Genomic DNA, 69,310 nt, shown 5'->3' on the forward strand with positions numbered 1-69,310 from the left:
GAGCGTTAGTATTGAGAGAGGACGAACACGACGTGGGTTTTGTTCTTTCATTGGATCTCTTATTGAGGACATATTGAGCTCATGTTCAGGTTCATATGTGTATGTCGTGTCTCTACTGGGACATGTCTCCATGCTTTAATGTTCAAATCTCTTTATTTTTCTCATACTGCCTGTGCTGCAGCACCTCTTTTCACCCTCTGTCTGAAACCAGAGCCCAGTCTGCTCTGATTGGTTAGCTGGCCGTCTAACTGCTCTCTGTTGTGATTGGTCAACCACCACCACAAACAACGTGTTGGAGCACTAGCTAATAGAAGCGCAAGTGTTACAGGGTTACTTTATTACAGAAGCAAACCTATTGGGTTCCTATTGAGGCGTTTCAGGCAGGGGGGGGACTTTGGGATTTTAGCCTTTGCAGACCATTTACATGCAAAACTTTCATAACACACTACAGGAAAGGGAAACCCCCAACAAGTAGAGCCTCTTCAACAAAGCTAAACATAAAGAATATTGCCTACATTATCCATTAGGCTTGCTAGTTGTCTACTTTCATACCAAATAATACAATGTTGCATTTGATTGGTTGCATATTACAAGTGTCGAGAATTTCTCTTTTGTTTATTATCAGTTGTGAGATGATTCTGTTTTGAACACAGAGGTGGTCAGTGCTGCTATTCTAACCTCACATCTTCTGACCAGAATGACTCCAACTCTCCATCTTTTGTGCCGGTACAATCGAACCTCGCCTCAACCAAACCCCCCCCGTCTACCAATCCTGTTACACACCACTCCATCACCATCCATCAACATCGCTGCTGCAATCAGCCGCACCGCTCTCTCCTCAGCAACTTGTTTCAGAACATGCTGATCCCAGAACAGGTAATGAGGCACAAACTGACAATGGGTCGCTATGGAGATCGAGCAGCGGGAGATGAAAAGCCTCGCGGTTTCTAACAACGTGTCCCCGTGATTGACCTGTAGCCATTCCGGTTATAATCTGTGAAAGCTTTGGTTCACCTCACAGCTCACGTGGCAGAGCAATACTCTTTCTCTTTCACTCTGCCCTCCACTAATCCCCCTCTCTGCCCCCTACATTCACCTCCTCTAATCTCATCCCCTCTTTTTCTCACTCTCATCCTACACATCCATTCAACTGAAACCCGCAATTCAATTTAATTTGTTATAAAAGCACAAGACAAGAAATGCTTATCTTGCCGAAGCATGTTTATGAAAAATAAATGCAAAAACATAAGGACATAAATATGAATAAGGATTATTGTTGGTAAACTGTCAAATGTACTTGCAAGAAAGAAAGTTTTGCAACGAAGGATTCATATTCATGAAGCCATATGTGCCACAAGAGCAGGATATCAATCCCTTGGCAGAAATAAACAATGTTATTTTCACTACAAGCTTTATCAGAAACATAATCAATATGCAAATTATATTTTTAGGGAAGTGAAGGTGCCAAAAACACGAGATATTGAAGTTATAGTTTTATCTTGCCTCCCGTTCCCCCACACAGTGCCAGGGAGGATTTAAATACATTTACACACATATCCACACAGATGGAACAAACAATATGCTTCAAAGCTCTCTAGCTGGCTTCCAAATGCCAAATGCCTGCCTAATAAATGCAAACACAAATGCCTTAACAAACACACTTAATGATATGCTGCCACTTCCTCGCGTGTTTCATTGAAATCCTCCCGCATTTACACGTTTGTTGAGTTCAAACAAGCCAACGATATGCGTGTCAGACTGCGGGCTTCGCTCTAATCCACTTCATTGTTTACCTGCTGTGCCAAAAGAGTCTTATCGTATATACTAATAATAATAAAATAGATTTAATTTGTTAGCGCTTTTACAGGTGCTCAAAGACGCTTTACAGATATAGTGAAGATAAAATAAAATCGAACAACAAATAAATATATAGTTAAAGTTAAAGTCAAATAATACAAAAACAATCACACATTAAAAGCCAGATTGAAGAGGAGAGTGTTTTGAAGATGGTGAGGTCAGTGCAGTCTCTGATGGGTTGTGGGAGTGAGTTCCAGAGGGAGGGGGCAGCGACGGAGAAGGCTCTGTCCCCCCAGTTCCGCTGATTGGTGCGGGTGGGGATGGATAGGAGGTTGGCTTCTGATGAGCGGAGGCAGTGGGAAGGGGTGTGGTGGTGCAGCAGGTCTGTGAGGTAGGGGGGGGCCTGGTTGTTGAGGGCTTTGTGAGTAATCAGGAGGACTTTGAAGTTGATTCTTTGACGGACGGGGAGCAGGGGCGGTTCTAGGGGGGGCCAGTGCCCCCCTAACACTGACCTCTGACCCCCCTAACAATGAAAAGTTTTTTTTAGATTTTTTTTTAAATGTATATTTTCTTTTGGTTTGCCAAAAACCGCAGGGTTTTGTTGCTGTAATGTGAGATTGTGCAGACACCCTTATGTAAAGTAGAGATGTAACTGTTCATTGCCTTTATTTGTATATACATATGGTGTTAGTGCAAACATTACACTATAACTTAAGCTGAAGCTAACAGTAATAACTATAAGATCTATCTGAAATAAATAAGTGTACTGAAACAAATACCAATAACTGTATTGCATTGTTTTCTTATGCGCAATTACTTCATACTGTCTAGTTCTCTTTTTCTTCCTGCATTTATGTTTCCCCCCCTCAGAAAATAACTGGCCCCCCAGTGGCCCCCCCCAGTCAAATTGGTCTAGAACCGCCACTGACGGGGAGCCAGTGGAGGTTCTGGAGGACGGGAGTAATGTGGTCTCGGGAGCTGGTGTGGTCTCGGAGGCGGGCAGCAGAGTTCTGGATATTATATACGTATAATTCTCTTTGACTCTAAATGTCTGTGTGCCTTCCCTCTCGTCCCTCCTATACTCTTTACCCCTGGCCGAATCTCACCACCCGTGTGCTCAGGTACTCTCTGGCTGAAATCGCTGCAGATGGGAGGCAGGAAAGAGCCGACATAACAGGTATGAGCTTTGAAGTGGTAAGAATCTCCGTTTGTGGTGCAGCGCATATGAAAGTGAGTCGTGAGGAGATGCACAAGGCCGAGGGGGAGGTAAGGGTGGGAGGAGGAGTTCTTTATGGAAGTGGAAGGGAGGATAAGAGAGGAGCGGACTTGTTTGGGCAACACTGCTGCCACTGTTACCTGGAAGGATTTACTGTCTTCCCCTCGGTGTTCTTATCTGTCTTTCTCCATCACTCCTTTGATCAACGGATACAAACGTAGAAAAAGTTCATTGTTAATTCAATGTTCAGCACAAATATATATTCTCCAAACGTTATATCTCCATCATTATGCATGAGAGCGTGTATGTGCATTAGGTGTCTGTGAGAAGCAAGGAGCGCTGAAGTGCTTCCAGTTACTTACACCGCATTGCTACATTTTGTTACACTGCACCTCCCAATTTACCCGTGGGGATCATTAACATTTCATCTCAATTACAAGAGCGCTGTGGAAATATCACTCCATCATTATGTCAGGGGTACATATTGATTTTAAATGAGCCAACGGTTAAAGTATTAGGCACTTTAAACTATTTGAAGGGGAACTTCAAGGTCTTTTTCAATGCTGTAGCCATTTTTCATACTTGACTCATTCGTCTTTTGCTTAAAATGTTCCCAAGCGCAACACCGAGAATTCAAGGGAAGGCCATGAAATGTGTTCAACGAAATTGAAGTACTTTTTAATGTTATTAAGAATGAATCCCAACTCACCTGGTCCAGACAGCTGGGCTGGGCCAGCAGCGTGACTTCAAAGCACCGCTCAGAGCAAACACAGAAGGAAAGTAAAAGCTTAACATGAGAAAATGCCTTGGAGCGAGAAAGGCAAGTTGTGTTTGGAGCAAATATGAATAATGGATAGCAAGCCGAAATCATGCAGATGAGAACAAATAGCAGACTCCCACTAAGAGCCGCATGAAAACAGAAAATACGACACACACGAGAAGGAGATGTCGATGTATGCGGTGGTACGTACAGTACACGCGCGTTAATGCGCACCAAACAGAGCAACCGTCTCCTGATGTGTTCGACAGTAATGAGGCAGAAGCAAAGTGCCGGATTTGAGGAGCCTCCAAGCAACAGACAGGCAACAGAGCATGTCAAATCACCTTTATGCAGGACAAAATCATCATGTCTCCATCGAGTAATCTGGCAGCCACAAATTGCAATTGGTCTTTTGGCAAAGCAAGGGTCAGTGGCAGACGGGTAAAGGCTGGAACTGTAGAACTAGCCGCTAGCCACACTGTCTGAAATGCTAATCCCATTTACACCAGTGTGTGCTTCTTCTCCCTAAGGCTCAACCTAAACTCAAGAAAATGTAGGCCAGGCCTGGAGAGCCCATGGCATCAGCAGCTCTGGTCACTGGGGGGGTGGCTTGCAGCTGTCACAGTGTGTGCATCAAGCGTTAACAATTCAAAAAATGCTTTAACACTCAAGAATATTGAAAGAATGCAAGTGCGAGAAAAGCAGAGTGTACAGCTGTGCGGTGTTTGGTGCAGAGACAGAAACAGAGGGGGGAAAACAACCTAAAGGGAAAGGCTTGTGCTGGTACTTTTATTCAGTCCTTCTGCTGAACGTGTCATAATATTTTCACTATTTTGCCAATAAACCTGTGGCTATTGCTGTAAAAAAACACAACTGCAGTCAATCTGTCAAAAGACTAAATGAATGTGACTTTTTCAGACAGTGACAGCTGCTATGTAAAAACAAAGATTGGTAGGAAACACTTAGGACTCTAAACTAAACAGATTTGGTTGGATAAGAAATTCACATTTTCTGCCAAGAACACTTTAGTCATCTTCAAAGAAGCACAAAATCCTCATACCTATTCTCTTCAGTTCTCCTTTGGTTACCTAAAGTTGCATACCTCTGTGTTCTTGTTCGATGTAATAAAGAACCATTTAAGCAGCACAATAAATGGATCACTGAAATCAATAGGTGGGTTAAAATGTGGGTCTGCATGAGTGGGCACAATTTTGAGTCTTATCGAAAAAGAAAGGTAGAATTATGGTAAAGATGCAAGTGGATTTTGAGGTGTGAAATACCAGATAAAACGAAGAGCTTTTGATGAGTTGAGTTTGAATTATGAACATTGCAAACATTTAAGATTGAAGTTAACCTTTATCTGAATAGCATTACAGCTTGTTCATCATTTCATCAAACTAAATATTGCTGAAATTATATTCTTTTTTACAAAATAAACTGGACAACTAGTGGTATTTTAACTCTGAGACACGGAACAAGTTGTTTTGTTTCTTGGAAGAAGAAAATAACCTGAATCCGCACCAATCAATATTTTTAACTCAATGGGACGAAAGCCAACCTACTGAAATATATACTTCATGCAAGTTAATAAAATGAAATCCGTTTTGATTTTAAATGACATTTTATAGTAATGATTTTCACAAAACTGTCCACTCTGTTACGGTGCGTGGAAAAGGTAGAGCCCAAATGCAGTATTAAAGGATAAGCGGGTTTTAAGGGATAACAAAAAGCGAGCTTTATTTAATAAAAGCCGATGACAAAAGAAAACAAGAAACAAACTTAACATTACCAACTCAGGGGAGCACGAGTGAAGATTCCAGGATCAAAACTTCAGGGACAAACATGGAGCGTGACGTGAAGGGAAAGACAAACAATGAACCGACAGGGGAACACAGGGAAAGACTAAATACAGAGAGGGGTAATCACGAGACAAGAATCAGCTGGGTAAAGGAGGGAGAAACACGAGGGCACAGGTGAGCACAATGAGACAATCAGTCACATCAGGGAAACTAACGACAGGGAGAACAGAACAGCAAAATAAAACCAAAACTTAACACACAAGACTCAAACCCTGACACACACACAGTAGCTGCTGAGTTGTGTTGATAGCACAGTGTAATTATTCTGTATGTACATGAGAAAATTATGAAGCACTAAAGTGTGTTAAATCGACTGAAAAATTGTGTTTTCTACCTCACTGCATTTTTGCTAGCTGGGGGGTATAGCCTACTACGAAGCAGGATTTTCGCTTAGCCGGCTAAATTCAGAGAAAACTCTGGCTTTCCGGTCCTACGAAGCTGGTTCTCTTTTTAGCAGGCTAGATCTCCATGGTAACTTATGCTTAGCGGCAGGGCCGCCCCTCCCTACAGGCCAATCATGCAGGCTGCATGGGGCCCCGCCTTGCGCAGGGGGCCCCGCCCAGAGGGCCTCAGCTGCTGTGCGCAGTTCTCCGCTCAGTTCTCCGCGCACCCCCCGCGAGAGTGAGAGGTAACAAGGGGAGCACGTCTGTAACCCGGCACCGTTGTAATGTATCGACATCTGACCAATCACAGCTTTGATACGGCCACTCGTGCAGGTAAAGAGATGGCGGTGAAAAGACAGTAGGCTTGTTTGAGACAAGCAAGACCTGCGCAGTTGCGATCAACGTCTTGCTAGTGCGTTGCATGATGGTTAGTCATTTTGTCCGACTTGCTCTGGAGGCTCGCCCACATGAGACTTTGAAATCTCGCGGGACAAAGACGCCCGCAGCCTTGAGAGCGAGGCGAGGCGAGTTGGCGCAGTTGCTCTCCACGAGCTGCGGAAGCGAAATGCTTGATGGGAAACGGCTCGCTGGTATCTCGAGCTGAGCGCTCATTGGTGGTTTTTACCACGTGCTGCTGATGAAGCTCTCCAATTGGCTGGCAAAAGTTTGTTGTTGTTTTGTGTCAGTTTTACGTCGCCACATCCATTCCCATTTTTCATCAATGTTCCACAATGTTTATCATCATGAAATTAATATCTATATATTTTATACTATACTGCTTACCGTTTTCATACTTTATATATCTTAGCATATTCATACACACTGTTCATACTGCTCACAGGCTGATATCTAGTGTATTCATACCCCTCACTGTTTATTCATCATTCAATTCATTCTATATGTTATTCTGTAGATTGTGTACATTACTTTCCACTTCACTGCTTGTTGCACCTGGTTAGAAGCTAAACTGCATTTCGTTGTCTCAGTACCTGTAATATGTGCAATAACAATAAAGTTTCTCTTTAAGTTAAACCAAATCATTAAAATAAAATCTATTGTAATGTAATGATTTGGTTTAACCTTATTTATTGAATACATCATTTAAAATGGCAAGATTAAATCAAATTACATCCATGTTGTACACATCATAAAGCTTAAAGTGGCAGCTAAAGAATTAACACAGCAGCAGGTCTGTTCAATTCATGCTCATTAAGCTTCATGTGTGCGGATCTGAAGGGACTGATCATTTGTAGCCTGTCACCTATCAGTTTTGCAAACATTAAGAGGGAGGAGCATTTCTATTGCATCCACTTCATCTGCAACGAAAAACGCCAACGCAATTTCCGCCATTGCAAACCCAGCCAGTCAAGCCGACTCCGAGTCCGAGCTGTCCGACTTAAGACGAGCTTTTTGACACCTCCCCCGGCTGCGATCGGCTACTCTCGTCTACTTTCGAGGCGAGCCGCAATGTGTCTCAAACAAGCCTAGTTTCAGTCCGGAGCAAAAAACAAAACAAGAAACTAGAGCATCACTCGAAGGTGGGTTATTGTATGAGTCAAATGTACAACTTGCGAATGTTGTATAAGTCAAATTGCCAATTGCCATATTAAAACATCAGCTGCAATTCAGGACACGAAGAAGGCAGTCTCTGCATAGCATATAGGCGATGGAGATGCAGTTATTTCCAGCATTCTTTATTTACCATTCATTCAAGTATGTGATGCCTTTGATCTGCTAATGTACAGGAGGAAGAGTGATACACTGTCTGTCTAGTTGGCTTACATAACAGTTCAAGTTTACAGCCTAAAAAACATGGAGCATTTGTTCCCCTTTTATTCATTTGTATGTCAATTTGCACATTTCATGGTGATGCTCAGCCTCTCCCCTTAACTCCTAACAGTCATTATCATGGTGACGCTCAGCCTCTCCCCTTAACTCCTAACAGTCATCATCATGGTGACGCTCAGCCTCTCCCCTTAACTCCTAACAGTCATCACGTTGGTGACGCTCAGCCTCTCCCCTTAACTCCTAACAGTCATTATCATGTCAACCACAACACAGAGAAATACTAATAGAAATGTGTGTGTAGTTGTTGATACATTGACAGACAGCGGGAACTACATTTGAATACAGATTTAAGAAATATCAGTTTTTGAGCATGTCATAAGCATGTTTTGTCTTGACTATATTACAACTAAATTATAATAAAATAGTATTTATATTATTGAATTGGGGGGGGGGGGGGGCGCCTCATCTCACAATGTCGCTTGGGGTCCCAAGTTGGCAAGGGGCGGCCCTGCTTAGCGGCTAACCTGGGGGGTATACTACGAAGCAGGATTTTCGTTTAGCAAGATAACTTCTGGGATTTCCGGTAAGCTGGTTCACTTTTTAGCGGGCTAGATCTCCATGGTGACTTATCCTGGAACCTAGTCTGTGCTCCGAAGCAGGATAGGTTCCAGGATAAGAGATCAACTCAGCGAAAACACCACGCCTGCTGACCAATCAGAGCTCAGTGTGCGGAGGAAATACAGTTTAAACTGCCGTTGCAGGAAAGACGTCCGGCCAAAATCACCGACTGTGTGAAAATGAATTGAACATCACCTCCCATCTTCAGAGCAATCTGACTATTATAACTATTATACTATTATGTTAAGAAAGCTTAATTAAATATCTGCCACGACATAAGTAACCGGATCAAAGTAACATTACGTTGCCTACAGTCCGCGGCACTGTGAGTGCAGACGTCGATGTGTCCCATTATCATTCACATCACATCATAATGTATCATATATTTCCTTATCTGAGTCAGCTGAGTCGTGCAACACTCACAGTGTCACATACTATATGCAGAAGTATTATTTTAAGCAACACATTAAGTTGACGAAACACTCGAGACAAATGTAATTAAAGTCAGATCCACTCGTGTCTTGGACGGGGCAGTGATATCATAAACCTGTTAATGTACGCATTCAAACACTTGTTCTGTTACCAGCTGTATTCACCTTGCAGGTGCAGCTATGTGGCTTTGATCCTGGATAAAGTGTTTAAGTCATGGATGTTTAAAGTTTAACTTCTTCATATGTCTAATATTATAGTTGACTTTTCATTCAGGAAGTATGACGCTGCGCTGTCAGTACGCTTCTCCATGTTTGTGATTGGTCGAATGCTCCAAATACCACCCCTTTCATGTGAACGCGCACCTAACTAGATAGGACACGGCTGGCTTGAGCGATCCACTTGATAACCCGCGTCGTAGTACAGTTTAGCGAGAGCGCGTATGTTTTGGATTAGGCCAACCGGCTAACTCAAACATATCCAGGTTAGGTTGAACCAGCTTCGTAGCACAGGCCCCTGGTGTTAAAAGCTAATCACTGGTCAACACAGTATAGATGTTATCGGAGGATTACACCCTTTGCTAGGGCCAGTCCTTGGCATAGGCACTATAGGCGAATGCTAAGGGTGCATCAAAAAAATAAATGTTTTTATTTAAAATGTCATAACAAAACAATTTCCCGACTTTGGATCAACAAAGTACATCTTATTATCTTATACTAACAGAACTACGCCTATATTGTGTACAGCGCCCATACATTTTGGCGATATTATGTGAAATATTTTTTTTTTTAAATAATGGTTTTAGTGTGCAATTATAAGTTATAATTTTGTATTTGTGTTAATTTAAAATAACATTGGAATTTACTGTGATGCAAGCGGCCGCGGGGGGGCGCCAGCTAAAATCTTGCCTAGGGCAGCAAATTGGTCAAGGCCGGCCCTGGCTAGGTGCAGAGACGTGCATAGACATGTTGGGGGCGGGAGCTCAAGTGAGAAAAAGGACACTTCCCATAATCATTTATAAAAAAATGTTTTACAACAAAAAGTTAAATATAGTTGCACATCTCTGACTTACTGACCAATTAATTGTAATACCCTCACACTCACGCAATTGTTTAATACTCTAATTCTACAAAATAATCAGCTAACATAGAGACAATGGTCTTCTATTCACTACACACAAGAGCAGACAACACACTTGTACAATTAATAGTTATTAAATGTGCAGCCAACAATCAAAATTATGAAGTTACTGTTTAATGACATCACAGGCAAAAATATCGTTTTTTCATGTACTTGTACATTTTGTTATTTCGGTCTATTTTGCTTCCATGTTTTCTTTCACTCTAATGGAAAGAAAACTTCAAAAAAACACATAAATGGTGTTGACTACCATGTCTGAATTCATCTATAGATTTAAAGCTAATCTGCATTTAAACATAACATTTCAGGGGAAAATACTGACTTAACGTAAGTAACTATCTGGGGAAGTTGTGAAGTGATATGTTTTTTTGTTTGTTTTATCCTTTTCACCTTCAACTTGTTTTTGTCTTTTGGCTAATTAGCTGTAAACTCGAGGCACTGGCAGTCATTTGTTCATCACCACTCACCTTCAAACAAGCCAAGAAAAGCCGGCATAACATGGGACAGTAAAGTGGGAGGTGCTGCTACCTGTCGATGTCTGAGGGAGGGAGGGTAGAGAGATCATCGGAACTTCACAGTCTAATCTTAATGATATTTTTATTTTGTATTCAATCAATATATTTTTGGAAAGGGAAACTGTGCGTAAACAGCAGTAGATATATATTAATTTATTTAAAACAAAAAAGGGCAGGGGCTCAAGCCCACTTTGATGTCTATGTGTGCACGTGCCTGGCTAGGTTTGAAGAGCCAGGGCCATTATGAGCCGTTTTGCCGTTACTAAGTACATGCAACATGGGCTGAAATGACCCACGCTTCAAACTTCAAGCTTCATTTGTGCACGTTCTCATCTCTGTGTATTTCTGTCTGGATTTTGGATTAGGCATTAACATGATGGCACAGATGTTGTAATCTAAATCCTTTTTGCAGTGATTGTAAAACAAATGTGTCACAAATTGTTTAGCTAATGGCATCCTAACGCTAAATGTATTTCCATACTTTCTTTCTAAAACATTCCAGATAATGTTTTATTATGAAGAAAAAAACATGTATTTGGGTGTATACGGTATCTCCGAAACATAATAACTCTGTATCAGTTCTTGCTGCATAATTGAGACTGATGAGGAAGTCAGAGATAAAATCCCTAAGAGGATCTTCCAGCATGTGATATTCTGAATTGATTTCCAAACAAGAAGGCATAGAAATGTTGTGAATGTAACGATGGATTTTAAAATTGCACTTCGACACTGCCATCTTTATTTCGATTTTATACACTGTTTGGTTTTTCAAAGGCAATTTTTCAATTCAGCTGGGGTCACACAGGTAGCAACAACGCCACTTCACCCTTGTATGATGAAAGCATGCGTCACGCATCAACTTCCCCTCCTCGGCTCCCGGAGGCCCACATTTCACACACCCCCAAAAACATGGGAAACATCGCTACACAAGGCTGGAGCTGCAGCTAGAGATCTAGCGAGGAGGAGGAGGAGGAGGAGGAGGAGGAGGGGGCAATCCTCAATATTTAACTCCTCTCATCACACATTCACTTTGACTCAGACAGAGGAATAACCTTCTGATCTCCCCCGTCAAAGCTCACTCCAACAGTCACCTCACATCTCCCTCTTTCTCCGAGTCTAATCGGCACTGATTGGCTTATGAAAAGCTTAATCATGGAAAATTACTTTTAATGTGATGCCGGTATGTGTGAGTTCTGAATTGCTTTAAACTGACGAGCAAGAAGTGCGGGAGGGTTTTTCTGTGCCTACTTCATTTGAAGTAGCTGTGCGCAGTCACTCCGTATAGATGTGGTTTTGAAAGCTAATGAGATAGAGCAGAGTCTTCTCCTCCACGGCGAAGAGGGCTGCCAAATCCCTGACTCAAACACACTACCATATTCACATTATAACCCTAAAGGGACACAGCTAGCATATGGACTGGGTATGGAATACTTCAACCTTGACCTTATGGTGTGCTGGAGGATACATTTCCTTTTCGTTGGCACGTATTGCATACACTATAATGCTCATACAGTCTTCCATCATCCCCTATTCCTTTAATGTTGCTATAATATAGCCACTTAATATGCATTCAACTGTGAACGTATGACCTTATTTAATGTAGCTGTATTTCACGTCTTAGCATGTAGATCTTATCTGTCATATGTTTCCTGTCTCATGCTTTGATTCTGCAATTCAGCTACATGTTGAGGTAATCTACTAATGTGGTTTGTATGACACTTTATAACCATTGTGTAAACATTATATCCAATTATAATATTTTTTAAATAAACAAAATTACCATAGGATGAGTGGGTTATTTAAGTACTAAGAACTAAATTGTTCTGAGAATATAGGTATGTTTATAAATTCAATTGTTGTTGAAACTAAACTGATAAGCTAGCTAGAGATGTTACAAATACTGTACACATAGTTTTAAAATAAAAAGTGTTGCCAGTATTTTAACCACCCATTTCAGCTCTAATGTGGTTGTTTGTATGGCAAGCTGCTCTGGTCCACACTGACGACTGGATATCCATGCACTTGTGTACAGACATGCATGGTCCCCAGAGGAGTAAGCCTATTCAACCCCTTCATGTTCATTTCGTGTGATTATCAGGTCAAAAGTGCAGTTGTCCAGTACTTTGGTTTTGTGGAACTGCAGATGGAAATTAGCCTCTGTCGCATTTACACGATGGACTCAAGTGACCATGTGCATTGTCCCTTCTTAAATATACAAATCAGCAAATACCTGAACACAAATGTTATTTAATGAAGAAAAAAAAAGTGTGTGTGTGTGTGTGTGTGTGTGTGTGTGTGTGTGTGTGTGTGTGTGTGTGTGTGTGTGTGTGTGTGTGTGTGTGTGTGTGTGTGTGTGTGTGTGTGTGTGTGTGTGTGTGTGTGTGTGTGTGTGTGTGTGTGTGTGTGTGTGTGTGTGTGTGTGTGTGTGTGTGTGTGTGTGTGTGTGTGTGTGTGTGTGTGTGTGTGTGTGTGTGTGTGTGTGTGTGTGTGTGTGTGTGTGTCCAGTTTGATCTCTTATTCCTGACAAAGGACACTTTTAATGTCCCCATGGTACTTCATTTAGATGTTATGACCCTCGCATGCATGCTGGCATTTTAATGTCCTCTGGTATCATATCATAGAGATAATATCTTAGTGTCTCATTTGACCCCGGTCCTCAACGCTGGATGAGTTTACTTTGAAACTCATAAAACATACAGAAGCACGTTTATCATTTTGATCTCCTGCAGAACCGCTTTAGTATTCTTTGCTTCTATGAGTTTATATTAGCGTGACCAGCACTAACCACTAATACCGCTATCCAGGTCCCACTGTGAGTAATTCCCAAATCAATTTTGAGTTATTTTCTTTCGTGACTAATCCTACCACTTCCTTTCCACTGAATATTACAATTGTTGCTGTGTATAAAATAACAAAACAAACAAAACAAAACGAGGGGTCAGGAGGTTCCCGTAACAGATGGCTGTTCCCTCTAAATAACTAAATTGAACATACATTCTAATCAGTTCCCCTGTGTGTGTGTGTGTGTGTGTGTGTGTGTGTGTGTGTGTGTGTGTGTGTGTGTGTGTGTGTGTGTGTGTGTGTGTGTGTGTGTGTGTGTGTGTGTGTGTGTGTGTGTGTGTGTGTGTGTGTGTGTGTGTGTGTGTGTGTGTGTGTGTGTGTGTGTGTGTGTGTGTGTGGTGTGTGTGTGTGTGTGTGTGTGTGTGTGTGTGTGTGTGTGTGTGTGTGTGTGTGTGTGTGTACCAGAGAAAGAGAGACAGAGAGGGTCAGAAAATGAACCTCTTACAGCAAATAGCAGTGGCATATTTTTTTAAGCACATTTCATTTAATGTGTCTTTACACATCACTGCCAATAAATCAACTTCCAAATGATTTCTGTTAAGTATTGGCAGTCATGAGCTCATCGTAGCTCAGAGGCTATAGGTTTCCCTCGTGTCACTCCAACATATTTGAATTGAATAGTGATTGATAGAGTGAGGAGAATGGGAGAGAGAGAGAGAGAGAGAGAGAGAGAGAGAGAGAGAGAGAGAGAGAGAGAGAGAGAGAGAGAGAGAGAGAGAAAGAGAAAGAGAAGGAGAGGGAGCCTATCCGGAGGAAGGAGAAACTAGCGAAGAAGCCTCAGCACTTCCACTTGCCAAAACGGCTCCACGCAGCCAGCAAGCGACACTTTAAAGATCCACCGTTTTACATTTGAGTTCACAATTGTAAGCACATTCGCTGATCCCGTGCCGTGTTGGACACGCCGCGGGGAAATGGGATGTTCTCTCACGTAACTTGACGGCGGCAGCAGCAGTTGTCGGACCGGCGTTTTCGGCGTCTCCTCTCAGCGGATTTACAAAGCCTCTCCGGAGCCTGCTATGCTATTCAGAACCCAGGACAGCGACTAAACCTCACTGCTGTCTGGAGAACAAGACTAACCGACCAGTGGAGGTAAGCCAGCAGAGTTTAACAGCAGTTTGTGGGGCCATGGCAGTCGCAAGGGGAAAACAATACTATTTTATAATGTGTTAAATGTGCTGCGTCGCTGATTTAGAGAGGGACTGGATATCTCTACAAGCCAGACGCTACAAATGAGGAAAAGTCTAGATTTGGCGGAACTCTTGTATATTAACGCAGTTCAACTTGTTTCTTAGCATGTAGTTTTAAGAGATATAAATGCCATACATTCTGCCACTTTGTACCAGTCTAGTTTGAGACTCTTCCCGCCGCTCTTCTCCGTGTTAAAGCTGCCCATGTTTAGCGCGTTGCAGCCTAATAATAGTGAATACATGCATTGTGACACGGCAAAGAAGGCTAAAGTAATCGCGTGACGTTATAGAGGTTTTTAGTATGATAATACAATTATTATTATTAGTATTATTATTATTATTAGTGCTATAAGGCCAGCTGCCGTTCCCTGCCGTCAGTTTTATTGAAGGCAGATGCTTATTTTGAAGAGTCAGCGCGTGGCCAGGCAGCAGCGGCTCGTGCCTCCGGTCTGCGCGGAAAATGAGCCCATGCATGTAAACGTACAAACACACCGAAACACACACACTGAAAAACACACACTCGGAAAAACGGAAAATACACACACAACGAAAAAAACACACACACACAAACACATACACACACACACACACCGAATCACACAAAGCCTGCAGCAAGTCACTAATCAAATATATTCCTGTCACGAGCACCATGCTTCCTCACCACACCAATAACTCAGTGTACATATCTATAATTAACCTACACATGTATAATATATAACCTCATTTTGCCAATAACCCAGAGTGATTTACTATGAGTCAGCAGCCAGTGAGTTAAGGTTTTTGCTCAATGGCTCCTCAATAGAAAACAAGGCTGCTGCATGGATGCCCGATGTGGTTTCTTGGAGGCACATGCCGGGTGTGTAACTGGTGATCTTGAAGGTGTTTTCATTATCATGTGTTGGAAAATGACTTTGAGGTATTTAACATATTTGATTGACTATCTTGGCAATCATCAGCCATAATTACAGCAGAAATGAGTAGTCAATTAATTGTTAGAAATTGAGTAACCAATTATTTTTGCTATCATTGAACGAACGCTTGAGTCCCACCTCATTGATTTGGTACATATGAGCTATGTGTTAGTTGCTGGATTGGAAACTGAAAGTAAATGTTCCCCATGTTTCATATTGCATTACATAAACGCTTAATTGTTTACTCAAGAAAAGAATCCGCATATTAATCGATAATGATTTGATCCTTGGTTGGAGCCAAAGTCATAACTTAAAGAGTTGGCAAACACTGCCATCTTCAAGAATGTATGTATTCTACAGCCTCTTAATCCCAGTTGCACATGAGCGGTTGCTGAGATTAAACATGCGACCTTTGTGTGTCCAGACGCGTGGCTGAAAACGACGTGGCCACCCAGCTTCCTCCATGCATCACTTGAACCTGCTGCAGCTCTTTTGCACTGAGAAATTAATTCTCAGAATGTAAAGGAAGAAAAATGCCCATGTCAGGCCAGCTTTGAACGAGAGGTGACCGCCATGATTGTTGCCTGCGGCGCATTACCAGGCTCTGATAGCCCTCACTCTCACGCCCTGACTGTGTAAACCCACAGAGATGTAAGCCTCGGTTTTAAAGCCTTGACTTTAATGATGTTCATTAGGATTTTGATTACACTGAACGTGTGATAACTCGGCTCGCTGTTAACTGTGTCTGATATGTCGGCTCAGGCTGTGAGTGACAAGAATTGAGTGGAACGAATCAAGAAGTGTGAATCAGCGGAGATGTTGCCACAGGGCTTGACTATAGTCCCCGAAAGAAGGAGAGCTCTTTTTAATATGCCGGTTCTGCCTCTGGGTTATTGAGCTCTGGACGCCACTGCATGGAAATTGCTGCTCTATATCATGGGAATAATGAACTATATGCAAATTAATCTTTCATGCTCAATTTATTATCCAATAAACTGACCATGAATTTGAATTTGAAAGTGGCCCTACAGGGGGCAGGCCACACAATTGCTGGTTACCTCTCTCTAAAGCGCCTTTGTCTAAATAGAAATTAAACTCCCAAGGTTGGAGGGCATGTAGGACGCTGAATTCAGGGCATTTATGTGGAGTCACTTCTTATATCTTCAAAGCAAAGCTACTTTAACCGCCATTTGCCACTACAAGGATGTCTCTTTAACCGGTCTCCCTGTGCCTCATTGGAAAGCATGGCACAACCTGAGGGTCCGCCGTTACCAGCCCTCATTGGCATCCAGGGCACGGCTGGCAGATGAGCTGTGCTTCCGATGTTTGCATTGCACTGATTGCGGGGTTGCTGTTCACGAGCGTGCTGTTTACAAGCTCATTGCACATTGGTCCATGTTCTTTTTGTATGCTTGGAATTCCATTATGGACCCATGCTGGAAGCGCAATTAAATTCAATATAACTATAAATACATGACGGCCTGGTCCGAGAGCCAGAGAGCAGGCGGTGGCCACCCACTCACCCTCCTCACTCTCCTTTCCTATCATCCCAGGCCATGTGGAAGCCCCTCGCCCTGCTGCGTAGTGAGTTGTGGTCGATTTGAAGACAACCTGGGAAGCAAAGGCTGTGACAGAGAAAATAAAAGGCTGCAATGAGTTCAATGAGGCCGGAAGGTGATTGTTCCCTCCCCTGTGTGTTCCTACAGCTCCCTTTGGCACCGATAAGCATGAGGGAAATGAGAGTGCTCTGTCTTTGCTTTTTTGGACTCTGCTCCGGGCAAGACGGTGCCGTGCTAAGCTAAGCTGTATGCTTCTGTGCTGGGCCTCACTTGATGTCATTAGCTGAAACACAGCTGCTGTTGAATCTGACGCAGTAAGCACTCGGCTCATCTCATCAGTTCTCAGCCACTGCTTTTCCACTCCAGAATCACGGTACTTCGGAGGGCTATAATCTCACATAATGGCGTCCACTCCAATCAATGGCCAAATGGCACGGGGAATCAATAGCCACCATATTGTACAATAACGTGGCCCCGGAGTGGCAGAAAGGAAAGCCGCCTGCAGCCGTCACATGTTTAACCGTGGAAACTCTTTGAAAATATACTCCTTAATTATGGATCAAAAATACCAACCTTATTTAACGAGCCATGTATTATGGATTGCTGCATGATCTATGCTAATGTGGGACAGGGGGGAAACTGGCACTACTTTGCCTCTCTTTAATCACCACACACACACACACACAAAGTATATATGCCCAATACTGTATGCCCAGAGTGTCAAGAGTCAAGCCAACACTGAGATATACTTTACATATACTTAACAGTGTAATAAAATAAATATTCATGATTGGTCAAAAGAAAAGGTTCATGTATAACTAGCTGTTAAAATACCCCTCCTACACTTCTCCTTGACACACTTCCACACAAATTGGTGGTTTTCAAAATCAGGCAAGAACATAGCGTTCATACATTGAACCTATTCAATTGAAGGTTTGTTGGTTAATCCTGAGAAGCCAGAAAATCCATTGGGTTTAAAGTGTTGATCAATGTTGTATGCATGCCTTTTGAATGAGCTCCAAGAGAAACAATATTTAAATGTAAAAAGGCAACAAAAACATTTCTGCAGTTTTATCTGGGGGATAACCGTTGTACTCATCTACAATGAAGGCACTTCAACTATCCATGTCTGAAATGTGTTGTCTCTAGTATCCAAAGAGATTATACTATGCACAGCGAAAAAGCATAAAGGGTTTAGGCAAGAATTCAAATTGGAAAGGTAACTCGCTAAGGGTAGAGCTCAGTAAATGCTTTTATTCCAACAGAGAAGCAAATTGCCCTGAATGGGAGATAAGATGTTTATCTCTCCGTCTTTAACGCCGTGAGAACCAATGTATGATTAGATCCGGCTTTTAAAAATCACGAGCACTTTAACTGGCAGGTTCTCTGTGGGAGAGCAGCTTGGCAATCTGCTCAGCATCTCATAAAGCAGAGTAACAATAACTGCACTGGACATTTATAAATTAAAGACTTCAAATCTTTGAGCGTTGCCCGACGAGGAAACTCGTTTGCAGATGTGGGCTTGGACCAATCGCTGCCAGTGTGCCAATGTAGGCCTATCATAAAACACTGCAACATATGCATAGTGATTAAAGATTTTCCCATATCACTGGTTTGGCTCTGGGTATTTCCTCAGCTAATTTGCTTCAGTGGAGGATAGTTGACGTGAGAGAAAGGGACGGCAGCAGAATACAAAGCCTATTTCTGTCCTGTAAACAGAAGAGTTTGGCATTTCATTACCACACCACTGTACAGCTACAGTAGCTGCACCAATCAACACGTACATCTACATAGTTACAGCCAACCATATAACCACCGACACTCACACACGTCCACACATTGAAAACCATGCTTTTAAAAACAGAGCTGTGCGGGTATATGGGGGTGAATTATTGGAGCCATGGCAGCCCTCCAGGCATGCAGTTATCATGGATACAGAAGTGATGGGAAATCAATCAGTTCAAGTGGAGTGGCCTGGTCTGTGATGAACAGAGGAGTCTTCTCTTCTCCACTGTTCTAACCACTGAACGTGGTACACAAACACATACACAAACGTGTATGTGCTTTCTACTATGATCAATTCTTTAGGAAGGTCATGCTTATGGCAAAGACCATACAATATAGGCCACTTAAAAGGGGCCCTATGCTAATGTTCAGGTTCATCGTTTTTTTTCTGCCTCAAGTGTGACATGTTTACATGCTGCAATGTTCAAAAAGGTCTTTATTTGTCTCGTACACCTATTTGCTTTTCTGTCTTTTCTAAAAACAGAGCCCAGTCTGCTGTGATTGGTTAGATGGCCGGCTATGTTGTGATTGGTAAATCCCCTTAGTCATGTGTTGGAGCAACAGTAAACGCGAGTGTTACCTATTGATGTCACAGAAGTAAACAAAGGAGTCCAATAGAGGCGTTTCCGGCGGGGGGGGGGAGAGAAACTCCCTCTGGCCATTATCTTACAAAAACGTGGGTACAAAATCCCCCAAGTTTGCAAAAAGTAAAGTGAATTCCCAGAACAAATATGACGTTTTCTCAGTGTGCTAAATATCTACTTCTACTATATCTACTTACTGTCTATGATATTTCCATTTAAGCTGCCTTCAGATGTTGTAGATCAGAAAACTTTCATTTGAATTGTTTTCATAACGGTCACACGGGAAGTCCATCTACCTACCTACATACCTACCTACCTGTGTATCTATCTGCTTTAGTGTAAAGTGGGCGATGCAGTGTGCAGGCAAACAGAAAACAGATCTGTTACATCTCCGTGTCAACCTCATATCTAATTCATGCATTTTATTGTTTCTCTGCAGCTGAGTATGTGAGCTATGAGATGCCTTGGCCAACAGCGAATCACATACAAAATTGAACAGCGCAAGGTTATGTATTTTAGCTGGAGGCTCTGGAGGATTTAAGTGTCCATAAACATTAGATTTGCATATTATCCCACAGCTTCCTTTATAATGACTTTAAGTAGGAATGTGAGCCCATTTTCATGCATAGTTTTCAATGGCTTCATCTTGACAGGAGGCGGGGACAGGAAGTGTATGCTCCATTTCCATGTTCACATTTTACAGAAGCTCTTACAGGAAGCCGCTTACAACAAGCGTAACCTCGCTTAAATGCTTGGACTGTCAGCATGACAAGCAGCGACATTATTCTACCAGCTGTGAATTCAAACATGCACATACATGCTTTCGTGCATGAGGAGGATGTCACAGTAGGGCGATATTATTACATAGGAATTGTTGTAAAATGTATGCGTTTCTCCTGTTGGCGTGTGGCTGCTTTGAAGTTCCATCCTTGTGTATCATTACTGCAAGAACCAGATGGTAAGTGTGTGTCTCGTGCTCTCCGTACGAGTGTGCTTCCTGTTTGTGAGAATAGAGTCTGAGCATTGTGAGTGTCTCTTGGTTTTGCGCTTATATTTTACAAAGGAAGCAAAATACAAGTGGCAATGAGGTGTCAACTAAACATGTAACCATTTCTGAATCTGAGAAGCACTTAGTGCAGCAACTTACTTTTAATTTAAAAGCAGAAACAGACAGCTTTGTAAAGTCGTGAACAGCGAGGAAAATCTACATTTTAGAGTTTCAAAGTCGTATTATACTAGTAGAAAGTATGAAAGTGAGTAAATCAGATCAAATGAAACTTAGGAACAAGGAAAAAATGCAGATGCTTGAGGAGACATTTTGTAGGTTTATGAGTAAGACAATTAAGTGAATCGTGAATCTTAATAACCTTATCATTAGATTAGAAAGGACGCCTTGCTTCCAGCTCTGTCACGGTGCTTTTTCTCTGATAAAGCAACACTTCACGTCAATTCATTGGAACATTTGAAATCAACAAAATCAGAGATGCATGAAGCGAAACCTGTGAGCTAGTTAAGGAAGCCAACCTAAGCCTGCTGCTTCATTCAGGTGGCTGATCTGTCTGCGCCACATCCATCCAAAGCACCCTTTCAACCACAGCTGTACTCAGGCTGACAGTGCTCTGCCTGAAAGCTCTGCTGCACTCGCTGCCACTACTTCTGTTCATATTGCTTTTCAAAAGCCCCCTTGTCACGGAGCACCCACCTGTAGAGCCTCAGACTACCTTCCCTTGGGGGGGGTTATATTATTCTCCCTCCTCCCTGATGTGCTGTGCTTTGCACACGTTTTGAGCTTAGGCATCAAACATTAGATGATCATGAATGGATCATTTGTTCCATGTGACTTGACTTGCTTGATGTTTTTCATTTGATGGAGATGATGTTCTTTCGCTTTGGACATTTATGGAACTCATTGTTACACAGTTTTCTCAGTTACTGTCTTTACACTACTAAATGTGGAAATGTATTTTTGAAGAACTCCAGTGTAGAAAGTATGAAAAAGTGTTTAAAGAAAGACCAACACCTAACTAAGATACTTTTTCAGGTTTCTCCTTAACTCACACATCTGTAGGTTCAAATCGATTTAGGAAGCGGTTTTCAAACTGTCGGGGACCCCCCCTAGTGGGGCGCGGCGGTACAGCAGGGGGGTGCCTGAAGCGTGTGAAGAAGTTGCTTGAGAAAAGAGAAGAACACAGCCGGCAGTTAAAAGGAAAAGTGGACGAGTCCACGACAAGCCTTCCAGATACAAAGCCCACATCAAGAAAGTATGAGAGATACATCTCCCCTGGCTTCACATCTAAGTGGTCGGTGGGGGAGGAAGGACCGCTGTGTGTCCTCGGTCTCAAACCTTAGCAGCAGATAGCATGAAACCAAACAAGCTGAAACGTCACTTGGAGACCACACACCCCAATAGGGATGGAATAGTGATTATTTGCAACCTGCAGTAAAACATGGTAGTTCATGTTGATTCATATATTCAAAATAATTTAAAAAAATCTACTACTCAGGAAGTCAGTTTCAGCAAGGCCTTATTATTTCACAGTGGCACAGGATCATTTGCCAATACAAGCACTTGTGTTCGTGTTCAATCCATAATAACATGTCAAATGTGTTAGTCATTTTAGTAGTGAAATGTAATGTTTGTAAAACTATAAACAATGAGTCCTACAAATCTATGTGGGAACCGGGTTGGAACATATTTCCAAATTCCCCAAGGGGGGCCTGACTTAAAAATGTTGGGAACCACTGGTTTTAGGAATTACAGGACATCTGTCTATTTGCAGAACGTTTCAGAGTGATTTGTGACATTTTCCACCTTTTATTTGGGCGGCTGTGGCTCAGTGGCTAGGGTGCTGGACTTCGAATTAGGGGGTAGCTAGTTCGAGTCCCACTGCAGTCAGCATGTCGTTGTGTCCCTGGGCAAGACACTTCACCCAAATTGCTTCTGTGGAGATTGTCTACAGTACTGTAAGTCGCTTTGGATAAAAGCATCTAACGTAATGTTTTATTCATGTTGTTCTATAGCATGTAGGCGACAGCTAGGGCTCAGGGTGACAGAGGCCGCAGGGTGACAGAGGCCTGGCCCTGTGGTGGCCCTGTCTGCACTTGCATCAACAAGCCCATCTTAAAACCGGCGAGACACGGCAAAATGCAAAACATACATCCTTGGCCGGGATGCGTTTTGTCTATTTGTGTACCGAGTAATTGTGTAGCTGTACCTAATCTGTGCAGACGTGTACTCTTCCACACGCTGTCTGTACATCTTTATCTTGCTCTAATTAGCTATGGTGTGGTCCAGTAAGCTGAAACACATTCTATGTATGGACATATGGTGCAAATCTCACCCAGCTGGAGGACATCAAACTATTATCATAATGGCCACAACACATTGGGAGGACTGTATCCATCTGAAATGTTTATCTATTGACTAACAGACAAAAACATCCCGAGCGAAGGTTACTGTACATTAGCTAAAGCACTGTCCGAGCTGAATGCAAGCAGTAGATAATAAGAGGACGTCATTGGGTCGTCCTCTAAGCGTGCTTATTAGAGGACGTTGAAACTGTTGAAATATTGCTAGAGCCGGCTGTGTGGTGCAGGTGTGGTGGTGGTGTGTTATTACAGCACGTGTGTGTGCTTGTAATTAAGTGAAGCCCAGAGAGTGAGCACTCCAGCTAGTCAAGGCTCCATGTGCAGTGCTCCAAAACAGAGGCTATCATGATTTAATTAGCACTGGAACATACAGTCACACACACACCCAGAGGAGTGCATGCCTCGTACTTTCTTGCGCGGCTCCTTATATTCTCTCGTTTGCCATTCGCCGGCCTTTGTCAGACCTCCACATAGTCCCTGGCTGTGAGGTGCAGGGGGGTGGGCCGCCATGGCAGGGATTAACCCTCACTATATGGGGCCACCTGACCCCTCTGTAAGACATTATTGCCTGTGTGTTGTACGTTTCAGCCCAGCGATCACAGCTACTATTGTGTATATCAGCATCGATACGGATCAAACCCGACAAGGGGAAAAGTCAGCCTGCCTCGGCGCGGCTGAAGCAGAGACCGGCTCGCTGATTAGTCTGCTGAGGTTGTTGCTGGGGGGATACACGTCGCTTCGTATGACTGTGGTTCTGAAAGGCAGGAGCGGCTGCTGCTGTGTCACTGCCCCTGGTATGCAGGCACTCTGAAGATACAGGGCTCTTCTCCCCTCCTTCCTGTCCCCTTCCTACCCGCACTTCCATAACTTTACTTTATCTCTCCTCACCTCCCTCTCTCTCGCTCCTCTTTCTTTCTTCCTTTCTTTCTTTGCACCACTTAAACAGCAGCCCCAGCAGGTAGAAGATAATGCAAGGTCTCACACACACTCGGCAGTGATGTACTCTCACTTGCACTGCTTCGTGTGTGGGCTCAAATACAAAAGGCTAGCCCTTCTTATCTTTGCCCGTTGTCTTCGTGCCTGTGTGTGTGTGTGTGTGTGTGTGTGTGTGTGTGTGTGTGTGTGTGTGTGTGTGTGTGTGTGTGTGTGTGTGTGTGTGTGTGTGTGTGTGTGTGTGTGTGTGTGTGTGTGTGTGTGGTGTGTGTGTGTGTGTGTGTGTGTGTGTGTGTGTGTGTGTGTGTGTGTGTGTGTGTGTGTGTGTGTGTGTGTGTGTGTGTGTGTATGCGGAAATAACAGTACAAGGGAACTCTACATACAAATGTGTAGAAGTGTTCATGGCTTTTTCTCGTTTTCAGTGAAGAGCATTTCTTTTTGTCTGGCCTGTCTCTCAACACAGCACGGCACTAATAGGCATTCTGCAAGCCACTCTGCTCTGCAATTAGCCGAAAGCCATGGGAAAAACATTGATAAACAAAGATGAAACAATTCATGCCTTGCCCATTGCAAAGCCCTTGATCTAAGTCAAATGCTGTTATCTTCCCTGCGAAGCTTTTCGGCAGGTGGAAGCCGGCTCTGCCAAACAGACAACGCTATGCCCTTGAAACGCATCAAACAAAAGCAGATGCAAGTGCCTGTTTGTTCAAACACTTATTAAAAGCCCATATAGGCCATTTATGTGGGTGTTGTTCCTGGAACCGGAGTTAACGCGGCGGTAGGTGCTTTATCCCCGTCCACACAGTGCTCTGGCAGGGTGGGCCAGGGGCAGCTGCCCACAGTTTCATGTCAGAGCCAGAGACGAGGACAGCAGCCACCACCAGGGCGGCAGAGCTCCATCATCCAGCACACACGCTCATCTATCCTGAGCTGGCAGCCGAGTAAAAGAGATGGCTCAAATATTAAAGAAAGAAAACACATGAATTGTTCTCCCTTTCTTTTCTCATTGGCTTTCTATCTCTCCGCCTCATCTCCCAATCCTTAGATTTCTCTCATTTCAGACTATCTCTTTCCTGAAAATGTTTACACTTAATGAAACCCGACGAGCCTACTCCCCGAAGCCCGATGCTTTAGAACATTACTCTTAGCCTCAGCAGATCAATATCAACCACCTTCCCTCTCCGTCTGTTTGCAACGGCTAAAACTTTTTTTTTTTATCTGGAGTTTCCTGATGAAACGAGCAGCATCTGGGTCCTCCGGTTGGTTTCTCTTCTGCAGGCTGTCAGGCCAAATAATATCGCTTGTATCTCATATAGCTCTTAATCTATCTCCAATATCTGAAGTCACTCACAGACAGTGATGCAAGTTGAATGAAATCTAAAGTGCAGGCAGGAAATTAGATAAGGGCCAGCGTTGCCTCACAGCAGCAGACAGACAGCATATCGTTTTGGTCAAACGAGTGCTCAACTCTGGCACTCTGTCTACATCAGAGGCGGTCACCAGGATCAAGGAGGTGAATCCGAGGTGGACTGCTGCCTTGCTTCACTGAGTCAGTGAGTTTTACAAGGTCTCTGTCAATAGCTGAGACAAGCTACGAGGTGCACTTATGACTGCATTTGGAAACCTGTGGGTCTGTATACTGAAGCGCAATGGGTAGAGCATAACAATAACAATTCTTAGATGGCCACCAATGGGTTTTATGGCATGTATTTGCACTTCGATGTGATACTGAATGACAAACAGGAAATACAGCTCAGGTAGAAGGTAGAAGAAAGCATTCACCAAATAGGATAAACAGTAAGAAACACCGTAGAATAAGGAAACTGAAAGACATATCAAAACACGCATCAAATATGATGTCAGCTGACGCCCATATAACAACGTTTTTAATTACTACATACTGGAAGGGAAGGAAAGCAGTGTTTCCTGAAAATGTCTAGAGATGGCTTTGTGTGTCAAGATTGATTAAATGTAATTACAAAAAAAATCTATATGCACTTTAGAGCTGAAACAATTTTTTGCCAACTTTGATAATCAATTAATCATGTTGTCATTTTACGGGCTACAAACATGACTTGGTTGCAGCTTCTCAGCAGTTATGCTTTCAGTTTTTAAAGTGTCTAATTTGATAGCGAACAGAAAAAAATATGCTTTTGGACTGTTTGTCCACTCAACATGACACAAGACCATTTCACGATGTGCATTTGGAAAACTCTCACCCTCTCATGTATTTTTTAATTTATATTCAGTGTTCAACTAATTGAGGTACACCACTTTGTTGTCGATGTTTTATGGTATAGTGGAATAAATAGAAGCATTAGGAACACCTAATTAAAAAAAGAACCTGTCTGATAGTGTCCATCAAAACTGAACATTATCTTAGTAAATGTAACATTTATGGCTACGTTGGTGTATTATATCGCATTGGATTTGTTATAGGTGTACATGATAAAACGGCTTTTGACTTCATGTTTTGTGCTTGAAGTTTATACTCAACCAGGGGTGGGCGATATTGAAAAATATATTATCACGATATTTTTCAAGCAGTATCACGATAGACGATATATATCACGATATTTTTTCATGTCGGTATTATGGTCATGTTTCAAGTTACTTAACAGTACAAGCACCTACAAGGTGACAGAAACTAAAACAAAAAGGAGTAACAGACCAAAATAGCATTTCAAGCTGGTTTTATTTCTGAAATGAATCCCCGAATGAACAATTCAACATTTTGATATGGCTTCAAGGCACAGTTTCTCAGTATAAAAATGAACTTTCTGAGGTAGCACTAGCAGTGAACATCAATAAACATGAAAAGGAGGGTAAAACATAACTAAGTAAAACATAAAACATCAATGAGGAAAAGTCAGTGCCAAACAATTCAAATGTAAACTTTAGACTTGAAGTGCAATAAAAGACTTTAGCGTAACTGAAGGGAAAAGTTTATTTTTTTTATAGTTTTCTTTTCAAATATTTTTTTTTTTCTATTTTTTGTTTTGTTTTTTGTATCACTATAGATACGATATCTCTGAAAAAGCATATCGTGGAGACCTAATATCGTCACGACGATATATATATATCGTCATATCGCCCACCCCTAAACCCAGACAAGAATGAATTGAATCAATGGAAACTCTTTTATGTAGAAGGCCAGCTCTCTCATTCTGCGGCCTTGGAGTCTTCTGTGACTGCATTAAAAACTACTTTGCACAGAAGGCTTCCTCATTCTTCATGCCAGAGCAGACCAACATGATTCATGGCCATTGTCCGACAACAGCCCTGCATTATGTTCCCCTTTCTCCTCCTGTAGTTTCTGCCTGATCAATGCGTGTTCCTACTAACTCCATCTCTTTCTAATTAAGATATTTCACTGTGTTCCCCTCAAGGAGTTCAAAGAAAAGGTCAAGCTGACAATTCTCCAATTTCGGTCTCGGAGAGATTCACAAAGGTCATGTTCGCAAAAACGATTCCGTCTTTGTTTTTCTACGTGACAAAAATGACAGCGACTGATGACATTGGGCGTTTTGGGAAGTGGAAGATGTTGTCCCGCGCCCGCTAACCCGCTCTGACTATATCAGACTCGCTAACTGCTGTAATCACCTCATGTTTCATCAGAGCTTTCCGATGGGAGAAATGATCGCTATAAAACACATGGAAACAAATTAACCACTGGTGTCAAGATTTTAATCGTTCCAATTAGTCAACACTTTGGGGAATGTGCATTATTGAGAATGATAGCATGCCACTTCCAATCTGTAAATGCCACCTAGTTCGCAACAGTGAAAATGAATGTCTCTGTTTTTACACTTGTCCAATGGCCCTAACATTACAACAACATGTGTTGACTAAGTACACTGTACACAGAAAGACAGCGGGGCATTCAGTCAGACTGACATCGCCACCCTAAACCCACACACTCATCCTCACATCCAACAACACTGAGGCTTATTCTGTGTTCATGCCAACAGGGATGGCAGCTAAATATCAAACTTACTGACTTCATGCTAACTAACTTTAAGTTAAGTTTCTATCTACTTGTTATCGAAACTCAGAGTTGGGATTTGAATCTGCCTGTAGCTCCTGGCTGATTTGTTCCTAGATTACATCTTTTGGAACATTATTTGTTGACACTGTCTCCCATCTTTGAAATGTTTCTGACTCTAGACAGAGACAGTAACCCATCAGTTCTCCTTGGTCGGCTCTCCTGAGATTGCAGATCCAGCCAGAACTGCTCCCATCTCTATCATTGCATAAAACATGTTATCTTTAAAAACATTGAGTATTTGTAGCTTTGTAACACGACTCTGCATTATAACAAGACTGTGCAGCCTCGCTAGCAGCTCTGTGAGGCTCATTTGGCTCTTTTGACAGCACCAGATGAAAAGTTACAAGGCATCTGCAGAGTTAACAATAAGTTAGGACGTCTGCACCAAATGACAAGCTAATTTATCCAACTGTTGTTGCTCAAACACATGTTGATCTCATTCTGCTGCTGGAAGAAAAATCTGGGTCATCATATTTGTTGGGGTCTGTCGTCTGGTGATCATAAATTGCTGCGACCAAGATGTGATGCAGCCAAATGTAGAGATATTATATTGTTGAAATATAATGGCAATCCGTCAAAGAATTGTTCAGTCTTGACAATCGTGGTGACAAAAAAAAACATCCTGGCCAACCCAAGGGTCAAAAGCTGCTAGTTTGGCTAAGAATGTATAATAAAAAGTATGCTATTAAAAAGGAAAATAAAAAACATATTTTGCAACAGTAACTTTAAAAAACATTAAAATGACGCCTCCACAAGAACCAATTATAATACAAGACGGAAACTAATTAAAATGATAACCTAAAGACATTAAGAAAATAAGAGTTAAATAACAACACGCTTTAAAGAAAGAGTAATTAACAATTATATGCATACAGTAAAAGGGAGATAAGCAAATCAAACACATGTAGTTACTTTGCAGTAGTGATGTTACGTATTGCGCCGAGGCTTCGGAGCGTGTGTCGAGTAATCCCCGAAGCTTTTTGTGAAGCATGTTTCGAGGCTTGTCTCGTTTTGGGCCTGTGACGTCATCGATGACAAACGAAGCCTCGCTGCCTGTCGATACCACGAGACTGCTTCAGGAAGCGATTCAGATCGGTTGAACCACAACGCTCATAATACCCATGGATGTATAATAAGAAGAACCATATTACCCCTCCTGTACCCGGTGGGCCCGGGGACACGATGGAATCAAGAGAGCTCAGACCCTCACTTATAGAGGTCGGAACATGTCATAATAAATAGATACAAGCATAAATAAATGTAGGAATAAAAACATCAATAAATACAGGAATACATATCTTGCAGTGTTTTCAGGGAGCTTTAGTGTGTGTGCTGCGGCTCAGCTGGAAAGCAGTTGACTCGTGACCGCAGGGTCCCTGGTTCAACGACTGAACAATACGTATTTGTTGTTGTTTATAAATGCTACAGCTAAATGAGATAATGTAGTTAATGTATTCTTTGATATGGTTTAGCCTTTCTCCGGCTATAACATGGTTACATTTATGGAATATTATTAAGGAATACAAATCCCTCTTTGCAATGTTTACCAGCCTCCTTAGGCTTTTCAATTATTAAACTGGAATAAATACAATATTGTTAACATGAAAATATGATTTTATGTTCGTTGTTTAGAGTTATTCTAAGGCTTTACTCATTGGGAACTCGGTATGAGAGAGCACACTGTTGAGATGTCCAACCTGCCTGTTTTACACACTTTGACCAACAGGGGGGGCTTGTGTTCAAATGAAGCCCATGATGAAGCCTCATGAGATGAACCAATTGGCTGGAAAGCTTCATAAGGCTTCATCTCGCCATCACTACTTTGCAGAACTAAATCTATTTAAAAAATATCTCTCAAGCGCCGACTGCATCTCAGTGCATTTAAACAATGTTGACGTGCTAATCTTGCCACTAATCTTAGTTTTATGTCACGGTTTTGTTTGGTCTGTCTTGTCATGGTTTTATTCTCCCTGTGTCTTGTCTTCCTCCCTGTCGTTAGTTTCCCTGGTGTGTCTGATTGTGTTCACCTGTTGCCCTTGTGTTTCTCCTTCCCTGCCCAGCTGTTTCTCGTCTCGTGATTATCCCCTCCCTGTATTTAGTCTCTTCCTGTGTTCGGTGTGGGTTCATTATTTGTCGTTCATGTCTCCCTCCATGTTGGTCACAGTCACCTTTGGTTTGGATGCTACCTCGTGCCTCGTACCTGTTCATGGATTCTTGTTTTGTTCAGCTTTTGTAAATAAAGCTCGCCTTTTGTTTCCTTTTGAAACCTGCTTCCTCCTCAATCTGCATTTGGGTCCTATTTTTCCCCAACCCTGACTAATCTTAGGCGAAACCATTATCACACATTGCTGTGACATGCTGGAGCCGTGTGAGCAGGATATAAGGAATAATAGCTGCAGATATGACACACTCTCTCGACGCATTAACCAAATGGCTCAGCGATGAATGCCTTTTCTGCACCGAGTCAGTTGTATTGAGAGATCTGGAAATGGCTGGACTGCAGAGGATGAGTTTGAGCTTCCCTATTGATCGTCTAGAAATACATGCACCCCTAGCTGGTCCTGAGGCAAAGACCTGGTTAAGATCCACACCTTGCGCACCTCTAACAGAAACCCACCTCCTCCCAGCCCACCCTGGGGTTATTGAGCTCTACACGGCAGGCGAGAGAGGCAGGTGAGGACTCTGCCGCCCCCGCCTCAGCAGGTATTGCTGTTCTTGTATTGATGGAGAAGCTTGCCAACTTGCTGTGGCACATAGTGGATCTTAGAGGTTGAGGTCCCTGCACACACACCCCTCCCAAACCCTGCTGCCCCACCTACCTCTGCCTACTCAGCCGAAATGCCTTCAGGGACTAGAGGACGGGCAGAGGAGACAGACAGTAAGCAAGTGTGTGTGTGCAGATGATAAGCTGGATGTGAGTGCATGTGTAGGATAACCTGTATCTCATAGCGCTGGCGTGTGAGCGTGAGAGCAAGAAACATTTCAGGTTTAAGTTAAAGCGTAGAAAAAGATAGAAGCCGAGGAAGAGACTTAAAAGCAGGCCGTCGTCGCCTCCGAGGGTGTGCGGCTGTGTGTGAATGATAGAACGCTTGTGTCGCTCATCGCCTTTCCGCTCACGGCCGCGTTTAATTATTCACTGGGGTTGTGCTGCAGAGATGAACCGAGGGGCTCTGGGATAAAGGCACTGGAGGAGGAAGATGAAATTATAAAATCCTAATGACAGAACTCCGCCTGAATGGTAATTTGTTAAATTGATTTTGAAAAGGTGCTCAGACAGAACCGGCTTGGAGAGACATTGAGATGGTTGGAGAGAGGATTTCTCCCTTCCTCATTCTCCTCTCCCTTTCACTCTCACTCTGGACATGTTCCAGCCCTTTTCACCCCTGGCCTAATCTCCCTTTTTATCCCACACTTAAGCTTCAAAGCCACACGTCTGTCCTTTTGTTTCAATCTTTTACTTAACCTCAACATCTCTCACGCCCAGGTTTTCTGTCCACATACCTCTAGGATGTGATTGTCTTGTCAAGTGTTATCTTGTTTAACTCAGTCATAAGTATATATGACCTAAAACTTTAAGTCTGGTGAATTACAATGTGATTTAGCTGGACTGAGAAGATAATCTCAGGGAGGCACATGACATCACGGACTGTTAAGAGTAGCTACTTTATTGTAATAATTAAATGTTCCTCCCTGCCCAAGCTGATATAATCACATCCAACCTCCAGTTCCATATTTAACCTACAGACATGATTATATAGTCTCCTAATTTCACACTGGGCAAGCAAGCTACATTTTACCTTTAAATGAATACAAATACAATACGTTTCATCTGACCATATGACATTCTCCCAATCCTCTTCTGGATCATCTAAATCAGGGGTGTCAAACTCAAGGCCCGGGGGCCAGATCCGGCCCGCGACTTCATTTTATGTGGCCCGCAAGAGCTTGCAAAGAATATAATACGTTTATTACGGTTACAGGCCACTTTACAGAAGCAGGTTGCCCACAAACTACATGTCCCACAATGCATCTCGTTTGCGCACTGAAGAGACTTGCAATTATTTGCCCTGGACTTCTGCTTTCAAACGTAGGTAGTTATTTCCCTATCCGATAATAATCCAATTCAGAGGCAATAATGTAATGTAATACATTATTTTATATATATATATTATATATTTATACGTAGTAGTTACAACCGGCCCTTTGAGTGCAACCATAATGCTAATGTGGCCCGCGATGAAATTGAGTTTGACACCCCTGATCTAAATGCTCTCCAGCAAACTTCAGACGGGCCTGGACATGTACTGGCTTAAGCAGGGGGACACATCTGGCACTGCAGGATTTGAGTCCCTGGCGGCGTAGTGTGTTACTGATGGTAGCCTTTGTTACTTTGGTCCCAGCTCTCTGCAGGTCATTGACTAGGTCCCCCCGTGTGGTTCTGGGATTGTTGCTCACCGTTCTTGTGATCATTTTGACCCCACGAGGTGAGATCTTGCGTGGAGCCCCAGATCGAGGGAGATTATCAGTGGTCTTGTATGTCTTCCATTTTCTAATAATTGCTCCCACAGTTGATTTCTTCACACCAAGCTGCTTACCTATTGCAGATTCAGTCTTCCCAGCCTGGTGCAGGTCTACCATTCTGTTTCTGGTGTCCTTTGACAGCTCTTTGGTCTTGGCCATAGTGGAGTTTGGAGCGTGACTGTTTGAGGTTGTGGACAGGTGTCTTTTATACTGATAACGAGTTCAAACAGGTGCCATTAATACAGTTAACGAGTGGAGGACAGAGGAGGCTCTTAAAGAAGAAGTTACAGGTCTGTGAGAGCCAGAAATCTTGTTTGTTTGTAGGTGACCAAATACTTATTTTACCGAGGAATTTACCAATTAATTCATTAAAAATCCTACAATGTGATTTCCTGGATTCTTTCCCCCCATTCTGTCTCTCATAGTTGAAGTGTAAATACTTGACTAAATACTTTTTTGCCCCTCTGTATATGTCTTTTATCATTTTATTTTCGAGCATAGCTGTCAAGGGCACATATATGCTGTAGGCGTAGGGACTGAAAACCATCTATTGCAACACATCCTCACTCCCAGGTCGGCCTATGTTGACGTTATGTCAAGTCCCCTGCCGGCTTTTTCCAACGCAAGGGGGGGGGGCCTTAGCGTCCATTTTCAACGCAAGGGGGGGGGCCTTAGCGTCCATTTTCAACGCAAGGGGGGGGGGCCTTAGCGTCCATTTTCAGCTTTCCGGGATGTCCATGTGCTTCTATGGACGCTCATGGAAGCACGGCATTCGTTTGTGTCAACTGCCCTTAAAGGCAATGAAGACACTACACTACCCAGAATCCCCAGCTATCGTTTGGACTACACCATGTGCTCTGTTTGACAAACCCCGTGATAGTCCTCAAGCTCTGTGATTGGAGAGTGTGCTCCGAGGGTTACCGAGCCTCGAACAGCACTTGAAATGGGATGGAACCACGGCAGACTGTTCAAAACTGGATTTGAACGGGTCCACCGCGTCCCCCCCCTCCCCCACCCCGTACCCAGAACTACACATGCTGGCTATTCTGTTTCGCAACATGTTCTCTATGGCACGTCTCTACTGGGAGTTGTAGTTTTAAAAGACGTTTTCGTATTTCCCATAATAAGAAGTTGCCAGTATTAAACTGTGTACATCCCTGGAGGTTTAGGGGACAGGAAACACTCACATTTAAAACATATAATTAATAAATGGGTGAAAATTGCTGGTGCCCATAATGGGCAGTATTAATATATATACCCACACGCCAGCTAAGGTCAGAAGAGCTTTATTTAACAGCTGGACTTATGTTTGTGACCCCTCCTGTTGTTAATTGATAACATTACATTACATTACATTAATTGATAAGCCTGAAACATGCACTTGTCAAGGTTCAGAGGCACATTTTGCAAATATGGCAGTAGCCATCGATCAGCTTAAGATAAGATATACTTTATTGATCCCAAGTTGGAACATTTGCGTTACATCAGCATGTGTAACAGTTAAATATGCAGTGGTGTTTATTTGAAAATCATTTAGTATAATCACACAAATTCTGTGTTTTATATTTAACAATTCTGTGTTCTTTATTTATTGATTGTTCAATACCTGACAAGGCCGGAGATGAAATATCTGCATACATCATAAGAGTATAATACATTATGTATAATATCAGTTAAAATAAGTGCTTCAACATAGTTAACATTGCTGGAGGTATGCACACATATTGATAGATGTCTTGTAATGCACTGTTGAGGAACCTGCGACCCAAGTTTTTCATTCAGTGCAGAACTACACCATAGTTGTGTAGGCCTAAATGATATGTCAATAAACCTTAGAACATCTTGAAATCTTGAACGGGATGTGCAAAATAGTCATTATATACAGTCTTTAATTAACTATTAGTAGAGAATAACGAGTAATGAATATACTTTATAGGGATCCTATTAATATCTAATAATAAAAATAATGAAATTCAATAACATGCTTTAACCACCAGGTGTCTCTTTATATCATCTGTGCACCTTTATGGTGTAAATACAGCCTATCTACCAATTGGATCAAATATAAAAGTGAGCCGAATTAGTGTTGATACGGCAAGGAGACGTATTGTGTGAAAAGAAATGTAAGATGTTGTTTAATGGCTGATATATTTATGATCCACGTCACGTTTTCAGTTCCTCATGTTTGTCTTCTCATCAGGGCTATAAATACAGAACCACGGCAGATATGTAATATGTAATGCAGCCGAACCGTGTATTACAATGCCGTTATGTGATGACTTTCAAAGAGAAAAGCAAGCACACTCGGAATAAGGTATTATTTTTTTTTTTTTAAATGTTTTCGGTCTGCTTCCGGTATTTGTTAATGACGATGTGCTGTGAGATGTGAGACTGGAATTGTACAGGGGGAAATAACGTATCTTTAGATGCGGATTTTGTTAAACTAATATGTTTGCGCTGTGGACCAACACTATACATTGACGGGGAAGGGGGTAGCAATAAAGATAACACCATTAAACAGTTACACAACATAACAGAAATAATATCGATAGCAGCGTCCCTAGCAACCACCTTGGTAACAATGAAAACGTTGGACGCAATTTCCTGAAGTAATCTTCGTAATAACTAGCAAACTAAAGATCATGTACATCCACTGCACACATAATCTGAAATAACAACTCATATTTCTCGCATCAAATGACATCAAAACGCATTTTAATAGCCAAACTAACTTTAAAATAGGCATTTTACACCCAGAATAAAACGAAGTTCGGCCATGTTTTCTTTTTCTGCAGGGAGAAATGATAGCTGGGGATTCTGGGTAGTGTAGTGTCTTCTGCCATCCTTTACTCCGAAAAAAGATTTGTTTCTCCGAATCGAAGGGGAAAAATACAAAAGCATTGCACACAATTTAAACCAATCAATGTTGTGTAATTAACAAGGATAATCTGGTGTTCTTTAGTCGATGAGTAGTGCAGATATCACTGTAAAATCAATCGTCAGTAAGGGGAATATTTACTTCCGGGTGTACAATTCTCCGCTATCCAATGAGAATGGACGCTCACATTGCCTTTAAGGGCAGTCGACACAAACGAATGCCGTGCTTCCATGAGCGTCCATAGAAGCACATGGACATCCCGGAAAGCTGAAAATGGACGCTAAGGCCCCCCCCCTTGCGTTGAAAATGGACGCTAAGGCCCCCCCCCCCCCTTGCGTTGGAAAAAGCCGGCAGGGGACTTGACATAACGTCAACATAGGCCGACCTGGGAGTGAGGATGTGTTGTCTATAGAAGCAGCTGGATAAATAGTTTGCCTCTCCCTCAATAGTGTTGAGTTGCCATAGAGCTAAGCACTTAACCTCGTACTGTTCCAGTGGAGTAGCGGAGTGAATCTGTAGGTGTTGATCAAAGGAAGACATTTTCACACCTTTCCTCTTTTACTCCACCTGTACAAGCCCAGTGCTTTCACACTTTTGCACACAAGCAGGGACAAACACACACCTCTATGACACCCATCCAAATCTAGCATTTTCTCTCTCCTCCTTGTCTATCTTCGTTTCTCGTCCCCTGTGCCCACCACGCCATCCTTGGCCAGGCCTGCTGCCCTGTTATCCAGAGAGCGAATGGCACAGTGATTGACAGAGATAAGGCCTCTAATTAGAAGCAGTGATTGGGGGCTCTGGAGGGGGCTTAGCTTCCTGGCAGGCAGAGACAGAGACGTATCCAGGGCGCCCAACCCCTCCGCAATTAGACACACATCTGCTATCAGCGATCAGCTCAGTGTCCCTGCAACGGGGAGAAGTTCTGCAGCACGTTGCCTGTCAATGTCATTCATTGTCCCTTCTCCTTCCCTTGTACAACCCGCTGCCACCCCACCCGATGCAATGGGGAGATACTGATGCACACACACAGCACAGGAGAGCAAGATGAATATTCATAATACGTTTTAGGTACGCAAGTATGAAAGAGAGGCAAATACTTTCTATTGAGAACATGCGTGTTCAGTCATGGCTGAATACACTTGTGGGTACAGTGGAGACGCCCACATGCCGCGTGTTAGCTCCTGTAAATGCTGCATGTATACATCAGACAGCACCATCATCTAATTGGATGAATGCATATGTATGTGTAATATAATATGTGTAATGTGTAATTGTAAAGCGCTTTGAGCACCTGTAAAAGCGCTCTAATAAAAAATGTAATGCATTATTATTATTTTTATTTTTATTATACACAGACAAGAATAGACAGACCGCCTCCTACTGTATATGCTCACATGTAACATACCATGTGCATGCCTGACTCAGTGCTCTTGCTGCAGGCTTTGAATTTACAGTGTGAACGTATAATCAGCCTGCTGAGATTCTACAGCGCGGGTGAAATGTCACATCATCCCAGAGCCAAGTTTTATGACTCTAATCTGGGTGGCTGACACGGGCACAGCACCCACTAGCGTGTTGCAAATGGGATAATAGTACATTATGACACGCAAGAGCATACATCACGGGAGCTCTCTGTAGCTGGAGTGTGTAAATGTATGAGCCGATATGTCCACGGCCTACTTCCAAATATGAGGGCGCCGTCATTTGAATAATCGACACAGAGGGAGCAGAGGGCTAAGGGATATTTACATGATGAATTAGCCGGAGCCGTACTTGTGCTATCTGCTGAGGTTTTAAATCTCCAGTCCTAGCGAGGGGTCGAGGGGTGAGACTGCCAATGGAGCGAGGCCATGTTGGTCCGAGGCTTTCGGAGAGAGAGAAAAGCCAGACAATTAATGTGAAGAAAGTTCAGGAGGAAACACAGGGGGTCCGTTACACTCAGTGTCCAACTAAAGGGAATTCTCAAAAGAGACATCTGTTGAAAAGGCAAATTAGTCTAGGCATAATCCTTGTCTGTGAAACTGGCCTCGAGTGTTTCCTCTTAGGGGAGCCAGGTCTTCACTACAGCATGTTCTTCAATATCACTCCCCAGTCTCCACCAGGAGATCGGTCGCCTCAGCAACAAAGGCATTTGGTTTAACATGCTTTGTTGAACATACCCTGCTGGTTTGCTGCTCATTGTCCTCTCTGCTTTACTGTTTTAAGTTTTTTTTTATGTTATGGAGATTCAATTTTGATTCCAAGCGCTTGTTCTTCCTCTCTTGCTTTGTAAACGTGATCAGCGTGAGCTTAGCCTTGAATGTATGACCTTGAGTGAGGGTTGCCGTGTGAATGCTCAGCATAACCAGGAGCAGGGGAATATTGTTAGCTCTGTGTGGGGGGGAGGAGGGGAGAGGCGTATCCCCTTAGCACAGGTCAAACAGGCTCTGTGAAGAGAAGTAAGGAATCAGGGCAGAGGAGATGTGGAGAGGAGCAGAGCGGGAAGGAGCTAGGGGAGGAATCTCAGAGCTCACTCAAGGAGAGAAATGGGAGAACTGGAGCATTTCCCCCTTGTGGATACTCAACATTTATGACCAGACACAGAGAGAAATAAAGCAGAGTAAAACAAACATAGTCCAGATGAGGGATAACTAAAAAGCACAGACCAAGACCTTCTACTGTAGGAACATACAACCAGCTCACAATGACTGCAACAAAACCAGACAAGGAAGTCAATTCAATGTTCAAATGTGGACTCAAAGTTGGATTGAAATGCTTCACTACTTTTCATCAACACATAATAATGCTTTGGGTGTCTGCTACTATACTAGCAACTAAAATACAAACATAATTGAGATTAAATAATGTATTATCTTTTACTAAATAACTTTAATCTTAAGCAATTTCAAGACACTGTTATGCTATATTGCAAGGAATAGGTCATATTTTATTTTTCTAATTGAAAGAAATTGATTTATTATGCAGGGTATGCAGATAACATTTGAGATGACATACAATTAATAATTGTGTGTACACATGGAGGTCCAGAGTCATACAGCAACAAGGGATGCATGGGGAATTCAGTTGGTGTTCTTTCATTGTTTGATAACTACTTTTTATTTAATAGATTGACAACATAGGACATATAAAATGTTGTAGATGTACCAAATGTCTTATTTTTCTTATTTATTTAGCTTCTCTGTGTCTTTGCCCTTTAGTGTTGCCCTTATTAACGCCATGACATAGTGAGTGACACATATACAGTAACACACAAGCACAGCAAAAGTCAGTTTCAGAGTTTAAGCACTATTCAACACTTCAATAATACCTCTGTGCCTCATGCGGCTGAATATAGCAGCTCTGTGAATGTCTCATTATTATAATTGGGGAGCTAGCATGCCATGCTGTTAGCAGGCTACATTTGAGCTGGCAGTTTCTGAACCCTACACTTCTTCTCTTGTCAGGATACATTTTCTGTTTCCATCTGCTGGTGTTGTGATATGTTAAAGTGTTGCTTGTGATATACTGAGACACTACAGTCTCATAGAATCTGTGACGGTGATGCAGAGTGTTTATGAATGGCTTTAAACAGCAGGGGACAGATGAACTGCTGGATTTCCCCTGCTCTCGTTTCTTTGAGCGTTCTCCCCTTTTCTCTGTCTCTCAGCTCTCCAGCCCCCACCCGGAGTCAGTGTGCAGCATCCCATTGTGTGTGACATTCAGCCTCAGTGTGAACATCAGCAGATGGTAATTTGTTTGTATGGTTAGCGTGGGAGTGTGTGTTTCTGTCTGTGTATGAAGAAAGAGGGGGAGAGGGAGAGCTAAGGAGCGTGGAATAATTTATGACCGCTGTACCCTATAATTAGCAAAAACTAAATTGCGTGTCAATGTAGGAGGCAGTTAAATAGGGCTCTGCTTCTGTCAAAGGACATTACAAACCCCAGAAATGAATACAGTGGCGGGCCACAGCGTATTTCACTAACTCCCTCTCTGGGCTGGAAAAATAGGATTGCTACAATGGGAGCCCGTGGCCTGAATGATTTAAGACCCAGTTTGGCAAGTCCAACCCGCCAATAACTCTTTGATGAATTGCTAATTCTCAATTACGTTTTGGCTTTTAATCTGTTAATAAAGGCTACAGCGCAGCCCAAAGGCAGCAGCGCATTTGGAAACACATCTCATTCTAAAGGAGAGGCAGCCGATTGCTGTTTTCAATTCTTTCCTTTATACACTCTGTTGCCTATGATCATGCAGGCTAGCCTGAGGAACGTGTGTGTGCGCGCGTGTTTGCGTGTGTGTGTGCGTGTTATACATCAGCGTATCACTTCAACAGATGGAGGCTGTTCTCATTTGAACAAGCGATTCAGGCTGATTGATCAAATTGACTTTTTAGCTCACAACAGCCCTCCAGCTTCATCTGAAACCTTCAGTCAGGATTGGACAATATTTGGTTCCCGCTGCTCCAATCAACGCTTGACGCAGTGTTGGAAATATGACTAAAGCATGATGTCGTTTTTTATAGATGAATAAGGATATTTTATCACGGTTTTCTTTAATCAAATCTGTAGCCTTACATTTCTATATATATTGTTTACAGCAGACATGAAACATACATTTTTTATGAAACGTTTGCTTGCAGGCCGCATTCCACTGTTTAAACGTCTGCAGTCACATAATTAATACCTCAGACTTTAATTGCTTCTCTTAATGGCTCCTCTGCATTGTTGATTTGTTTGTGAATTGCCGCATAGCATTGTTTAGAGAGCATGGCACAGCAGCAGTGTATTAGTGTGCCCCATCTGCTTGGGGGGCTCTTTAGGGCCGCTTGCATCAGACAACCTGATGTTCGTGTCATTCTTAAATGCGTGGCTTCAGATCCTCTAATTGATAAGAAAGTGCCTGCATGAAGAGAAAAGGAATATGCTATCATCTTTAAGTGGATGCCAATGGTGCTTGATGTCCTTGACAAAGCCCATGTGAAGGGGTAGAAGTGGCACACAACAGCACACTTTGTTATATTAATTACTGGCATGATCGTGAGAATTATTCATGGAGCAAGTAGGATATTTTATTGATTCTAGTGTCACTTTGATAATAATCCTTTTCAGATGTGACATGATCTTTTCTTTAATGTGCACATAATGGAATACCTCACCTATAATTGTGACTAAATGTCTTTTATGGATCTGGGCACAATGGCTCTGAGACAATCCATCACACATAACTATAGACTCTCACAGTTGACTCTACAGTAATTAGCAGGGAATTGAGATTTCCAAAGGGTATCATTTTGTGTCATCGCTAGCAATTGCGCCGTTAATGTAACATTCACATCTATAAATAGCATATTGGGAGTTTAAGCAAAGTCAATTGCGTGAACGCTGCTTTTATATTCCTTTGAGGCATGTACATTGGCAGTGAGTTGTGACAAAGCGGCCCACACATTAAAATAAACTGTACATGTTGTCAGAGGAGAGGTCAATCACACACAGCTTAATGGCCCTCAGAGTACTGAGAAGAGCTCTAATCAGGCAGCATGAGTGAGAAAACGTGCGTGGCTGTATAATAGGGGCATTAAGACTTTCTCACACAGTAGTTTGCGTGTCTATATACATCGTTAATGGGCAGTTACGCCGTGCAACACTGAGTGTCTATTATTCGTTTTTGCTTTAAGGGGTTTTAATGTGAAATTCACAAATGACTTGCAGCTACTAATCCCAGTAATGCTTCTTTTCTTTTACACTTTATGGAGATATGTTTGTACCAGGAATGCCATTATTATCAGTGTTCTTTTCCATCACCCACACCAAATGAACACACCAGACCTGTCCACGGAGTGGACAGGTCTGGTGTGTTCCACGGAGTGGACAGGTCTGGTGTGTTCATTTGGTGTGGGTGATGGAAAAGAGAAGTGTGCGTCTTCTGCTAGCTCAGAGGTTATAGTATTGACATGTTGCGTCTTCCTAGCCCGCTGAATTCAGACATCACATGGGTTTTGTTCAGGTTCAGTAAGTGGGTTGCAATTAAGTATAATTTTCTGTCTGTAACTGCGGGATAGCTTCTGCCTGACAATGTAACATACAGCCAAATGTTGCCATCAACATCATTTACCCATTAAAAATTGCGTTCTGCTGAACAGATTCACAATAGCATGCCACAAGCCTCCAGTCTGTTCACACAGCCTATAATTGCCTGTAAAAACCTTCGTAGACAACACATAATAAGTCCTGAGGGGAATGATTGGTCATAGGGTCTGAGCCACACCCAGTTGAGAACACTGGTGAGATGTTCCAGTCTTGGTTCCACTGATTCAATTCAAAATGGCATGAATCCTTGTTTCAGAGACTCAGAGCACTCCTAAACTTTCGAGAGTTTAGAAACACACCTCAGCAGAAGATGTTGCCAAGACATTCGACACTCCTCAGCGAGTCGCAGGCAGGCAATTGTCTAATCCTGAGTGAAATATTTTTTCCATTTCATTATCATACAAAGCAGGTGCCGCCTTCAGCAACACCCGGCCCGTGAGACACATTCAAAGTTTAGCAACGTTTTGTCAAATACTTCACAGCTGTTATGAGAAGCACATGAACAGAAAGTGCAGACAATGTCGGCTAAAAGGGTACATTATGTTCAGTCTTTAAAAACTCTAACCCTTAAAAGGCGGGACATGTTTGCACCCTATAAATAGATTTTCCTCTCCCGCTTCATGGGACATAATTCTTTTAGACTGAATGTAAGATTAAACGACTTGTTGAAAGCGAAATGTTTTGCTTCTCTCTGCCTGGTTTTCGCTCTGATCCCCGAGTCCCTGACTGGTAATATTCAAATCTGTTTCCTCTGCAAAGCTATCCGTTTTTACTCCCAGCTCATTAGCAGCACTTCAAAGCCTCCCTGTATCGCATCTCTTTTCCCTTTCATTCAATCACGTGGAACTGCAACCCTTGCTCTCTTGCATCCATCCCTCTATCTCATCTCCTTCCTCTATTTCTCTGGCTTCTTCGTTCCCCTCTGAGGACAGTGCAGGAAGTGACCTTACCCTTTTGCCTAACAGTGCACATCTGTTTTTACAAATGGGAGCAAGTAGGAGCAGCAGGAGGAGTGGGGTTTTAATTAAGATAAAAACACAGTTAGCTTTAGTGGCTAAAATACCTGTTTGAACCGGAGGATTCTTATCTGCAACTCTGCATGTTCAGCTAACATTGGCTGCATTATCCCAATCCAGGAGTGATACATACTGACAAGGACCTGTGAGGTTTCGATGTCTTTGGGAAGTCATTTTACCCTCAAGTGGGATGGAAAGCAAACTGAAAGGAAGCGTGACAGGAATGAGGTATGGATGCCTCCTCCCTTCGGGGGGCCGGATTAGAAATGGCGACAGTGAGCACAGGAGGAGGAATTGCAAGGCATGGCAGAAGAAGAAGAAGCTGAGGAGAGGAGGAAGACAGGGGGGTTGGTTATTGAGGCAAAGATTAAATGGATCTCTCTGTAAAACCGCTGGATAAAAATCACTTCTGTCCCTGGGTGATCACACTCCGAAATTATCATTAGAGAAAATGAATATGAGAGCTGGAACTGCAAGTCAATATGCTTATTAAACCCTTGCATGGGTGCTTGGGAGAATATAAAGCAGCATAATAGTGTGTTACCAATGCCATGCAAGAGATATTTGTTTGAGCGTGTGTGTGTGTGTGTGTGTGTGTGTGTGTGTGTGTGTGTGTGTGTGTGTGTGTGTGTGTGTGTGTGTGTGTGTGTGTGTGTGTGTGTGTGTGTGTGTGTGTGTGTGTGTGTGTGTGTGTGTGTGTGTGTGTGTGTGTGTGTGTGTGTGTGTGTGTGTGTGTGTGTGTGTGTGTTTAGGATGAGGGTTAATGGTAATCGCTGCGGCACTTTACGCTCTTTTGTGGCCCTCAATTTGAAAAATGAAAAGGGTGTCCAACAATCACTTGAAGGGACAATCCGATTATCAGTGTGAAGGGTAGTTACAGTATGTGCTGGAAGGTGTGTTTTGTCAACAGAAGGGATTAAAAGGAACCTTGCCTTCATTATTCGGCCAATTCCTAATTATTATTGCTGGAGTTTAAGTCGCGAAACCAAAAGCCAGGGACAAAGCAGCTGAGATGTATATGTGTGGTCCCGCTTCACTGACTACAATCAGGGCATTTTGATAACATTGAGAGAAAATGAGAGGCTATTTCCTGGGGATGACGTTATGTTCTGTTGATCAGAGCTGGCAGCGGCATTAGAGGCTAAAGCACATGTGGGTATTAAAGTGATTTTGTAGGTCAACTGAAAAAGTTGATCAAAGGACCTGCAGTAAATCTCAAAGTGAGTGGAGTTTCCCTTTAAACTTTATGATCCTAAGTCCTTTATGATGACTTCATGATCCTTTAAAGTTTAAAGGATCATGTTTACACTGACAGCAGCAGTGGTAGTGTTTCCCCATTTCTCACTGGATTGATGTCATCGTGTGCTCTTGAACAATGGCAAAGAGGACATGCTGCTGAAGCGTCAGTCATCCCAAACGACACGGAGTATTGGCAGAACATCATGTTTTTTATTCGTAAAGCAGCGCCAATCAATATTTTTATATCATAAATCATCGTAAAAAAGGGTATCTTCAATGAATCCACAGAGAAATATCAGCAGCACTGCAGTTCCTCTCGGTTCTGGTGTTTAAGGATCTAACAGCTCATTGTTTTTCGTTTCAAGGGCCGCCACTTTACTGGTGTTTTATTTTTCAACAGTCGGGCAGCCTTCCAGCTTCAGCAGGCAGATGTTATTAGCAACATCAACACAAAATCCAATACAACAAATGTTCTCTTCTTGTCCAACACCAAACAGCCGGCACACAGGCAGTTAGTCACTAGCTGGTGAACATGGTGGGACATTTACTGTAGCTGCTAAAGAGACAAACATTTAAAGAGCCCATGTCATGCTTCTCCGGTTATTACCCGTCCCCTTGTGTCCTATGTAGGTTTTTATGCATGTAAACCAGGGGTGTCAAACTCAAGGCCCGGGGGCCAAATCCGGCCCGCGACTTCTTTTTATGTGGCCCGCAAGAGCTCGCAAAGAATATATTACGTTTATTATACTGTTACATGCCGATTTACAGAAGCACGTTGCCCATAAACTGCATGTCCACAATGCATCTCGTTTTGTGCCATGTGCACTGAAGAGACTTGCAATTATTTGCCCTGGACTTCTGCTTTCAGACATAGTTCATTACTAAGTTATTATCCTATCTGATAATAATCCAATTCAGAGGCAATAATGTAATATAATACATTATTTTATATAATATATTTATATATTTATATAGTCTTAAAAGTTACAACCGGCCCTTTGAGTGCAACCATAATGCTAATGTGGCCCGCGATGAAATTGAGTTTGACAGCCCTGATGTAAACGGTCTGCAGAGTCAAAACCCCTCAAAGTTCACCCTGTAGGACAGTGCTTCTCAAAGTGTGGTCCGCGGACCACTGCTGGTCCGTGAGCGCCCCCTAGTGGTCCGTGAGTATATTGGTAACATTTCATATTTGAAATAAATAAATATATTTAAGTTTTCCGCACCCTCGCGGGTATATCTCCGCAATGGAGCGAGCTTAAGTTTCACTTTCGATTGCATGAAATAGCCCAGCGCAACACCTTCGTCACACATATTACCACTTGTTTGTACCATTTTCAGGCGATTTGTAATCTGTTCGAGAAAAACTATGTGTTTTTTTATATTTGTGGAGTTAGGTGGTCCGCGAGTGTTTTTTTATTGGTTAAGTGGTCCTTGGTATGAAAAAGTTTGAGAAACACTGCTGTAGGAAGTACAACTCTAACACAGAAAATACCTGTCTATGCTGCCCCAGAACGCCTCGTTGGAGATTTCTCTTTTTCCAATGTTTTCTTCCTGGGTATCGCCAGGGCCGCCTTAATGCACGGGCTCAAGCCCAGGGGCCTACGGAGATCGGGGGCCTATCATGAGCCATAACATTTAAAAAAAATAATTAATTCATTTTTCGGGTGTTTTTATTTTTATTTTAAATATTATATATATTTTTTTTTTTTAAATAAGCAAGTCTTGGCTTTCAGAATATGAAACTTTTATTTCCAAAATCACACGATAAATACATTTTTGAAGCTTGTAAAGGGAAGAAGACAGCTCTCCCTCGCCACTCTGCTCTTCCACAGCGCCGCTTCGCCTTCCTCCGATGAAATTGTGAATGTAAGCGTAGAGTAATCATAGATAACACGGCAGGGTCCGTCACAGTTTGTTTTCATCTGGTTTCAAATAAACAAAGTCTTGGCTTTCAGAATATTAAACTTGTTTCAGCAAATTCAGATGATAAATATAACTTGGAAGCTTGTGACGGCATAATTACAAGCGGAGAACGTTGCGGAGTCGTGACGTCACAGAAGGCATAACAACAGCCGGTGTTTCTCGTGAGTGTTTTCTCCGGGAAACAAACACAATGCACACAAATACACAAACACACACACACACTCGTGAGCTTCCCCCAGACCAGTAATCCAAACGAAAATATCTTCCCTCCATACTATTTTGATCATTTGCTCCGCTAATCAATCAGATCGATGGATTCCAGAGATTTTTCTCAAACATGATGACTCCGAAACAGTCCGTGGGCACCACTTAACAGCCAATCAGAATGAGAATATGTTTCACATGTGACTTATTCAAATTGCGAGTGATTGAGTGACAGATGAAGGTTGTTTAGGAGAAAATGTGGGCGAAGAAAAAGTTTGAGAGTGGCGCTCGGAAAAGGAAATTGTTGAGGGACAAGCAGCTAGGCCTATTACAAAAAATGCCGACGCTTACAGGTTATTTTAAACCTGTAGGCCAGGATAAGGAGGAAGGACAGATGAGTTCTGTACCGAGCGGCAGCGGTGCCGGCCGCGCGGCCTCGGAGCCAAGTAGGCCGTCTGGTTCTGATAGCGATGGAGTAGCGGGAGAGAAAGAGCAGACAGGAGGGACATTATCTGTTGGAGGAGATGGAGAGGACGACGAGGACTTGCTACGTGGAGGGGAGCCAACGGCAACCGGACAGATACATGAGGGAGGCCCGATACGTCACTCATCTGGAGGAGAGGACCAGGCGCGCGTAGGGCAGAGTGGAGAAGTGCGATCACAGAGCCTGCCGAGGCTATACATGACTTTGATTTGTTGTTTAAATAGGGGGCCTACAAAACAGCCTTAACCTGCCATGGGGTGGGGGGCAGGGGCTCCAACAAGCCGTTTAGGACAGTGAATACACATACTTTACAGAGATGCTGTATGAGAAACCAATGTGAGTTTGGAAAATTGCACAATTTAAATCTATTCTAGTAGACCTCGACAATGGAATTATGATCAGTAGAAATGGCCATGGGTTCTTTAAGTTAAAGTAAAAAGAGAGAGAAATTGGTCTTTTGTTCTTTACCAAGGCAGAAACTTAACTCGTAAAATATTTAAATGAATACGTTAAAGCTATGGTTGCCAGGCTCAATTTTAGTCAGAGAAAATGTAATGAGTTTCACAGTGAGCTGACCAATGACGTTCATCAAAAATGTGTCTGAAAAACACGACAACGTTCATTTCAGTGGTTTTTTGACAGCGGATCAGTTTAAAGTGTTGCAGGGAGTAATGGAAGAGTCAGCTGCAGTGATCTGTCAGGCGAATAGCTGCAGGCGACAGCTCCAACTCCTCAATGAGGAATCATCCCCACTTTGTCTGTTTATAGACTCATGCCCTGTGCAGCATAACAGCAGATCATGCTTTGCTTACAGTGTGCTAGAAAAAGCCCAATTATTGCCTGCATTTTTAATCAAAACAAAAATGGTTTGTTTTGTTGCTCTCGACACCGTTGCCTTTACCAAACAGGGTTTTGCTAAATCAACCAGGGCCTCAATGTTAAGTACTGCCACTTTAGGAGTGTGGTAAGCATTCACTCCATTTGTCTAGATGGTATTGGAATTTGGGAAAAACTGTGAAATATTATTGTTGTTTTTAAAACACCATCATGGGTTAAATGTGACTAGTTTCACAGACTGATGAAAACAAAGCGAGAACAGACAGTAATGGCTGATCGTGGTAGAGGAGGTAGAGAGTGAAGAGTGTGGGTGGAACTGGTTTCACGTTAAATAGGGACTACAGTTTCATGAATGCTATCCTGGCTCCAAAATGGTGGAATGAGCTCCCCATTGAAATCAGGACAGCAGATAGCTTGCACATCTTCCGGCGCAGACTGAAAACTCATCTCTTTCGACTCCACTTCGAGCGATAGAATTACTAACAAAGCATTGCTAACAAAGCACGTATATACTAATAAAGGACTGGCTTATCTAAAGCCAGTTGAGTAGCACTTGAAATGTTTTGGCTCTATGAAACCTGATGTACTTATATGATTCTGTTTTCTTCAAGGTTGTATCTCGTTGCTCGAATGCACTTATTGTAAGTCGCTTTGGATACAAGCGTCAGCTAAATGTAATGTAATGAATGCTAAAAAAGAAATCCTGGCTGATGAATTCATAAAGGGTTCAAAGTGCTAGAAGATGGGGATGGATGGTCGAACATGGATGGTGAACCCCAGGATTCAATGAGAGATTGCATTGAGTTACAGAAGCTGATAGTGATGAGCTCTCAGTGTGCGTACAGTACAGCAACTTCAAAACGCCGGTGACGAGGAAATGGTACGCTTCTTCCACAAAAACGTTACAGCCGTATCCACTTAAACAACTTGATTTTTGGACAGTACTTCAAGAGTGTCTTGCGTATAAGTTATGTCCACCCCCTGTGTCAGTGACTAACTTCTGGGTGGGATGTCAGAGGGATGCTCCTCACTGTGAAGATGACTCACTGTGGCACGGTGCCTTTGATCCTCTCCCCAGCTTTGTGAATACAGAATAGACTTTGATTGACGCTGTGCACATTATGGCCGTTTCAGAGTTGGCAGGAGAGAAGAATACACGTCTGTTATGTTGAAAAGCTCCGTCTATGCTGCTGTGGGCCAAGTTGGAGGAAATGCACATTTGAGCTGATTTCTACTTCTAACCCTAAACAATGCCTATCATGGGAGGCTACAGCAGCTATCCGTCCTTTGTCATGTGCAGCATGCTTGATTTCGGCAGCGTTTGATCAACACCCACAGCTACTTAAAAGCCCAGACAGCTGCAGATTGGGTTGGTAACAGTTATGTGCTGAAATGAACCTTCAGTGCTTATCATGCACAATGTGACATAACAAAGTAAAGTGAGGATCAGCTTTAATCAACCATAATGGGTGATACAAATGAGCTTAGCCACTGCTACAAAACACGGGGCTCTTCTCAGTTTCAGATCCTCCTCAGTATTCTAACCCTGTGCAACCTCATAAGCAATTACAAGCATATTGTCACGATCTGTCTGCGTTGTGTTTTGTCTTGTTTAGATCTGTCTGTGGTTCCCTGTCGTTTGTTTCCCTGGTGTCTAATTTACCCGATTGTGTTCACCTGGTGTCCCCTCCTCCCTCCTCACCTGTGTCTTGTTTGTATGATTAGTCTTGTGTGTATTTAAGTTAAGTGTATTGTCGGTTCGTACTGTTACGGTGTGTGTAGGAAGCAGGACCCACATGCAGATTAAAGTGACAAAAAACTCCTTTATTTCAAGGCTATACTATTAAATAAAGACTAAACAGAACACTCACCGAGGAACAAGCCATATCACAAGACGAACCGACAAAGACAGACAGAAAAACCAGAACTTAAATACACACAAAACTAACCCCCTGCGACGCGACCTCCTCCTGCGACCTCCTCCTGCGTCATAACCAGTCATAACCCACCAGGCGCGTTTCAAAACGTTGCGGAAGCGGAGCGTCGTGTGTGCAGCCTCACAATTGTTGGATGAACGTTCCACTTCCTGCCTGCGCTGCGTCGCGTCAAAAATAGGATTCATCCTATATTTTAGAAATTCCTTGCGCCGAGGAGCTTCTGGGACGCTTCGAGCCGCGGCGCAGCGGGTCTGGTGGAATAGCACCCATTGACTAGAGTGGCCGCGATCGCTAAAAACGCCGCAGCGCAGACGCTCCTGGTGGGATTAGGGGGGAATCATACAAACAAGACAGAGGTGAGGAGGGAGGAGAAAACACAGGGACACCAGGTGAACACAATCGGGTAATCAGACACACCAGGGAAACTAACGACAGGGAACCACAGACAGATTTAGACAAGACACAACGCAACACAGACAGATCGTGACACATATTATGCCAGGATAACAAGAAAACAAGAGAATGGAAAGGATGGTAGCGAATAACACACACACCCTGTGTATTGGGTTTTGACTCATTAAAGTGTGTACCATTGAATTGCACAAAACAGGTGGAAAGGACTACGCCAAAAAATACTACTGTAACAACAAAATGCAAAACAGACGTGTTTGTAATTCCAATGAAGCGGCGCACCGATCCATTAGATGCAGCACATACAGTGTGAATAATGCAACACTGACAAGGTTAAGCCTTATGAGGGCAGATGAGTCTGGTTTAATATGTTGAAATGTGCTGAGCGCCTGAAAGATGTCTCACACACTCGCCAGTGCGTCAGGGGGAATCAAGCCGACGTGTTTGAACACAGCCAGGTTGTTATCTGAGATATGTATTAACATGTATTCAGGGATTAGGGGATCTAATACCTGACTTTGTTACAATCAGTACAGGATGTACGAGATCAGTGTGTGGCTACAGAACGTTATCAGGATGTGAAAGAGGGAATAAAGACCTGACCTGCAGATCCTGTCGGCAACCTTTCAGGGAAGGAATACGTGTGTGTAAGAGCTTTCATACACACACACATACGTGCCTGTGTGTAAGAGCTTTCATACACACACACATACGTGCCTGTGTGTATTCTGTTTGTGTGTGGTTACGACAATATAGTTCGGCTTAGCTGTTCTGAGCTGTTTTCTGAGTACTGGACGGATTCAAAGCAATCTGCCACCTCTCCCAAAACTATCCGAGCGCTGACTGTAACACAAAGGACGGCGCAGAACACCTGCTGCGATGATGGAGATGGCTGGCAGCCAAGACGACATATGGGTCTCATTCTGGCCCTAATGAAGACAACCTGACATAAATATCGAACAAAACGGACGGCTCTGGAGACCTGCACTGTCCCACTGCTGTGTTGCTGACATTGACATTTGATCATCCTTAGGGTTTTGAGGCTTTAGAAATGTGAGCGGAAGCGTGGAGTGAATGCAGAGTTTGAAATGTAATAGGATACATTTAATGCATCACAATATGGCTCCCCAAAAGCATAAACAGCTCAGTTTCCTTCGAAGCCGGAAGGTAATACAGCATACCATCCACAGTTGCTGGATGAAATGATGTCGCTGCTGTAAACAAGTGCTAGCTCACAGCCCTCACGAGGTGTATGATGTGTCAGAACACCTTAGTGTTGAAAGAAAAGCCTCTTGAAGTTTGTAAGACTTTACTGTCCTTAAGCTCTGAGCCTGTGTCAAAAAAAGAAAAAACATCAAAAGCGAGAACACAGGTAATTAAGATACTGCAAGTCAGTGCTTAAAGGGAAACTGTGATCGTGCATATTCAAAAGCAGCAGCTCAAAACTGCACCGTTTAAACAACTTTTGATTTGATTTTCCACCTGGGAAGGAGTGGAAGAATCCGGTGCCAAAATGCTGTTCTTATATGTTATAAACTAACAAAAGAAAGTTGCAGTTATGCCACTTCCTGCCCCAACCTTTGTCCTTGTTGTGATCCATGTGGAGGCCTGGGGGCAGCCAGGAGGCTAACCGTTAATATAACTGCCTGACAAGAGAACTCTGGCTGTTTAGAGAGATAATGGCCTTGACCAGAGACACAGTAATAGCCTTTCCTCTGCAAAGAAATGTTGTGCTGCCAGTTCACAGCCCTCCATGTTGCCTTTTTATAGCACACCATAATTAATACGATGTAATTGAAGCATATAAGCATGTTCAGCGTTCAGTACACAGAGGCCCCCTGCTCTCACAGGGTAAAAAGCCAAGCAAAGATGTAAAATTATAGTCATCACTATCAAATTACATATTAATGGACATTTCTTTCTGCGGGGTTCATCTTCATGGTAGAGTTCTAAATTATAACGCCATGTGGGAGGCGTGTGGCGTAGTGGATAGAGCCTTGGTGTTCGGATCAGGGGGTCAAACCCCACTGCAGTCAGCATGACGTTGTGTCCCTGGGCAAGACACTTCACCCCAAAAATTGCTCCTGTGGGGATTGCCCACAGTATTGAGTATGTAAGTCGCTTTGGATAAAAGCGTCTAACAAGTGACATGTAATGTAATGTAATAACAGAATTTGCAGAGCAGATCATGTCATCATCTCACACAGACAAAGGCACTTTCCGACAGAATATGACCGAACGGATTAATAATCGACCATTGCTGCCAAAGTTAATCAGCTTCCTGTTCCATGTAGCGCTGAATCACGTTAATGACATCTTGGGATCCATGTTTTGCAGCTCAGGTTTTAATTCCACGGAGGTTCAAACCATCCAATTTAGCGCTCTCATATTGTTTTTCCGGCTGTAATCCGTTTATTAGGGAACCAATCTCAAAGTCTCTCTTGATAATGAATGGCATTTAAATGATGATATGATGTACTGTATATGTGGGGGCAGCCTTCCCTATAGCATGTTAATGATCCACAGCATTCTGCTAATCAGTCAATTAATCACCGCACTATGAATGTAATCTCTTACTTAGGCACTGTTCTACATAATGGGTTTTAAACATTCAAATTCATGCTTGGATTACAAATGAGGCTCATGCTGGTGTCAGGCTCTTTCAATGACAGCCTTTGAATCGGGATGTTATTATATGTTACATCATTATTTTTTTTGTTCAACACACAAGGTTGTGCGCAGTGACACAGCACAATGTATCTATTAACATTTCTACTATGAGCCATTGAAGCTCCATGGTTGTTGTTTTTCATATATTCTCTATAGATCAGGGGTGTCAAACTCAAGGCCCGGGGGCCAAATCCGGCCCGCGACTTCATTTGATGTGGCCCCGCAAGAGCTTGCAAAGAATATAATACTTTTATTATACGGTTACATGCCACTTTACAGAAGCAGGTTGCCCATAAACTACATGTCCCACAATGCATCTCGTTTTGTGACATGCGCACTGAAGAGACTTGCAATTATTTGCCCTGGACTTCTGCTTTCAGACGTAGTTAATTACTAAGTTATTATCCTATCCGATAATAATCCAATTCAGAGGCAATAATGTAATATAATACATTATTTTATATATATTATATATTTATATAGTTACAACCGGCCCTTTGAGTGCAACCTTTATGAGAATGTGGCCCGCGATGAAATTGAGTTTGACACCCCTGCTATAGATGCACGGTACAGTTCATGTTCTTCAAGGGTGGTATTTTTCTGATGACAATCCTCTCTGCAAACTCTGGATCTCATTCAAAAAGCTCATTTTGCTTTTGAGGTTTCACACAGCAGCTGAAAACAAACTCATGTTTATTCATCACATACTTAAGTCTCTCATATCAAGAGCTCAGTTCATCAAAAATAGAGTGAAATAGAAGCCTTTGATTGTCAAAGGTAAACAGTGGTGGATCACTTTGTAATCCATTTCTAAATTGGCTTTTCAAAATGAATCCAGTCAATAGCACTGAAAGGTCAGCCATTGTTTTTTTGCATCAGTAAATATCAAGACAAATGAATGCTTTGGCCTTCTGTTTCTTTTGGACTCACTATTGATCACACTTTGAAGTTGTATTTCTTATTTTACTAATGTTTGAATAATTCAACATTTTGGAAAATATGCCATTTTTTCCAGATATCTTCGGTTAGAGCTAGGATTGTCGATTCCCCTTTTTTCCGAGCTAAACGACTGCTGACCCAAGTTACGTATTTATCGTGCAAATCCAAGACTGACAATAATCTCCTAATCTAATGTTGAGCAAACAAGAAAAGTGAAGCATCTCCCCAAATTGTGAATATTTTTTAAACAAATAGACACTTGTAACTGCAGACTAGATCATCATCGGTTTCACTAACATTACATGACATTATTATGATGACAAATAAAAGATAATAACCACCTGATGTGATTTTTCAGCAACGCGGCAACTCAAAATGTGAATTTATTAACGACCTACTGTGAAAGCATTGATAAACGACATACTAACTAATGACAAGACAGTAGTACAAGCTTATAAAACGGTGCATTAAAGCAAAATTGGTACTCTGAACTTCTACGACTTTACACATCAAATTTAAACACATTTTAATGGAGACTACTTTTCAGCCCATGAAAGAAGTTAAATAAAGTCTTTATAGTCTAATAAAGACTTTCCAAATCTGAAGAATAAACCTGAGGCCGTCATCTTGCTGTGCTTTTATTTTATAGGGATTGTAAAGAAATAACAGGGAAATGAGGGAGAGAGGTAGGCAACAACATGCACCCAATGACCCCGGACAGTTTTAAGGGACGACACGGTTCATTGTGCTCGGTCACATCCTGTGGCTTTGATTTTCCCCTTCTTTAAATCTATCTCTTGGGGGTCACCAATATTTATGTAAAAGCAATACTAAGTCAGTGAAGTACACTTGAAGGATCAATATTTAACGTTTGAACACTAAATGCTTTTGTAGTTGTCAGTTATTTCGTTTTTTTTATGTTGATAAAATAGTGAAGTAAGCTGTTCCAGAACCACCTGTTGTTTGTTTTGCAGAGATTTAGACATTATTAATATCCTGGTTGTAAGGGAAACTTCTGTGTAGCAGCGATGCAGTGGGCGTCACCGACTCCGGAAAGAGACACGGGAAGAGCAGGAGCTTTGATGTCAAACACTGATGGTTTATTTGGAGCTTCGGCCGGAGAATTCACATCACAAGTCACAGCAGCCACGATCTGACTGCACGGTAGAGTTGCCGCGTCAATTCTGAAGAACTCTACCCCAGACCCGTGTATTTAGCTAGTTCCGAGAGCATCATCCAGATGCTGCATAACAAGATAAAATCACAACACCTCTATCAGCTGACGCCAACAGGCAGGAACATAGAACCATAACACCTCTATCAGCTGACGCCAACAGGCAGGAACATAGAACCATAACACCTCTATCAGCTGACGCCAACAGGCAGGAACATAGAACCATAACACCTCTATCAGCTGACGCCAACAGGCAGGAACATAGAACCATAACACCTCTATCAGCTGACGCCAACAGGCAGGAACATAGAACCATAACACCTCTATCAGCTGACGCCAACAGGCAGGAACATAGAACCATAACACCTCTATCAGCTGACGCCAACAGGCAGGAACATAGAACCATAACACCTCTATCAGCTGACGCCAACAGGCAGGAACATAGAACCATAACACCTCTATCAGCTGACGCCAACAGGCAGGAACATAGAACCATAACACCTCTATCAGCTGACGCCAACAGGCAGGAACATAGAACCATAACACCTCTATCAGCTGACGCCAACAGGCAGGAACATAGAACCATAACACCTCTATCAGCTGACGCCAACAGGCAGGAACAGGGAGACGGAACACTGAGAGCACAGCAGCCAAGGTTACGAGGTGCGTGTGCTCAGTCAGGACAGTTTGAACTGATAAGCTGGGTCAAAGTTATGGGCCTTGGAAAATATTCCCCAACACTGGTCTGTAGGTCAACTAAAACTCCCCTTTTGGCGAGACGGTAATATTTTGGGATTGCTGCAGATGCTCCCTGATACAATCATATCTTAATTTGAAACGTACCCCCAGCTGACAGAAACACTAATGTGAGGTATTTGTGTTCTGCCTGAAGGATCCAGTGAGTGGAGGAGGAGACAGAAATTAACAGAGCAGAACAGAGCATCAGATCAATTCTAGTTTCTCCTGAAGCTCACCAAGCTCAAACCGTGGGGAACTTTCTGCTCAATTAACACATTTCACTTTCTCAAAGCCTTGTTTGCTCTCTATGCAAATATTTATACAGGCTGTGTTATTTATGGACAAGGCCAGTGCGCAAGGTGGACTCCTGCTGGCAAGTTAAGCTCTCAGCATCTGGACGGTTTCTTTTTCCAAAGTGCTGTAAACTGGACTGATGAAGAGAGGCCCTGACCCAAGCCGTCACAGGCTTCAGCACACACAGCAGCTGGAATACTAAACATGTCAAAACAGAAACACTTTGAAACATCATTCAGCTAAAATAAACTGTCAATGGAGCTTGAACTGAAGGTTAAATAAACGGGGGGGAATTGTATCATTTTCATTGTTTGCACATTTTAGACATGAGCGTGAATGAAAGTCACACATTAAAGCTGAAAGTCGGTTTGTTTGTCTGTGCGATCAATTTCTGTCACTGATACAAACACTCCTTACTCCTATTAATCCTCCAGTGAAAATGATACAGCATGCACACAGCATTCAAATGGTCTATGTTTTGAGAAATGTCAGCACACCATACTGAACCAAAGATGTAGGAAATTAACTTGCAATCTTTTTGCCATTTGCCCTTGCACAAGAAGAAAATGTAGAACCAAGTAAAGCAATTGTCAGGCAGTTCGCTACTTCATAAGACTTTAAATGAGTTTCTACAAATTATTGTAATACATCTTCTATTAATTCAACTGCCCAAATTAAACTTCTGGGTATATTCCCAAAATATGCTGAAGATAATAATGTTACCACCAGAGGATATTAAGCCATGACTCCAGTTGTCCTGTGACAGATCCCAGACAATAGAGAGGTAATGACATCCTGAAGCAGTCCTACTCCAACATGTGCAATATGTCCTTCCCCATCAATAGTGAAACAGGCTCTAGATGAGCCAAGCTGACACATTGCTTGGCTCATCGTATGTGGAGGGCCATTGGCAATGAAAATGGTGTTATATGGCCCAGTAGTGCTGACAGGTTTCTTTCTCCCCCTCTCCTGCCCTCCCCCTCCTCTCCTCTCTATGTCTCCCTCTTCTAGGCTGTTAAGAGGCTGGTACGTGGAAAGAGGAGGGGGGAAGGATGGATATTCAGACCGGTGTAAGAGCCTCCCCCCAGGGAAGCCGGCGTCGGATGCAAGGCCTCATGGGCCGTTGACCTGCTGTCTCCGTGATTTATGGCGGCTGGGGGCCTCCGGCCACTGCAGACACCTCCTTTCCCTCCACACACACTGCAGGATCGCAAGGAGCCACACACACTGCGCCATCGTCTACGGGGGCTTCCAAAGTGGAATTCTTCGCACATGCTGAGCTGCAGCACAGGCGCGCGCACAACTCCTGCTTTCAACACAGTCTCATATACAAACAAACCCCTCCATAAACATTTCTATACTGCAGCAGCGTGTCCCGCATTCCCATCATATTTCCATTAGACCGAGCATACTCTAAGAGTATTCTCCCTTTGACTGTGTGTGGATTACTATCAGTCATGGTGTGTCAGCTGTAAAACAGGGACAGGGGCGGATCAATGGAAGTGCGTTGAGTAACGAGGTGATGTTCCTGTTTTCACATGGTCTGAGAGCAATCAGCAGCCAGCATATCTCCGCTGACTCCACACACTGCTCTGCTTCTACATTGCAATAACCGTCCTCCTTTAAAGACTGATCGTGGAGTGAATTATAGTATTGTTGTAATATAAAAGACACACTAGGCGGACATTTGCTCCTGTGCACACAAGAGCTATCAGAACACTTTAAATGCAACTCGTTTCGCTCCAACCTTAGAGGTTTGGAGTGGACACAGTGCCCAATCACCTTCTGGTGTGTTTTTGCTTTTGAAACTGGGGACTGATAGTGAGAGCCACCAGGTGCCCTCGCCATGGTGTTACCGCCCCCAGACAAACGCCACGTGTGCCTCACCACCATCGTCATCATGACCAGCATGGCCTTCATGGACGCCTACCTGGTGGAGCAGAACCAGGGTCCCAGAAAGATTGGTGTGTGTATAATAGTGCTGGTAGGGGATGTATGCTTCCTCATAGTGCTGCGCTATGTGGCAGTGTGGGTCGGTGCAGAGGTGCGCACCGCCCGAAGAGGATACGCCATGATCCTCTGGTTTCTCTACATCTTTGTCCTAGAGATAAAACTCTACTTTGTTTTCCAGAATTGCAAGGCAGACAGGAAGAGCTTGGAGACGGTGGCCAGGAAAGCTTTGACGTTATTATTATCAGTATGTGTACCGGGCTTGTACTTGGTTCTAGTGGCTCTGGATAGTATGGAATATGTGAGAACTTTCCGAAAGAAAGAGGACATGAGGAGTCGTCTGTTCTGGGTGGCTCTGGACCTGCTGGACCTGCTGGATATCCAAGCCAACCTGTGGGAGCCGCAGCGGACAGGCCTACCCATCTGGGCCGAGGGCCTGATGTTCTTCTACTGCTACATCCTGCTGCTCATCCTGCCCTGCGTGTCTCTCAGTGAAATCAGCATGCAGGGGGAGCACATGTCGCCCCAGAAGATGATGCTGTACCCGGTCCTGAGCCTGGTCACTATAAACGTGGTCACCATCCTCATACGGGGTGTGAACATGGTGCTGTTCCAGGACAGCCGGGTTTCCACCATCTTTGTCGGGAAGAACGTGGTGGCCATCGCCACCAAGGCGTCCACCTTCCTGGAGTACCGCCGACAGGTAAAGGAGTTCCCCCACCCGCAGAACGCCATGGCGCTAGAGCTGCAGCAGAACAGCCACACGCAGCCGCTGCCCAACGCCACCAGTTTACCACATGAACCTTCGCCGGCGCAGGACGTCATTGACACATGACCGCCAGCTCTGGACTGAGCATCATTAGGAACTCAAAGCTTTCTAATGAAAGCTACTGGAGGTGGAGGTGGATAGAGGAATCAGCTGCATGACGGGATGATATTCTGCTCTTGTCAAGCCCACATGAACTGCTGTGAAACCATACAAGAGATTTTCAGCATCACTGCCTGTCAGAACATACTGTAAACCTACACTTGACTCTGAGTGCAGCGTGCAGACTTTGAAATCAAGTCAAAGGTTTTTATCGTGCTATTGTGTTTTTAATTGTTTCAAATGTTTTCAAAGCTCAAACTTTTATTAAAAGACAATCTCCACAGTGTGCAGACCGGTGACATTATGTTGTGTAAAATGGGCAGCTGGTCGCCCCTCATGAGTATCTTGTATTTTTTAAAGGTCACTTTTTCAACTATGTGGCATTTCCTTTTAATTCCAGCACCCAAGGAACTACCATTCAGCGCGAGGCACTGACGGAGAGGAGGAGCAGAGATTGATAAGGGTCAGTCATGGGGGGCTATCTGTGCTGTGCTACAGCGAGGTTGGTGGCAGACGAATGCTTTTCCCTCTGTGTAGGGTTCTGCTGAGAAATGAGCTCTGTGGAAGCTGCTGCCTCGGTCAGTGTAGCGCTTTACGACCACATGTCTGATAAAAGCACCGGAGCTCAGCACTATACCGTCCACTGCAGGCATCCAAGCGTGTGTTTTACTGTGTGTGTATGTCACGCACACTCTAGCCTATAGAGTATGTGTGCCTGCAGGCGTACGTGTTCACCACAGGAGGTTTAGCTTATTTTTTTGGCACAGATGTGAGTGGTTTATGTGTGTAATGTATTGAAAATCTGAAGAAATACATGAAAATAGAAAAAAAACGTATATGGGGGTGAGATGCTTTTTGTTTCCTGTACTGTACATTCCTCCGAACCTGTAGCTGAAGCCTTGAAGTCAGAAATTTTTTCCAGAGAACGCCTCACTAATGTATTGACACAAGATACAATATAAATACTATACGAATTCAAACAGAAAAAAGTTTATTCAATTTATTATTAATAATTATTATTGTTAATTATTATTATTGTACATTCTTTACTTGTTGGAGGCAAATTATGTTTTAATAAAAGTATGAATAAAAAGATTTATGATGAAAGCATGGTTTATTTTTCCAGATTTCCCATTTACATATTTATTATTTTTAGCTTAAAGGGGACCTATCATGCAAAATGCACTTCTTGATGTATTTTATACATAAATATGTGTCCCCGGTGCGTCGGGGAACTCACGCAGCGTCAGAAAATAAAACCCTTTCTCTTTTCCTCTGTACCCAGATCTTTTAAAAGCAGGTGTACAACGAGCAGATACAGATTTGCTGCCGATATGACGTCAAAATCGGCAGCGGACCCACAGAAAGTTGCTGTCAGAAACAATGCCTGACGTGTTTTGGACGTAATCTCGTCTTTGTTTACATTAGCAAGCCTCGCTAACACTCAGAGCTAACCTGTACTGGAGAGCACATGTGTTTAAAAAGCAGGAGATTAAAAAAAATGAACTCACCTTGTGATAAACCTGCAAGAGAAAAAGCATTTGAGCTCCATACTGTTTCAGAAATAATCCTTGATGTGGTTTAGAACAGGATAGCGTTTTATCACAGCAGAATGTAACTTTATCTCCGGTAGAATTCTGATCAGGCATTAGCTCCGCCCCCTCTTTTTTCTTTTTTCAAGCTAAGGACCCAAAATATGTGTTTCTCTAACAGGGCTGCAAAAGAGGGGTATAATCAGTATGAGGCATGGCTACAATGGGTGAACTGTTTGGTATTTTAAGCAAATATATTTCCAATATAGCATAATAGGTCCACTTTAATTAAGGCAAGGCAAGTTTATTTATATAGCACATTTCAACACAAGGCAATTCAAAGTGCTTTACAAAAAACGAAAGACATTAAGAAAATGGCATTTAAAATCAGTCATTAAAAAGAAAAGCTAATAAAATAAACATAAAAAGAAAAAATACATGGATAAAAGTTACAGTGCAGTCTAAGATATGAATAGTTCAATTAAAAGCAGCGACAAAAAGAAAAGTCTTCAGCCTGGATTTAAAAGTAGTAAGAGTTCCAGCGGACCGGCAGGTTTCTGGGAGTTTGTTCCAGATATTTGGAGCATAATAACCGAACGCTGCTTCTCCATGTTTAGTTCTGACTCTGGGGACAGAAAGCTGACCAGTCCCTGAAGACCTGAGAGATCTGGATGGTTCATAATTTAGCAGGAGGTCAGAAATGTATTTTGGGCCTAAACCATTCAGTGCTTTATAAACCAGCAACAGTATTTTGAAATATATTCTTTGACACACAGGAAGCCAGTGTAAAGACTTCAGAACAGGAGTGATGTGATCCACTTTCTTAGTGTTAGTGAGGACTCGAGCAGCGGCGTTCTGAATCAGCTGCAGCTTCCTAATAGATTTTTTAGTGAGACCTGTGAAGACACCATTGCAGTATAGTCCAGTCTACTGAAGATAAAAGCATGGACAAGTTTTTCCAAATCCTGCTGTGACATTAGTCTTTTAATCCTAGATATGTTCTTTAGGTGATAGTAGGCTGATTTAGTAACTGTTTTAATGTGACTGTTGAAACTCAGGTCAGAGTCCATGACTACACCTAGATTTCTGGCTTTATCTGTTGTTTTGAACATTGCAGGCTGAAGCTCAGCGCTAACTATTATACGTTCTGCCTTGGCTCCAAAAACCATTACCTCAGTTTTATCTTTGTTTAATTGGAGAAAGTTCTGACACATCCAGTCATTGATTTGTTCAATGCACTTACTCAGTGTTTGAATTGGAGCATAGTCTCCTGGTGAAATTGTTACGTAAATGTGTGTGTCATCTGCATAGCTATGGTAACTTATTTTGTTGTTCTTCATTATCTGAGCCAGTGGTAGCATGTAGACGTTAAAGAGAAGAGGCCCCAAGATGGAGCCTTGAGGTACCCCACATGTCATATTTGTTAACTCAGATGTGTATTTACCTATAGAAACAAAGTTGTTTCTGTCCTTTAAGTAGGATTCAAACCAATTTAGAACTGTTTCCGAAAGTCCCACCCAGTTTTCCAGTCGGTCTAGTAATATGCTGTGGTCAACAGTGTCAAACGCAGCACTGAGATCTAATAATACTAACACTGACGTTCTGCTACTGTCTGTGTTTAAGTGGATGTCATTGAAGACGTTTACAAGAGCAGTCTCAGTGCTGTGGTTTGGACGAAAGCCTGACTGGAACACATCAAAACAGTTATTTAAATGCAAGAAATTACTCAACTGTTGAAAAACAACTTTTTCAATGATTTTACCTAGAAATGGAAGGTTTGATATGGGCCTGTAATTGTTCATTACTGAAGCATCTAGATTATTCTTTTTTAAGAGCGGTTTAATGACTGCAGTTTTCAGGGCCTGTGGAAAAATACCTGAGTGAAGAGATTTGTTTACTATATGAAGTAGATCTGAGGCCATGCAAGGCAAAACATCTTTGAAAAATCCTGTTGGAATAATATCAAGGCAGCAGGAGGAGGATTTCAGAAGTTGTATAATTAAGGAGTTATTGATGCCCTTTTTGTCATTGAAATGGCTACATAAAAGCAAATGTTGCACATAGCACATCAATATTTAGGGGTGATATGCCTCCACCTGGCATTAATGCTCTACCCCTCAGGCTACCACATGTCCAGTAGAGAAGCAAAGAATGTATATTTAATGTTATAAAAATGAATGAACCCTTTCTCAAATTGTTTTCTCCCAGTTCCCTTTTGTTCCATTGACACTGATCTTATTTGCACCAACCTGAGAACTTTTACAGCTGATACTGAAATGCCCTTGTGTTGCCATAAAGATTTGTATTTAACTGACCCAAGAGTTGTCAGGCTCACAGGGACAGACACTTTACTGCCGTCAGGTGAACTAAGGTTAACTGCTGATCTCAGCTCAAAGAGAGCCATTAGCGAGAACTGTCACAAGTGACAAAGAGGCTCGATGAAGAACAAAGGAGTGAGGTTCTTCTTTTCACTTTTCAAGCATAATGTAGGGCATTTAAAATATCATTATGATTTCATTACTGGTTCTCAAAATAGTTCAAAGCTGTTTATTCGAGCCACTGAAGCTTAATCATACAGACTGGACTGCAAATCCCAGAACAAACTTCACTCATATTTTAATTTACAAAAATAAATATGATTGACATATTTAATCTTTATCATTAAAGCTATTACTAGTTTGATGTGTTCTCATTTGCAGGAGTAAAACTTACAAGGAAACGATAATGGGTTTGCTCACTTTACTGGCAAATATCCACAGCAGAGCAAAGACATCAATTGCAACATCTTAATTATATTTTTAGTTATATTCCGGTAATGTGCATGGCTGGCAAATTGCTACAAGACTCAAGTTAAGGTATATTTGCTTGCTTATAAACTTTTTGCATAATAATCAGAGAACAAGACTCATAGAATCTTATTTAGAAATTACACCGCCACAAGAAACTAAAGTTAACTAAAGCGTGCACGATGAAAAGGTCATTTAATTCCCAAAGCACAGTCCAATGTTTCTTCAAGCTAATCAAACAACCAATGGTTTAACTGAGAGGATCAGTTTGGGGTTACAGTATCTGTACAAACTGCCAGTCTCTTCTCTTGCAATCTCTTAGAAAGATATTGATTTAGCTGGGTGGAGTGTTTGCTATTTCTCCAGGCATATGTCTCCAGGCAAATTCAGTTCATTCGGGTTATTTTCAGTTCAGCTTCTGTATCATAGTACCATGAGGCCTAATAACTAATAAGAAATACAAATATATGAAGTCCCTTTGACAAAGTGAAGTGTTGACACCTTAAATTCTGTAAGGTGTGAGGAAGTAGCTTTTATGGTGTGTTATGTATGTTCTATGTTATCTATTTTTTACTTTACTTATTCATACATTGCCATTGCTGTACAGTAAACAGTTCAGTTTTGCCATGATTTATATCGGTGATAATAATACTGTACTCACCAAGTACATTGTGGAGATCAGGGACGTTGCTAAAAAAAAAAAAGATCAGAAAAAAAAAAATGTCAGGCAATCATACAGGTTTCAATTAAACTCAGAAGCTCAGCCAAACCTATTAGGAGGACCAAAAAAGTGTTAAAATCATTAGTTTTCACATCAGAAGGGCAACATGCTTGTACTGCTCTGATTTTCTGCCAGGCTTTTTGGCTAAAGTTCAATTAATTAAAATGTGAACCCAAATATGCTGACATGCGTGTCCAGTGAATTTAAGACATGGAAGTTATTACATTGACAATACTAAGAAGACACATAGTAGAACATCTCCAACATGGCTGAAGATATTGAATGAAGATTTAATTCAATTTCCATTCAATTAAATGGAGGATGGGGCTTTTCTGGAAATAAAAGTAATTCTGAAGCGTCCTTGTTACTGCACCATTGTCTATCACAGATCAACTTGCTGGTGCAAGTGACTAAATAATAGTAGCAAAGGCGCATGATTTTCTCGGCAGTGATGGATTATTACAGTTTCACCTCCAAAATAAAGTGGTTCAAATAACCCAAATGTTTGGCTTTCTTACAATCGTTTTAATCATCGGAGGGCGTGTGTTTCTTTTGTTGTAGATACATCACAACATTAGGAGATCTCAGCAATTACTCAAGTGAGTTTTGATAACCAATAATAAAAATAGACAAAACAAGAAAATAAGACCCAAGTTATAATAAACTTCAAATAAATGGCTTGTCAGACTCAAAACCAGGTCATCACTGATGCATCAATTCATAACATGCCGTTAGGAAAAAAAGTACTTCCTGTTCTTTCACTGAATCCAAGCTATCACATTAATGAACATGTATATTACAGTACGCTGTTAACAGTCCATAATCTGTCACCCACAGGAAGAGGTATTACTCTCTTACAATAAATAATCTCTCAAAACCACCTTGGACATGTTATCGTCACATCCAGGTCTCTATATTAGGAACGTTTGTCCTATATTAGTGCTTTGTAAGTAGCGAGGCAGTAAATCTAGATTTTGCCATAGTGCAATGATAACAATAAAAGTATAAATAATAAAAAAAGGAAGAAATTCAATTGCACAAATCATGCAACAATAAATGTCTGAATGTTGAAATACAACAGGTGTTATCTTTTATCTCTAGCAAAGCTGAAGATGCAGCATTGAGTCATTACATAATGTCTGAGATTGTGGAGCCTTTGTAGGCATATCATGGCCTGGTTTGCACTCTGCCGCAATTCACATTATTAAATCTCTCGTATGCTGTCTAAACAGTAGACTCAGCACCTTTTTTTCTAAAAATGGGAAGATCCATATCCAGCATTTAATTAAAATGTCCCACTGTATGAATAAGTCACTCGTACCATTTAGAACCCTAATGTCTGTGACTGAGACCAAATATTCTCTCATTATTAGGCTTACATCATAATACCGCTATTGTCTGAATAAATCTTGTCAGCGCAAGTGGTTAAAGGCTTGAAAGCAAATGGCAAACTTGGGAATAGAATAAATTACCTGTGGCTGCCTTTGCAACAGATCACCTTTTCTGGGACCCTGTGAGCGAGGGATTCATTCATTAATCACCAGGCATGCGTATCGGGAATGTAAATTGTGCTCTCTATGTGTAATAACTCGGTAAAAGCGCTTTTCTCTCTCTGCCTCTAATTTACTGTGTATCCGTGACTTCCTGTAGCACTTAGTCTGAGATAAATTAAAACCAATCAGACGAGGATGGCGTTCTTAGTTCTACAGACTCTCTCTTGACCTCATTTGGATTTGCTGACTTGTCGGAGTTTGTCCACTCAGTTGCTTTACTGGTTGCTCTCTGCTTCACACTGGTTAGTAAATAGCTCTCACATCGTAATCACTTTGGCTACACTCCCCTACGACTGTACTACCCACCAAGCACAGTAATCTATATAGAAATCACTCTTTGACTGTGCTTCCATCATAGGACTGCAAACACATTTATGTCCACTGGAGTCTTGGTCAACAAACAACAGCCTTCCTAATAACTGCAGTTAGACAAAGTGTGGGATTGGATTATGACATTACAGCTCTCCGTGCCAATTAGTAGAGCTTTACTTCAGTTTAGGGGTTCTCAGAGTGTGACACTGTAGGTCAAGCAGACTCAACTTCAAACAGGAAGTGTAGTGTTGCCATGGAGATACTGAGTTTTCAAGCTGCATTCGTCATTCGGGCATATTTTTTACATTTTGGTGAAAAGCCTCATTAAAAGTAGGCAGTATTATATTTTCAGATTCCAATGTTGCATTGGATGCAACTACCATCCTTAAATGTGTGACATTTCTTCCTTTCTATGAACCATACATGTGTTTTTTTTTATTTAAAGTTAAAGAAGATGCAGACTAGTTTATACATATATGATGTTTCCTCTGCACTGTAGCATAGTGTATCTTCACCTAACAGAGGTGTATTCAGCGACTAATCAAAAACACCTGTGTGTGAGCAGCAGTGTATGCTTTTAATTCTTAGTTATTGCGGGTTATTTTACAATAAAACAACAAGTGTGTTCACATTTCCGTTTTGGTTTAACAAACAAGACACGCCATGTTAACTACAAAGCTTTTCAAATGCTGGTATTTATATATTTTAAGTTGCAAATAGAGCTATGCTAGATGTTCCCCCTTCTTTCAGTCTTACCCCATGCTAGCTAAACGTATCCCCAGCTGGCTCCCTACTTAACGCACAGATATGAAAATGTTATATCTTAATTTAAGCCTCGTTAAGAAAAGACAGATTTCCTCTCACGCCTCAGTTAACATTAACAAGACTAAAACAAGAGAATATTTCACTTACTTGTGTCAGGTGGCCAGAAGCAAGACTCCAGATTATTGCTAATGTTGCTCCATGGTTGCTCCATTGCCCCTTAATGTGTACACTTTTTCAATCCACAATTAATATATATATATACAGTTGCAAGAAAAAGTATGTGAACCCTTTGGAATTACCTGGATTTCTGCATAAATTGGTCATAACATGTGTTCTGATCTTCATCTAAGTCACAACAATAGACAAACACAGTCTGCTTAAACTAATACCACACAAACAATTATATGTTTTCATGTTTTTATTGAACACACCATGTAAACATTCACAGTGCAGGGTGGAACAAGTATGTGAACCCCTAGGCTAAAGACTTCTTCAAGAGCTAATTGGAGTCAGGAGTCAGCCAACCTGGAGTCCAATCAATGAGACGGGATTGGAGGTGTTGATTAAAGCTGCCCTGCCCTATAAAAAATGCACACCAGTTTTTAATTTGCTATTCTCAAGAAGCATTGCCAGATGTGAACCATGCCTCGCACAGAAGAGCTCTCAGAAGACCTACGATTAAGAATGGTTGACTTGCATAAAGCTGGAAAGGGTTACAAAAGTATCTCAAAGCCTTGATGTTCTTCAGTCCACGGTAAGACAAGTTGTCTATAAATGGAGAAAGTTCAGCACTGTTGCTACTCTCCCTAGGAGTGGCCGTCCTGTAAAGATGACTGCAAGAGCACAGCGCAGAATGCTCAATGAGGTGAAGAAGAATCCTAGAGTGTCAGCTAGAGACTTGAAGAAATCTCTGGCACATGCTAACATCTCTGTTGACGAATCTACGATACATAAAACGCTGAACAAGAATGGAGTTCATGGAGGACACCACGGAGGAAGCCACTGCTGTCCAGGAAAAACATTGCTGCACGTTTGAAGTTTGCAAAAGAGCACCTGGATGTTCCACAGCACTACTGGCAAAATATTCTGTGGACAGATGAAACCAAAGTTGAGTTGTTTGGAAGGAACACACAACGCTATGTGTGTACTTTTTCTTGCAACTGTATATATATGTACATTGTAATCATATGTCTACGTTATGTTTTCCAGGTTGTTGCGTTGCCCCAGGGTGGACTAAATAATGCATTAATGAAGCTTAAACATTGTATCGTTAGGTAGAAGCAGGTGCAAACCAAAACACTGCCATAGAAATAGGGCAAATAGAAAAGAAAGGAAAGGTAGCAGCAATGTATATAATTAAAACATGTAGAAGATGCACCACATGTAAACTATATAACAAAAATATATAAGAGATGTAGCAGTGAAACAAAAAACATAAACAAATATATCCATCCATCCATCCATCTTCTCCCGCTTATCCGTGGTCGGGTCGCGGGGGTAGCAGTTCCAGCAGAGAGCCCCAAACTTTCTTTTCCCTGGCCACATCAACCAGCTCTGACTGGGGGGGTCCCAAGGCGCTCCCAGGCCAGCAAAGAGATATAATCCCTCCACCTGGTCCCAGGTCTACCCCTTGGTCTCTTCCCAGCTGGACGTGCCTGGAAGACTTCCCTAGGCGCCCAGGTGGCATCCTAACTAGGTGCCCGAACCACCTCAACTGGCTCCTTTCGACGCGACGGAGGAGCGGCTCAACTCCGAGTCCCTCCCGGATGACAGAACTTCTCACCTTATCCCTAAGGGAGACACAGCCACCCTGCGGAGAAAACCCATCTCGACAGCTTGTATCCGCGATCTTGTTCTTTCGGTCATGACCCATCCTTCATGACCGTAGGTGAGGGTAGGAACCAAAATGGCCCGGTAGACAGAGAGCTTTGCCTTCTGGCTCAGCTCCCTTTTCGTCACAACGGTGCGGTAAAGCGACTGCAGTACCGCTCCCGCTGCTCCGGCCCATCTCACGCTCCATTGTTCCCTCACTCGAGAACAAGACCCCGAGATACTTGAACTCCTTCACTTGGGGTAAGGACTCATTCCCTACTTGGAGTGGACAGTCCATCGGTTTCCTGCTGAGAACCATGGCCTCAGATTTGGAGGTGCTGATCCTCATCCCAGCCGCTTCACACTCGGTTGCGAACCGATCCAGTGAGTGCTGAAGGTCGCAGACCGATGAAGCCATTAGAACCACATCATCTGCAAAAAGCAGTGGTGCAATCCTTAGTCCACCGAACTGCAGACCCCCTCGACTACGCTTCGAAACCCGATCCATGTATATTACAAACAGGATTGGTGACAAAGCGCAGCCCTGGCGGAGGCCAACCCTCACCGGAAATGGGTCCGACTTACTGCCGAGGACCCGGACACAGCTCTCGCTTTGGGAGTACAGAGATTGGATGGCCCTGAGTAGAGACCCCCTCACCCCCGCAGCACCTCCCACAGTAGCTCCCTGGGAACTCGGTCATACGCCTTCTCCAAGTCTACAAAACATATGTAGACCGGATAAGCGTACTCCCAGGTCGTGGAACGACGGATCAGCTTTTTACTCTCGCAAGGATCCTAAACAAATATCATCATTAAATATGCATAAACATAACACTGTATGCTATACAGAAATACTGCAATGGTCACATAACATTTAGATGAATACATGTCATGACAGATTGAAAACGAAACACACACAAATAGTGAAAAAAGTCATGATTTAATGTTGAATCAATGCCAACTTTAACAAAATATAATGCACTCATAGATTCATCTTATTTTAAACATAGATAAGAATACACTGCATTATGATCGCTTTCTTCTAAAAACCAAGCCATGCATCCAAATCAGCTTCAGTGTTATAGTTTTAAATGAAATATGATTCTGAGTGTGAATCTTAAGAAATAAAGTAAACGGAAACCTTGGACCCTTTCGAACGGTGTCCTTTTAATAATATATGTCTATTGATTAGCTTAACAAAAGTCCACAGTGCTCAATTATCTATGGTACGTTACACATCCTAACTATAACCTTGAATAAAGGGCTCAGAGCATGACTCACCATTAGGTATTTCCAGATGGTCTAATCAAACTATGTCTCCATTGCGCACTGTTCACTTCAACTGGCTGACTGCTTAATATTCATACATACGTAGATAAGGAGGTATTGTGTTACCTTCATGAACTGTACAGTGTGTGCAGAATGGATTAATCACGGAGCCACAATGCACAAGGGAACAGAATGTGGGGGCTGCCATAAACAGATAAGAATAAATGAAAGCTGAGTTTGCACCGTCGTAGAAGGTCCTGCTGTTAGTTGTGAAAACAGCTGACTGTCCTTTATGACTTCATTTATGTCATATTTAAAAAGTGAGTTCATTATTGTCTTTGTTGCTTGAAAAAAGTTCCCAAATCACCCACGGATTACAGCTCTGATAATGTCACTGTTCTCATCATTATTCATTTTTCTTTAATTGTATCTAGTTATAAAGTATGCAGACGGTTTAAATACCAGCGAAAGGTCACAGTGGTAATGGAGTACAATAGCAATGTACCATTTAAGCATTGGGGCTTGTTAGCTTACAGGCTTTAAATGGACTCAGCCAGAAGATGTTGGACTTCTGAACAAAAGGACAGGAGTAATTTCAACCAAAAAAACATTTAAAAAAGGAAACATGACAAGACTATGTGAGAGTGCAATTCTACGGAAGCTTTGCACACTTTAAAAATGCTT

The 69,310-nt window shown here is 42.4% G+C and overlaps 1 protein-coding gene across 1 annotated transcript; it reads left to right on the forward strand.

Annotated features, from left to right (window-relative positions):
- Positions 1 to 14,128: 14,128 nt before the first annotated feature.
- On the forward strand, positions 14,129 to 58,906 carry tmem121ab (transmembrane protein 121Ab). The gene is made up of 2 exons (XM_034076298.2): positions 14,129 to 14,435; positions 56,070 to 58,906. The coding sequence occupies exon 2, from the start codon at positions 56,905 to 56,907 to the stop codon at positions 57,841 to 57,843; it is 939 nt and encodes a 312-aa protein (XP_033932189.1). The 5' UTR covers positions 14,129 to 14,435; positions 56,070 to 56,904; the 3' UTR covers positions 57,844 to 58,906.
- The last annotated feature ends 10,404 nt before the right edge of the window (positions 58,907 to 69,310 follow it).

This window comes from Pseudochaenichthys georgianus, chromosome 24, assembly GCF_902827115.2.
Source record: "Pseudochaenichthys georgianus chromosome 24, fPseGeo1.2, whole genome shotgun sequence".
Taxonomy (NCBI): Eukaryota; Metazoa; Chordata; class Actinopteri; order Perciformes; family Channichthyidae; genus Pseudochaenichthys; species Pseudochaenichthys georgianus.

Coding starts and splice junctions, on each gene's coding strand:
- tmem121ab (XM_034076298.2), top strand. CDS start 56,905: ATGGTGTTACCGCCCCCAGACAAACGCCACGTGTGCCTCACCACCATC.